Genomic DNA, 72,089 nt, shown 5'->3' with positions numbered 1-72,089 from the left:
TTAAATCAATGATTTTTTCATTTATTGATTAATTTAAAATAAATTGAATTAAAGTATATTATTAGAAATTGAATTAATTAGTCAAAGGAAAATCTAGATAGGTGATATTTTTGCTTGAAGTATTTTTCTAGTGTATTTAATTAAATAGAAAATTAATATTTAAGTTGATTTTCATCATCATACTTAAATATTTGAAATTTTTCTTATATATTTAATTAAATAGGAAAATTATATTTTTTGTTGTAAATTAATTTTATTAATTAATTTTGGGCCAACATTAAATTAGAATAATTTTTCCAGGATTTTTTTTTTATTTTAATATGCATTTTTTGAAAATTGTATTCTTATATACTTTAATTTTTCGAAATGCAATATATATTTATAGAAAATTAAATTTGAGTTGTAAATTAATTTAAATTAATTTTGTAACAACTTAAATTGAATATTTTTCTAAATATTTATTGGAAATTATTACTAAGATGGAAATAATTCATATTATTTCATATCCATCTAAGTAAAATTTATAAATATTAAATTAAAATTTATATTTAGAATTTTTCATTCTAAATTGAAAATTTTAATTAAATAAATATATATTTAAAATAAATAGAATAAATAAAGAGAATAAAAGAAAATACAACTTTTTTTTAAATAATGAGCTTTATTATTAAGACATTCGATCTCCATTGTGGGTTTTACACCGCGTTTGTTTTAGTGAGTAATCCTCCCTAATGGAGGAACGTTCATTAGCAATTTCGCACCGTTTAACCTCGCATGATAAGTAGTTTGTAAGTGTTTTGTATGGTATGGATCACCCTAATGGTGGCGACCATACTTGACTTGCAAATTATGAAACAATGGTGGAAGCTCATAAGATAGAATTGCCTTGACTCTCGCCTAAACGGGACAACGCTGAATTCCAATCTTGATCGAATAAAAGGTTGCTAGAATGTTTAACATTTTAGACGAGCTGACAACTCTATTCAATGAATGGTAGCTTTGACTCTCGCCTAAACGGGACACTGATATCAGTTTGTTGAAAACCTTGGAAATTATTTAGGATTGTAAGTTTTAGTATTTTCACTTGTCATTCCTACTTGCTATATGTTTATAATTTCTGAATTGTGTATGAATTTATATTGAACCATGTTATTTTACGTTATTAAGTTGTAGTTTAATTTCGAATCTTCATTGTTGGTCTAACTTGGCTTGTTTATCTAATGAGATAAATCCACTAGTGGATTTTCACCATTAGACATTCATAATAGTGTTAGATCTCGAAAGATAAATATTGTATATGCGACATCTAGCTGTTCATCAATTGATGACACCTTAGACTAGTATTTTTACGATATGAAACAAGAAGATTGTATAAATAAGATTACTTTGACTTTCGCTAATCGAAGCATCGTTGGATTCTTATTTATAAACGAAATTATCCTAATTCCTCTTAGCTTATTCATTTTGAATTAGCTTCAGAAACATATCATTGGATGAATGGTCTATAAATCATTTCATGTCATTCTATATTTTCTCTTAAGAAATTAAATGACGCTTATGATTATAATCCCGAAATTCTATTCCCAATTGATATAAATCCTCAATCTTAGAAATCTCCTACTTGTATGGGCAAATCAGACTTAGAGTTATATTAGTAGTGTCTTTGGTCCAAGATAGAATTACTCATTATATTTGGTATAAATTTAAGTCTTTGACTTTAATTTTAGATTCCAAATAGAAATTTTCTTATATTTCTAATTCCAGAATACAATACAGTTACACTTTCTCAAGTGTTTATATCCATCTTCTATTAATGGATTAAAAACTGTATGGAATATGAGTTAGGTATTCTGTGACCAGGATCCACTTGCAGTATTCTAAGAACTCTTTGATGTAACTAAACCTATGTCATCAATAGACACTACCACATTTTTTTTAATCTATGGCATTTGTATCTTGTTCATAATGGATTTGACAAGATCAATCTCTGCAAAGAGTTAATATGCCTATATCCACTAAAAGTAGTTCATCTCATTCGCAGATGGATGTACATTCAAAGGTGGATATGAGTTTTCCGTTGTATTCTTAAAACGATAACTCTAGATTATACCTTATGCAAAGAAATTTGAAATGTTTGAAAAATTTCATTAATTTCTAGCAATGGTTAAACACCATTAAGGTATGTGGTTAAAGATCTTGCGAACTGATAGGGGTGGAGAAATAGTTAGTAGATATGCAGTTCAAAGATCATTAAATTGATTTTTGAATTATATCCAAACTTACCTCCCCAGAAATTTCGAGTTGCATATTGATGATTAGTTACTAGTCGTTGCCTAATTCCTTCTATGGTAATACAATTTCAGAATGATCTAATGGTTGTATACTTAACGTAAATCATTACCAGATTCATGGATGACCTAATCAAAATCTTAAGAAAAGCTAGAACTGTTAACCATGGTTTGTTAGCTATTCTAAATGATTAGGGGTGGACCATCCCATTGTCAATAGATAAGAAAGTGTTTGTTCAAACAAATACTACTTTTCTAAGAAAATGACTAAGTCTGAAAACAAGTAGAAAATAAAGGAGATATTTAATTCTTGATTCCAAAAGTGTTCTATCATCTTATATAATATATGATGATCCCACTGCCTCTGTTGTCTTGTCACAACCAAAGAGGTTAATACCATTTAGTTTTCTTCGACATAATTCACGGTACCTTGTCGTAGTGAGAGAGTTTCTAGGAACTCACCTTCTTATGACTTGGGAGACACTAGTGATTAAAATCCATTGTGAGTTTAAACAAGTAATGGATTGTCAAGATAAGAAAATAAGAAGAAAGCCAATAGAACTATGGTTTAATCCATTCACATGGAATAACCTAAAGTTTTCTATTACAAGGACATAAAAGGAAATTTTGTTTATAAGTCTATTCAATGGACTTAACAAACTTCCGTTCCTACTATTATAGGTTTGAGTTTATCTAAACCTATGGCTTGTGGTATACACAGTAATTATTTACTCTAATGCAAGCAACTTACTTTAGTAAGATCTTGTCAAGCATTTTCTTTTCTAATGGCAATCTATAGAAGCTTCACAACTTCTAAGGTATAGATTTTATTTATCTAAGGAAAAGTCTTAACTATTCCGAAAAGATAAAGCCATGAAAGAATTTCTTACATCAACAAAGTGAGAGGTCTTAGATATGCTTTTGTATGCCTTAGACGTACACTGGCCGTTGAGTGGGAGTAATGAGTAGGTATCGCATTGATCCAGAGAAGAACATTGGAAGACAATCAAGTAAATCCTAAGATAAAGAAGAGGAACTATATGTTAGTCTATAAGGGTAAGTGTTTAAAACTCTTAGACTACACCATATCGAATTTTGAAATTTGCCTATGTGCTAGTAAATATTTCTGATAAGATGGTGATTACTCGGGGTGGAATAGTGATTTTGGAGAAGTGTAAAAACCTATCTCGAAGTCTCTAGGTCTACCAGAGGGACTGAATGTTAAGGTTGCGGGAAAGGTACTTATTCAATTTTAAGGAAAGTTCTATACATTTTTGGCATCATTCCCAATTGACTTAAACTATTAGTGTTAATTTCCTGATTAACCAAAAGTAGTTGCCAAAGATATAGAATCCAAACATCCCAAGAGAGTAGACATATAGAGAGGAATTTCACATTATCAATGATTTTGTGATTAAGGAAGAGTAATAGTGGAGAAAAGGTTGTGGTTAATTCAACCTTTCAGATCCTATTACGAGGAGTTTACTACTACTACACTTGATTTGTATATCAAGGTGTTGAGATTATTTGAAACGCACTTTTTTGTTTTATATTAGTGCAAGTGGGAGTTTGTTGGGTTTTATGCCCTAAATAAAACTCATTTCAATATAATCAGTTTACTTATTAATATAGATCAGAAATAACATTTAATATTGCATGGTTCGCATGATTTATTTCATGATTATATGTACACAATGTATAAATTCATCTTAAACCCTTTTCACATACCTGATCCTGTTTATTGTGCTGTCAACACATTGGAAAGTAAACATGAATATGTGAATAAAGTTTCCTAGATTTATCGACACGGGGTTTTACCGATATGATAATCTACAACGAGTTTACTTGCATTTGGAGAAGTGCTATGTTCTTTCCAGAGCATTGGTTAAAGTAAAGCTCAGGTTGGATGCATGGAGTATGCATCGGAAGGGACCGATATTGAACTTTGACTTAGATTTATTAAACTTACCGTAATATCTATTCAAGTCAATATCGCCTAGTTGATCCTAGATCAAATGATCTTAATCCTGATATGATTAGGCTCAATCTTGAAAGGCTATTCGTGTTCTTTGATTTGTTAGTTAAGCCTACTTTTAGGTCAGGGTGATACGTACATTTTGGGAACACGGTAGTGCAATTGAGTGGGAGCGCTAGCATAAACATGGAATCTATAGCTTCTATCTGGCGAATAGTAAGCAAAGGATGATCTCCTTCGAGCTTGACCAAACGAACATAAATGGTGGAGTACTCATTTCACATTAGAAATATCATTTATACGGGGTCAAGTGTTTTAAGGAATAAATACATTGTAGGGTGTAACGGTAATTTAATCCCTTTACTGTGTAGATCATTCATATAGAGGATCATTGATCACATTAGGATTATAACAATGGATAACTAATGATGTGTCTATATGGTGGAACATATAGAGCATTCTATATACTGAGAGTGCAATTCTAAGTTCTATGCGTGGATTCAACGAAGAATTAATAAGTTAGTGAATTTTAGTGCTAAATTCTTGATCTACTTATTGGAAGCTCGGTTATATGACCCATGGTCCCCCCACTAGTTGAGATAATATTGCTTGTAAGACTCATGTAATTGGTTTTGATTAATCAATTATAATTCTCAAATTAGACTATGTCTATTTGTGAATTTTTCACTAAGTAAGGGCGAAATTGTAAAGAAAGAGTTTATAGGGGCATATTTGTTAATTATGATACTTTGTATGGTTCAATTAATAAATATGATAAATGACAATATTATTTAATAATTATTTATAGTTATTAAATAGTTAGAATTGGCATTTAAATGGTTGAATTAGGAAATTGGTATTTTTGAGAAAATCAGATACAAAAGGTGTTAAAATTACAAAATTGCAAAAAGCAAGGCCCAATCCACTAAGTGTAGGGCCAGCCACTTTTGTAGGAAATTTAAACTGATTTTTTCATTATTTTAATGCCAAATAATTCAAACCTAACCCTAGTGGAATGCTATAAATAGATAGTGAAGGCTTCAGGAAATTTACACTTAAATTTTCTATTTTTCCTTCGAGAGAAAAACTCCGAGCCTTCTCTCTCCCTATCTTTATTCTCACTTCTTCTCTTCCCTCTTGAGAATTTCGAAATCCTTAGTGATTACAGTAGTGCCCACACACATCAAGTGATACCTCAATCATAGTGAGGAAGATCGTGAAGAAAGATCATCAGCAAAGGAGTTTCAGCATCAAAGATTCAGAGAAAGAGATCCAGGGTTCGATATTGATAATGCTCGCTACGTAAAGGAATCAAGGGCTAGATATCTGAACGGAAGGAGTCATTATATTCCGCTGCACCCAATGTAAGGTTTCTTAAACTTTATATGTGTTTAATTTCATCGTTTTAGAAAGTTCATATTTAGGATGTTAATAAACATACTTGTGAGTAGATCTAAGATCCTGGTAAAATAAATTCCAACATAAAATTGTGCCACGTGTACACTGTGTACACGTGGACATTCCACCATAGCAGTTAACAGCCAAAAATGGACGGAAAGGGCTAACTGCTAACAGAACTTGAATTTAGGGATTTTTACCGCAAAAATTTTAGAATTGGGGGTTAGTTGCAAAAACCTCCCTACTTTAGGGGGTTTTGCCGCAAATAACCCAAACAAAAATTATGAAAAATAGAAACAACATAACCTTTAAATGAAAACAACTAGTATTATGTGTGTGTGAAAAATAGAAACAACTAGTATGTCTGTGTGAAATGGAAACAATTTAACCTCAAAATAGAAACAACTAGAATTTAATCTCATATGTATAAGAAAAATGAAAACGAATATCATAAAAAATGGAAACAACTCACACTAAAAATGGAAACAAAATAAGTAGTATTTAAGCACATATATGTGAAAATGAAAACAAATGTCATAAAAAATAGAAACAACTAGAATTTAACCTCAGATATATATATGGGAAATAAAAACAAATATCATAAAAAAATAGAAACAACATACACTGAAAATGGAAACAAGTCAAATTAAAAATGGAAACAAAACAAGTAGTATTTAACCATACATATATATATATATATGTGTGAAAATAGAAAGAAATGCCATAAAAAATAGAAACAACTAGAATTTAATCACATATATATATGAAATTAAAACAAATATCATAACAAATAGAAACAACTCACACTAAAAATGGAAACAAGTCAACTATAAAAATAGAAATAAATACTATAAAAAATAGAAACAACTAGAATTAAATCTCATATATATATGGCAAATGGAAATAAATATTATAAAAAATAAAAACAACATAACCTTTTAAATGGAAACAACTAACATTATGTGAGTGTGAAAAATGAAAACAACTAGAATTTAACCTCATATATATGAGAAATGGAAACAAATATTATAAAAATAGAAACAACTTACACTAAAAATAGAAATAAGTCAAAAAAAAAAAACAAAATAAGTAATATTTAAGCACATTATATGTGAAAATAGAAACAATTTAATATCAAAATAGAAACAACTATTATTTAACGTCATATATATATGTAAAATGGAAACAGATATCATAAAAAATGGAAACAACTTAACCTCAAAAACTAGAAATAACATAACCTTGAAATAGAAACAACTAACATTTAACCTCAATTATTTATAACCACTTGAGGGTATCTCAAGTGGCCATAGGAGGGAGCGTGTGTGTTGGAGGTCCTGGGTTCGAGTCCCAAGTTATGCAATGTTATATATAAACGCTTAAATAAAAAAAAAACCTCAATTATCATATAAAATAGAAACACTTCCCATTAAAAATGGAAACAACTCACATTAAAAATGAAAATAACTCAATGAAATTCCGTATTTTAATATTCTCAGTTTGATTATTTAATTAAGTGATTAATTAAATGCAGAATAATAAAACTGGTACTGAAAACAGTTTTTCCGTAGTTACAGAATACAACTCTGTAACTCCAAAAAAACCCAGAAAAACAAACAGTGCATAAAAGTAAAAACACACAAGATTTTTGTAAGTGGTTTCAACAATCCTTTCAGATTGTTACTAGTCCATGGGGCCACGCCCAGAGATAAGATTCATTAGATTGGTATAAAAAATACAAAGTAATTGACTTATGCATAAATAGACTCCCTCTTATTGTATGCCGCAAGCTTGATGTGTTCCACCTACTAACTGAATCTTGATAAAACTCCAAGAGCTCGAACTCCCTTCGATCACCTTGAAGAGTGCTTGAATCCTCCCGATTCAAGGCTTAAAGGCTATCTCCCGAAAGCCTATACAACCATCTCCTGAAGGTTGTGTGCTTGTATCATCCCGATGCAAGACTTCAAAAGCAATCTCCCGAAAGCTTGTAAAATCCTTCTCCCGAAGGTGTGCTTGTATCCTCCCGATGCAAGACTTCAAAAGCAATCTCCCGAAAGCTTGTAAATACCCCTCTCCCGAAGGTGCACTGATGTTCTTCTTCGTTGTAGACTTGAATACAGACTCAAGACAATACAAACAACAAATAAACAGAGTAAGAGTAGAACAACTCTTCTCTACATAACAAAGACACTCTTTTCTTAAGATATGAAAGTGAATAAAAGAGTTAACAAAACCTAGCAGCTATAGGATGTATTTATAATGAATATACATCTCATAGATAGCTTACATTCGGTCTGAACAAGACCTCAACCCACGAGAAACTTCCCTAAAATAATTCTTCAATCAGTCCAGGAATTTTCGTTTCTGTACCTACAGAATCGTGGGCAGTAACTACAACTTTCCTTTTATAGAAAAGGAAAGTTTAGCTCCGGTTTTCTCTTCAAGAAACCTGATCTAAGAAAATGGGAAACTCAACACAAGATCAGATTAACAGCTGGTTAGAAAAGAATAAATGTGTAATCAAAACTTACCATATTTACCTCAATTTCCATAAATAGGAAAGCTAGACAACTTTCCTTCCAAGTTTAGATATACACAAATAGGGAAACCATATTAAACACTCCAACCGAAATATAAATTAAATAATAAAATATTTTTGTCAATTAAATATGCCAAAAATAGAATTAACAATCTCCCCCTTTGGCACTTTGATTGACAAAATATTTTATTATGAGAAAACCTGCATCAAGTGTTAGAAACCAAAGCAAATAGCTTTTTAAAGATACAAGAGTATAGAAAATACCCCCCTGCATGAAAGCACTCTAACGCATAAAACAAAGAAGTTTTTTTGGACGGAAAAGTTTACAAACCGAAAACACAACTTTTTAAACGGAAAAGTGTTAAACCACAAACAAGCAACTCCCCCTAAAACCAAGGGTCCAGAGTTGTAACATAGAATCCAAACAAAATCCAAACAATGAATCCAAAAAATAATACTACTCCCCCTTTTTGTCTATCAAGGAGCCAAAGAAAGCAAAAACAAACATGGACAAAGTCATAAGTTCAAACATACATTAATAAAAAGCAAGAGATAAAAGATTGAACCACTTATTCATCATCATTGGGTCGGAAGTATTTCATGATGTTGTCCATCTTCCTAAGAAGTAAGGCCTAACTTGTCTCCATTCTTCCCAAACGCAAGTTGAATTCTGCCATTTCTGTAGGAGCAGAAGTTGAAGCAGATGCAGCAGCACGATCATTTGTAAGACCAGGGGAAGCAGACCGAGCCTTTCTTTGAGCAGCTTTTCCTTGAGGAGGCTTCTCAGGAATTTTGAAAGTGGTTCCAACAACAGGCATCTCAATTGATTCATTCTCAAGAATCAATTCCTCTTGATCAGATAAAATTTTATAGATTAAGTGAGGAAAAATGAGATTGAGCCTAGGTTTCTTGCCCTTTCGAAGAGAAACAATTTGCTCCCAAATCATGTCAGCCAAATCAATTTTAGCACCAATTGAAACTTTATACAAAAAGAATGCAAGTTCATTTGAAACATTTACCGGATTGGAGCAAGGAAACCAATTGGATAGTGCAAACCTCATGAGAGCAGCAGGTTGATAGGTGAGTTGAGACATATGCATGGTGTTGGAAAGTTCAACTTCATTATCACCAGTGAGATAACCAAACACCTTTTGACGATCAAACTCCACATCAGTTGGCTCAATTCCCATAGGCAGATTGAGAGCCTCAGCAACATCCTTCACAGTAAAGGAATACCAGTGTCCTCTGACAAAAACTTTGCCAAACATGAAAGAGTCCTCATCGAGAAACTCATCAGTGATGTTAGCATAAAATTCCTTCACAATTCTATCCACATAGCCATCAAAACCGATCAAGGTATCTACCCATTGTCTTTCTTTCAACATGTTATACACTCCAAAAGGCTTATGAACAATAACATTAAAATTTTTCTCCACAGTAAAATTCCTATTCTCATAGAATTTCATATCTCTAGCATGATCATTATAATAAAAATAATGAGAGTGGGGCTTGAAGTTATCAAGAGAAATACCAGAGGGCCTCTTTCTTTTCTGAGGAAGAACAGGATTTGGAGAGACAATGGGTCTTTTTCCTTTTTCCTTCTTTGGAACTTCAGCAGGGACAGGAACAGGCTCTGTAGTGACAGGATCAGTCTCTGGTTCTTCACTCTCGGATCCAGAATCATCAACAGCAGGTTGATCTTTGGGCACAAATTCTTCACTTGAATCGGACAAGCCCTCTGAATCATGATCCTCCTCAGTTTCTTCTGGTTCAGAATCCGAGGATGAGATCGAAGGGGGATTCTCCTTGAGATTTTTGACCTTTGAAGTTGAAGACATCACCTTTTTCCCTTTGGAAACCTTTTTAGGTTGAACCACTTCGGGCTTTTGAGGAGTGGAAACCTTGGACCTTGTTCGAGAACTCACCGTGGGCAAGGTCACCAAAGCTTTGTCGACATTAGGAGCACCATTCGAAGAAGAGGACTTCGACAATGTGTGATCGGATGAATGGGATTCATCATGATCACCAAACCCAGGTGTTGAAGAAGCAATAGGAGAAGCAACAACAGGTGGAGAGGCGAGATTTACCACTGATTTTCGAGCTTGGGTCTTCGATTTTCTGGCAGACTTCGTCGGAGTAGAGGACGAACCAGAAGCTCCGGTTGCTGGTGCAGACGGCGCAGGCCGGCTGATCGGAGAAGCAGAGGCAGAGCCACGAAAGGGCTTCTTGGACGGTTGGGCATTCTTAGTTTTGACCATTTTTTCTTTGAAACCCTAGAACACAAACACTCTTACACTTTGAAAAATATTAGACCTTTGAGAAAAAAAAAAATAGAAGGAGAAGAGTGAGTGGTGATTGTGGGTGAGTGGGTAGTTGAGCATATATAGCATTTGATTTTACTTACCCAAAATAAAAAAAAATAACTGAAAAGGAAAGTAACTTCCTTACCCTTGAATCAAGTTTGGAGAGAAAAAAGGAAACCAAAAAAGTTTTTCAAAAAATGGTCAATATTTCCTTAAATGGAAAAGGAAACCAAATATCCCCACAAAATCTAAGAATTTAAATACCCTACCAAACCGAAATTTCCATCAAAAAGGAAACCAAAAATAATTAATTATTTGAGGACAAGTTTCCTAAAAATACCAAAACAAGACCAAATCTCCAAAAATAAAGGAAACAGACAAATAGAGAATACAATTAAAATATGTTTCCATAATAAAATGAAAAAATAAAAGAAAAAATATTTACAAAGAATCGAAAAAATATGCCCCCCGTTTTCTTTATTTTTTTCAAAAAATGCCCCCCCCCCCTCCCAAAAAAAAAATTGCAAATAATGAACAAGAGAACACAAAGAGACACATAAAGCACTAATCACCACTTAAGAGCAAAAAAAAAAATAGTGTTTAAGAATATAATGAAACATAACAAAAAATAACAAGAATTTTTAACAAAGCTCAATTGACAAACTCGATCACAAATTTCTCCTTTTTTTTATTTTCTTTTTTTATTTATTTTTGATTAAAAGACAGAAAAATAAAATAACCTTGATATTTTTGTAACTAGAATTCACAATGTCCACTTGTCTTTGTCACTGATGAAAAAATCAAACTCATAAGAATAATCAGAAATTATTTTATCAAGCTAATGAAGTAATAGAATGAGGTCATACCGGTTACACAGGAAAAATTGACTCAGTCACCAAGAATATTAAAGCAAATCAAACAGTATGTAACAACTTTATAACACCATTTTTGAGAATAGAAAATTTTTACTACAAACTGTGTCAAGCATAGGTGTGTGAAAGTGTAAGCAGGGAACATTGCCCAATATGTCAAAAAGACTTTTTCTCATAAATTGTAACCATAGGAGACGTTGTCACACTACCTCAATGGTAGCCCTTTTCAATGGTAGCGTATCTTCTACATAACTCCTAATTACATAGTTCCAACTTACTTAGAGATGGCTTTCACACATTGAGATAGGTAGCTTTATTCTTCCAATGGAGCTTGAACACACAGTTTTTAAACACATTATTCGAAAATGGTAGCTTACATAACACTATTTGATGAACCCGAATATTCCTGTGAGGAGTGAACAATTTTCCTGATAAACCTGTATGACATCATAACATTACAACATTAGCAATCAAATAATGACTGTAATTCTTATAAGGTTGAGATTTTCTTCTAGGACAAGGACAAGACATTATGAACTCTAAGACAACTCAAATATCAAGGATTAAGAAGAACAAAAATATTAAACAATACAAACCCCTAATAAGGATTTTCTTAGAGAAATAAAACGGACCGAGTCAAGAGCTTTAGTAAAAATATCTGCAATTTGTTTGCTAGTTTCAACATATTCTAAGACAAGAATTTTATTTTCCAAAAGCTCTCTAATAAAGTGATGACGAATGTCTATGTGCTTTGTGCGAGAGTGTTGAACAGGATTCTTAGAAATGTTTATAGCACTAGTGTTATCACAAAAGATGGTTAAAGTTTTCAAATCAAACCCATAATCTGCCATCATTTGTTTCATCCATAACAATTGGGTACAACAACTACCCGCAGCAATATACTCAGCCTCAGCTGTGGACAAAGAGATTGAGTTTTGCTTCTTTATGTGCCATGAAACAAGATTGTTTCCAAGATAGAAACATCCACCACTAGTACTTTTTATATCATCTGCATTACCTGCCCAATCAGCATCACTAAAGCAAACAAGGTTAGAGTTAGTGTCTTTAGAAAACCAAATCCCAAAATTAATAGTGCTATTTACATAGCGAATAATTCTTTTCACAGCAGAAAGATGGGATTCCATGGGATTTGCCTGATATCGTGCACAAACACCAACACTATAACAAATGTCAGGATGAATAGTAATAAGATAAAGCAAACTACCTATCATACTTCGATACAAAGTTTGATCTACCTTTACTCCTTGTTCATCTTTGCTTAGTTTCAAAGTTGTGCTCATGGGAGTGTTGGTATGTTTGGCTTTCTCAAGACCAAACTTTTTCACCAAGTTCTTTGCATATTTGCTTTGAGTGAGAAAAGTTCCCTCATCTGATTGCTTCACTTGAAGACCGAGAAAATAAGTGAGTTCACCTACCATGCTCATTTCAAACTCCTTTTGCATTTGGGAAACGAAGACCTGCACTTCAGAGTTAGAAGTAGATCCAAAAACAAGATCATCAACATATGAAAAAATAATATCAAATTGCATGTGTGTGATGAACTGTGTTTTAATAACATTTCCTTTTCTATAACCATGAGAGTGTAAAAACTCAGATAAACGCTCATACCAAGCACGGGGTGCTTCTTTCAAGCCATACAAAGCCTCGTCTAAAACATGATCAAGAAGGTGGGAATCCTTAACCGCTCCATTTTGTTGTGGGATTTTAAGAGCAGAAAGATTATGAAAAATACCATAAGATTTACAGAATTTAGCATACACAGTATTTTCAAAATCTTTTCCATGATTACTTGTAACACCCTAACTACCTTAGGCGTATTACGTGATTTTTAAACGTACTGTGCAGCTCGTTGCTAATCAACGAGGTTTATGGAAAAACGTGATTAATTAAAATTTTGCTTTTTGATTAAACTTGTAAAACATATTATAAAAGACTCGGGATCCCGATTATAAAAATATTTACAAAAAGTTTCACTGTTTAACTATTACATCAAAATAAAAGTCGTCTAACGACAGTTACAAAAATCTCAGCCTTGCTGTCCCGAGGATCGTACGCTCCAGGCCTAACCGCCCCGACATGTACAATCTCATAAGCTCGCTCACGGTCCATCAGCTACAGCCTTGCCTTTACCTACACATGAACATAAACTGTGAGTCGACAGACTCAGTAAGAAAAGCATAATAATATCATACATAAAACTAACTGCCGTGTCCAACACGATACTGAGTCCCGCTACTGCCATGTCCAACATGGTACTGAGCCACTACTGCCATGTCCAACATGGTACTGAGTTTTGAACGTTCAGGGGACGGTACTATTGACAAGTATCCTCCTGATCGGTCGAACCGGTCATACTCCGCCGTCTTGGTCATACTCCAGCTCGTAACGACGGGATAGGTCAATAGCACCGAACCACCAACCAAGTGTCGGCTGATCGGTCGAACCGGTCATACTCCGCCGCTGGTCATACTCCGGCCACGTACCGACGTGACAGGGTTGGATGGTTCGAAGCCTAAATACATAACTAATGTAATCTAGCAGGCTTCCTACATGCACGCTAAACATGTAATCTACATATGCATACTGTTATACTAATCTTACCTGGATTCCGATTTCAGGTGTGCCGGTCAACCTGACTGGAACTGAAGCTGAGCGGCGGATTACTGGCTCCTAAACCATAAAAATCACAACGCTATAAGTGACACGCTAAATCACTTCCCGAGGACTAAAACTTGGAACTAAAAGTTTTCCTATCGATAAAAAGCATGGCAATACCCGTAAAAACCTAAAAACGAGGAAAACTAGGGTTCTGAAAAATCCCCCAACCGGTAGACCGGTTGCCCAACCGGAATTCCGGTTCTGGGAAATTCAGGACCCCCATCCGGAATTCCGGATGCACAACCGGAATTCCGGTTCCTCGCAGGCAGCAACATCAAATAATCATATCTTGCACAATTCAACCCCAATTCACCTCAAACTTTCCAGACCTGTTCTATACCTTCCCTAGAACATTTCTAAGGCCTCAAACTAACCCAGAAATCACAGATTCAAAAATCACCATGTGAGCTCCAAGCTTTGAGTAAAAACTCAAACTTGGCTAAAGCTCTCACACAAGCCTCAAGCTAGCTTAGAATCACATAATCAAGCATAGAAATACAGCAGAAAACAAAACCTAGTTCATGCAACAACTACAGCCAACAATTTCTCAATTTTTCCTTTGAAAACCAAACTTTTGCATAAGAAAATTCTAGCATGCTCAACCTAGGAATCATACACCACAAGTAGCTTAATTAACATCTAAAAATCATGCTTTTTACTACAGAAAATAACCACAGAATGCAGCAGCAACAACATCCAAAATAACATGCATTTACTCATCTTTTTATCAAAAATTCCAAGAAAACATAGAAGGACAAGTTCAAGGATCTTACCTACAATTGAATTACACTTAAAATGGTAGAAAAATGATTGAATTGATGAGAAAATCCCCCAGCCCTAGCAGCTCACACCAAGCCGAAATAGAGAGAGAGAATGAGAGAAAATTCTCTTTTTCAAAGTTTTCTAATTTTTTGCTAAGTGTAAAGTTTGAGAGAAAAAAAGATTTTAATGCATATAACACCTTATTTCAGCCAAAATAAATATTTAAAATAAACATTTAATCCATCTAATAAATCACATAAGACAAAACACTAATGGGGCAAAAAGACCATTTTGCCCCTCCACCATAAAATCACATAAATCATACTAAAAGGGGTATTTTTGGGAAATTCTAAATTCCCGGCCATTCCCGACATTCCCAATGTCTAAAACCCGTCCCCAAACTACTAACATACTAAGTTGTGATTTCTACTGAGCCAAACGCCGAGTTCCAAAATACCGGACACCGGAAATACGAAATATAAAAACTACTGATGACATAATCATGCATTTCTGAATTCCATAAATAACAGTAATAAATTATTTAAATAGCTATAAATAATTTCATAATTAAACATAAACAACTGCTAATTTCCAAATTAACTAAGCGGGCTTTACATTACTCTTACCTCTAACTATCTTACCAATGTTGCAATGTTTTTGAACTTTTAATTTCAAGTAAAGATACTTAAAAACATCTAAAGTATCAATGTTTTCTCTAAAAAATTCTACCCATGAAAACCAAGAGAAATCATCAACACACACAAAAATATATCTCTTATCATTCAAGCTTTCAACTTGGATTGGACCCATTAAGTCCATATGTAGGAGTTCGAGAACTCTGGAAGTATTCACATCAGAAACACTCTTATGAGAAATTTTCAGTTGCTTACCAAGCTGACATGGTCCACATTTTCCCAAAGACTCCTTACCTAATTTAGGTAATCCTCGAACAATTCCTGCATTAGACAATCTCCTCAGATTTTTAAAATGAATATGACCAAGTTTTTCATGCCATAAATCGGTGGTGTTATCAATAACAGAATGACAAGTAGCATAGGTAGTGATGGTGTAACAGTTATCATTAGATCTGAACCCTTGCAAGACAATTTCATCAAGAATATTATACACATAACAATGATTACTATCAAAGCTCACAGTATAATCCTGATCACAAATTTGACTAATGCTAAGAAGATTAGCTTTTAGTCCATCAACCAACATGACATTCTTCAGTCTAGGAAGCCCTTCGAAATTGAGAGTTCCTATCCCTATGACTTTTCCAACAAGACCGTTACCAAAAGTAACTTCTTCACACTACATTGGTCTAATGTTCTCAAGATATTCTTTTTCACCTGTCATGTGTCTAGCACCCACTATCAAAGTACCACATGTTAGTAGCAATAGTTTTAAAACAAGAAGAACCTACCAAGCATTTATTTTTGACAACCCATTTTTGTTTTTGTAAAACATGTTTATTTCCAAGGTAATTAGATTTAAACATGTTTTGCATAGTGATGCATTTAGGTCGAATGTGACCTTTTCTCCCACAAAAATGGCAAATAGGGATGAAACGTCTTTCATTCCCTTTGGAATTGTCAAAATTACCGTGGTGCTTCTTTTCTGTAACAGCAGAGTGCTTTGCTGTAGAGATAGAAACCTGGGAAGTAGAAACAATTCTTCCAGAAACAAAACTATTAGATTTAACAAAAGTGGTATTAGAATTAGGTTGATTAGAAACATAACCCAGACCAGCATTATTGGTTTGGCCAGATTTTTGAATTTTTTCAAAGATGGTGGAACCTGGATTTAGCATTTTCACATTCTTTTTAATGTTATCAAGTTCCTTGGTTAAAGAAATAATTTTAGACTCTTTTAAAGATAGTTCAGATTCACAACATTTAAGTTTATCTTCCAACTCATTAATGTTGTTACACAAGACTTTATTATCTTTAACCAGTGAGCGATTTTCAGCACATGTTTCCATTAACTTACCAAACATTACCTTGTAGGATTCAGTCATAGAATTCTCATCAATTTCTGACTCATCTGATTCGGATCTAGATTCTTCCTTGTTGCCATCGATCGAGGTATTATTCATGCACATAAATTTTCCTTTTTTCTGCAAATTTCTTGACAAAACACTTGTTAGAGCAACTTTTTGTTTTTCATCCTCACTACTTTCAGAATCATCACTCCAAGTAACATTCAATCCCTTTTTATTTTTCTTTAAGGTATTGGCACATTCAGATTGAATATGACCATACCCTTCACACTCTCTGCAACGAATATCTTTGTTAGATGAAAAAGGTTTAGAGGGATTGTTACCTGAAATGTTACCATTTGAGTTCTTTGAAATGTTCATTTTATTTCCAACAGATTTCATGTATCTTTGGAAATTTTTTGCTAACAAGGCCATTTCATCATCATTTTCATCATCAGAAACAATATTTTCAGAATCATTGAAAGCAATACCTTTGCTTTTCTCATTCGAGAAACTTTGCTTACTCTTTTTCTTGATCTGTTGATTTAACTCAAAAGTTCTTAAAGAACCCATGAGTTCCTCAACCTTCATTTTGCCAAAGTCTTTTGCCTCTTCCATTGCTAGCAATTTTGTGTCAAACCTGTCAGGAAGAACTCGAACAATCTTTCGAACCAAGACATATTCATCTAATTTTTCTCCCAAGGCAAAAAACTCATTAGAAATATCAGATAATCTTTTATAAAAATTATTTAAAGTTTCAGTTTCTGACATTCTCAATTCACCAAATCTAGTTTGCAGCATGGTAAATCGTGATCTCTTTACATCAGCAGTACCTTCAAATTGAATTTGAAGGATTTCCCATACTTCCTTTGCAGATTCACAAGATGAGATTAATTTAATAAAGCCTTCACCAACACCATTAAAAATAGCATGTAAAGCCTTATTATTATAACCAGACAATTTTTCATCTTCAGTGGTCCAACTGAGTTCAGATTTTACCTGAGTATTACTTTTTTCATCATTTTCAGTAGGTTGAGACCAACCTGTAAGAATAGCTCTCCATGCCTTCTCATCTTGCGATTTGATGAATGCTCTCATCCTAACCTTCCAATAAGGATAATTCGATTCATTCAATAGAGGAGGTCGAGAGATAGAACTTCCCTCTGCAAACAAAGACATCTCACACAAAACCAGTTAAACGGAATAACCTCAAGATCTCACTAAAAATTTAGTGACTTGCTCTGATACCAAATGAAATTTTGTATTTTAATATTCCCAGTTTGATTATTTAATTAAGTGATTAATTAAATGCAGAATAATAAAACTAGTACTGAAAACAGTTTTTCCGTAGTTACAAAATACAACTATGTAACTCCAGAGAAACCCAGAAAAACAAACAGTGCATAAAAGTAAAAACACACAAGATTTTTGTTCGTGGTTTCAACAATCCTTTCAGATTGTTACTAGTCCACGGGGCCACGCCCAGAGATAAGATTCATTAGATCGGTATTAAAAATACAAAGTAATTGACTTATGCATAAATAGACTCCCTCTTATTGTATGCCGCAAGCTTGATGTATTCCACCTACTAACTGAATCTTGATAAAACTCCAAGAGCTCGAACTCCCTTCGATCACCTTGAAGAGTGCTTGAATCCTCCCGATTCAAAGCTTAAAGGCTATCTCCCGAAAGCCTATACAACCATCTCCCGAAGGATGTGTGCTTGTATCATCCCGATGCAAGACTTCAAAAGCAATCTCCCGAAAGCTTGTAAAATCCTTCTCCCGAAGGTGTGCTTGTATCCTCCCGATGCAAGACTTCAAAAGCAATCTCCCGAAGGTGCACTGATGTTCTTCTTCGTTGTAGACTTGAATACAGACTCAAGACAATACAAACAACAAATAAACAGAGTAAGAGTAGAACAACTCTTCTCTACATAACAAAGACACTCTTTTCTTAAGATATGAAAGTGAATAAAAGAGTTAACAAAACCTAGCAGCTATAGGATGTATTTATAATGAATATACATCTCATAGACAGCTTACATTCGGTCTGAACAAGACCTCAACCCACGAGAAACTTCCCTAAAATAATTCTTCAATCAGTCTAGGAATTTTCGTTTCTGTACCTACAGAATCGTGGGCAGTAACTACAACTTTCCTTTTATAGAAAAGGAAAGTTTAGCTCCGGTTTTCTCTTCAAGAAACCTGATCTAAGAAAATGGGAAACTCAACACAAGATCAGATTAACAGTTGGTTAGAAAAGAATAAATGTGTAATCAAAACTTAACATATTTACCTCAATTTCCATAAATAGGAAAGCTAGACAACTTTCCTTCCAAGTTTAGATATACACAAATAGGGAAACCATATTAAACACTCCAGCCGAAATATACATTAAATAATAAAATATTTTTGTCAATTAAATATGCCAAAAATGGAATTAACAACTCAAATTAAAAATAAAAATAATTTAAGCTCAAAATGAAAATGACTAGCATTTAGCCACAGGCACAAATAGAAACACATATCATAAAAAATAGAAACAACTTAACCTCAAAAAATAGAAACAACTTAACCTCAAAAAATAGAAACAACTAATATTTAATCTCAACTATCATAAAAAATAGAAACATCTCCCATTAAAAATGGAAAAACTCACACTGAAAATAGAAACAACTCAAGTTGAAAATAGAAACAATTTAACATCAAAACGAAAAAATAACTAACATTTAACCACACACACATATATGTGAAAATGGAAAAAAAAAAATCATAATAAATAGAAACAAATCAAATTGAAAATGAAAATAACTTAACCTCAAAAAATAAAAATAATATAACTTTGAAATGGAAACAACTACATTTAACCTCAACTATCATAAATAATGGAAACACCTCCCACTAAAAATAGAAATAATAACACACACACACACGCACGCACGCACGCACGCACGCACGCACGCACGCACGCACGCACGCACGCACGCACGCACGCACACACACACACACACCCTCACACACACACACGTGAAAACGAAAACAACTTAAATTGAAAATAGAAATAATTTAACATCAAAAAATAGAAACAACATTATCTTGAAGTAGAAACAACTATTATTTAACATCATATATATACATATACGTGAATTTAACCTCAAAAGATAGAAACAACATGACCTTAAAATGAAAACAACTAGAATTTAACCTAATATATATACATATATGTGAAATGAAAATAAATATTATAAAAAATAGAAATTAGTAGTATTTAACCACAATAGAAAGAAATGTCATAAAAAATAGTAACAAATAAAGTTTAACATAAAAAATTAGGAACAACTCACACTGAAAACGGAAACAAGTCATATTGAAAATGGAAACAATCGATTACCGAAACTAAATACCTTATATATAGGTCCAAAACATCCCTCCCCAACATATATATCAGTCTTTTAAATCCTAAAGTGAATGGTTTCAATAAGCATTCCCCAATGTGAAAAGCAACTGGCAGCCAATACATTAGTGTGTGTTGAAATATCAATAATGAGGCAGTTTCCAAAAGATCATAGTTAGACTCGAAATGGAAATTATAGTTTGTGAAATGATAACAACTATCATTTACCATTATATATATGAAATGAAAATAAATATCATAAAAAATAGATACAACTCACATTAAAAATAGAAATAATTTAATCTCGAAATAGAAACAAGTAGCACTTAGTGAAATGGAAACAAATATCATAAAAAATGGAAAAAAAAAAAAAAACTCACATTGAAAATGAAAACAACAAAATAGAAACAATTTAAACTCGAAAAATTAAAACTGTAGTTTGTGAAATAGAAACAACTAGCATTTAACCTCAAAAAATTGAAACAACGCACATTGAAAAATAGAAACAACAAATTGGAACTAATTTAACCTTGAAAAATAGAAACAATTTAACCTAAAAAATAGAAACAATTTAACCTCGAAATGAAAATAAGTAACACTTAACCTTATGTGTTAAATAAAAATAAATATCATAAAAAATGGAAACAACTCATATTGAGAAATGGAAACAACAAAATTGAAACAATGTAATCTCTAAATGTGAAATAGAAACAACTACCTTTTAACCTCAAAAATAGAAACGACTAACATTAAAAATGAAAACAATTTAAACTTGAAATAGAATCGATTAACATTTAATCTCATATATATGTGTGTAAAATAGAAACAATTATCATAAAAAATAGAAACAACTCACATTAAAAAATGTAAACAATTTCAATCTCGAAAAAAGAAATTCATTTAACATCGAAATAGAAACTATAGTTTATGAAATAAAAAAAAATTAGCATTTAACTTCATATATTTGAAATGGAAACAAATATAATAAAAAGTGGAAACAACTCACATTGAAAATAGAAATAATTTAATGTCAAAAAATAAAAATTATTTATCCTCAAAATAGAAACAACTAACATTTAACATCATATATGTGAAATAGAAACAAAAATAATAAAAAGAAAAAGAAGCAACTTACACTATACTATAAGGTTTCACATCGACAGTAAATTCACAAAATTTGAGTCTTAATATTATTGGAAGTAATAAAAGAAATGAGAGCTCCCAATGATATTTATGTCATAAATCAAGAATTTCTTATTTTTCCTTTACACTATGGTTCAGCATATAAGTCTGTAATTAGATCAACTTCAAGCTATTACTAAACCCCAATAAATACTAAAAATATGAATTTAGTCTTGTCTTTTGACATGGTAAGATATTCTCTCTAAAAAGTCTTTTTTTGTCTGTTTATGTTCGAGTAAACTCTTGAGTTTTTTCATGGAGTCTGGTAATCAGTCCGAGCCTAACATTGAGGAGCAGTATGCAAATTTTCGAATAGAAGATGAGGAAGAAGATAGTCTGGTTTATGTTGGGGAAAACGATGATTTGACAGAGATTGACGATAGATGGTGCTTAGTGGGTCGATTCTTGACTAATAGAGGAGTGGATTTTCAAGCAATGCAAAACAAGATGGCGACGCTATGGCAACCAGGTAGAGGTATGTATGTTAAGGAACTTGTTAATAATCTATTTCTATTTCAATTCTACCATGAAGTAGATATTGAACGAGTAATCGAAGGGAGCCCATGGACATTCGATCGTGTCCCCCTGATTTTTGAACGATTGAAACAAAGCGAGAATCCAAGAACAGTCACGTTGAATAGGTTGGATTTCTGGGTGCAAATACATAATTTGTCCACTGGCTTTATGTTGGAACGTGTTGTACGCGACTTGGGCAATTTTGTGGGGACTTTCATCAAAGCCGATCCGAATAATTTCATTGGAGTGTGGCGAGATTATCTTCGAGTTCGTGTAAAGATTAATATCGATTGTCCACTAAAACGGAAGAAAAAGGTTGAGAAGCAAGGAGGAGTATATTGCTATGAGAATTTTAAGTATGAGAGTCTATCCACTTTCTGCTTTATTTGTGGCATCCTTGGGCATTCGGAGCGTTTTTGCGAACAACTTTTTCATACGCCATTTGATCAGATTCAGAAGCCTTACACTTTGGAATTGAAAGCTGTTCCACGAAGGAAAAACTATGCAATCGGAGAGAGGTGGTTAAGGCCCGAAGCTGTATCTAGAGCCGGTGGAATGGTATTCTCGGAGCACCCCACATCTGGAGAGGGATCTACGGCCATTAATGATAATCAGATCAACAATAATCTTGGGAGGCAATCACGGCAAAACCGATATCCTCCTGCTAATGTGGGATCGTCATCACATCAGCCAATTACTGGGAGGGATAAGAGTCCTAATTTGATGGCTAATGCTTTGCCTCAAATGAAGGAAAGTGCGGCTGTAGTTGACCAAGCAATAATGAGAAATCTGAATAGTAAAGATACGGTTATAGAGCCAAATAATATAAATAAGGAAACAAGTATTTTGGTGTTGGACACTAAGATAAGACGGACTGAGCTTATTGATGCTAATGGGCCTAAGCCAGAAAACACTTTGAAAAATAACACAGAGGAAGAGGTCCAAGAGAGGATCAATATGGAGAAGTGTGATGAAGTCAATACTGGTAATTTTGATGATATTGGGCCTGTGCAAACTCAAAGAGAGGACATGGATACTGATATTCTGAAAATACCACAAAAAACTTGTTTGGGGCGGGTTCTGTTTCACAGGCCCACCGAGGATTATGAATGTTCTGAGCTGGAATTGCCGTGGGCTTGGGAACCAACGGGCTATTCAGTTCCTTAAAGAGATTGTATCTCAAAAGAATCCCAATTTCATTTTTTTATGTGAAACAAAATGCAATAAAAAGAAAATAGAAAGTATGGGCCGGATGTTAAAGTTTGATGGTGCTTTTGGGGTTGAGGCCCAAGGGAGTTCGGGTGGGTTAGCTTTATTTTGGAAAAACCAAGATGATGGGCGGGTGATGGGTTATTCGAACAATCACATAGAGTTCTTGGTGGAGTCGTCTGAGAGAGGTGTGTGGAGGCTAACCGGTTTCTATGGTGAACCAGAGAGAGTTAACAGGCACCGTTCGTGGACTTTGCTTCGAACCTTGGCGACTGATTCTTCTATTCCTTGGTGTGTAATAGGAGACTTGAATAACATTGTGAGGCATGAAGATAAACGGGGTGGAAGGCCTTATCCTCAACGTTTGATTGACGGGTTCCAACAAGCTTTGAATGACTGCAATTTAACAGATGTGGAACTTATGGGCCATCCGTTCACTTGGGAGAAAAGCAGGGGCTCTCGAAATTGGATAGAGGTGCGCTTGGACCGTGCCCTTGTCAACAATGCTTGGTCTCAACTTTTCCAAGGTGCTTCTCTTCTTAATCTTGAAATCTCATCTTCTGATCATTGTCCTATCTTTTTTGGACCTAAACTCAGTCATTGTTACACTCCAAATCATAATTTCAAGTTTGAAAACGCTTGGCTCAAGGAGCCAAGTGCTTTGAAATTGTACGGGATTGTTGGGAGAGTGGGGGTGATGATAGTTTGCCAAATAAGTTGACTCGGTGTGCAGATAAGTTGAGTATTTGGGGGAAGGAGGTGACTAGAAATTTCAAGGTTCGTATCTCTCGGTGTAAGAAAGAGATTCAAAGATTGGCCAATAAAAGGGACACTGCCTCTATTCAGCGACACAAAGAAGTAAAGGAGGAGTTGTTTCATGTTCTTGATCAGAGAGAATCCTTTTGGAAGCAGCGTTCTAAACAGCTATGGTTGAAGGAAGGTGATCATAATAGTAGCTATTTTCATAAGGCTGCCACAACTAGGAAGAGACACAACAAAATTGTTACTTTGAAGAATGATAATGGAGTCCGTGTAGGTTGGGATAATAGGCTCGCTCAGGTGATGATTGACTATTTCTCAACTCTATTTCAAGCTTCTAATTCGACTTGCCAAGAAGTGATTGATAGTGTCAATAGCTCGGTGCCTAGCCTTGTTCATGAGGAGTTGAGTACGGCTGTTTCTGAAGAGGAGGTTAAAAAGGCGATTTTTTAGATGCATCCTGATAAAAGTCCTGGTCCAGATGGCATGACACCTGCGTTTTACCAGAAATGTTGGAGCATTGTGGGCCGTGATGTTGTAAAGGTTGTTCAGAGATTTTTTTTCGACAAGGGAGTTTGATCCGGGTTGTAGCAAAGCTAATATTGTGTTGATCCCTAAAAAGAAAAATTTGGAGAATATGACTCAACTTAGGCCTATTGCTTTGTGTAATGTGGTGTACAAGACAATCACAAAGGTAATGGTGAATCGTATGAAGCCTTTCATGGATACTATTGTAGCTGACACTCAAAGCGCTTTTATCCCAGGACGTCTTATTTTGGACAACATTCTAATTTCGTTTGAGGTGCTTCACTACCTAAAGCGGAAGAGAAAAGGAAAAGAAGGCTTTATGGCTTTAAAGTTAGACATGAGTAAAGCTTACGATAGGATCGAATGGCCTTTTTTAGAAGCAATGCTACGGAAATTGGGGTTTGATCAATGGTGGATTTCTTTGTTGATGAAGTGTGTAACCTCAGCTGAATATCTGGTGGTCCATAAGAACAGGGAGATGGGGCCGATTATACATTCCCGGGGAATCCGACAAGGAGATCCGTTATCTCCATACTTGTTTATTCTTTGCGCTGAGGGTCTCTCGGCTTTGCTGACCAAGTATGAAAGGGCTGGTCTCATTCATGGGTGTAAAGTGGCTAATGGAGCACCTCGTATTTCACATATGCTTTTTGCGGACGATAGCTATTTGTATTGCAAGGCTACCACCCAAGAAGCTACTAGAATAAAAGACATCCTCCATAAGTTTGAAGCAGCTTCAGGCCAAAAGGTGAATTTTTCGAAATCCTCCATTTTCTATAGCACCAACACTACCCAAGGAATTTGTGATAGCATATGTAACACTTAAGGCATGGCTATTGCGGATGAAGGAATCCTGTACTTGGGTCTTCCAAGTACTCTAAGCAGAAATAAGTCAGTGGTGTTGGGTTATCTCAAGGAGCGGGTTCGGAAAAGGATTGAAGGTTGGGAGATGAAATTTCTATCACGGGCTGGTAAAGAAATTCTGATCAAAACGGTGGCTCAATCTCTTCCAAGCTATGCGATGAGCGTCTTTCTGTTGCCTTTGGATATTACTCGTGATATGGAGAAAGCCATGAACAAGTTCTGGTGGCAAGGTGCAAGTAATGCTAAAAATGGTATTCATTGGTTCTCATGGGATAGGCTTTGCTCTCATAAGTCTAAAGGAGGCATGGGGTTTAGAAATTTGCGAGACTTCAATGTAGCCATGCTCGCTAAACAAGGGTGGAGGTTACTATCCCGTCCTAATACTCTTGTTGCTAGAGTGTTCAAGGCGAGATACTACTCTAATGGCTCCTTTTTCACGGCAAAGCTGGGGTCTAATCCAAGTTATGTGTGGCGGAGTGTGTTGGAAGCCCAAGATCTAATTAGAAAAGGTACTCGCCGGTGTATCTTTAATGGGGAGGAGATAAATGTTCTTCAGGAACCGTGGCTGCCTAGTGAAGATGACCCTTTTGTTCACTCAAGTCATCCTAGTTTGAGTGAAGCTAAAGTGTGTAATTTAATGGCCATGGAGGGTGGGAGTTGGGATGTTGAGATCCTGAATGATTTGTTTAATGAGCGTGAAAAGCAGCTCATTTTGGATATCCCCTTGATTATAGGCCACGACAGTGACAAGCTTACTTGGAGCTATGAAACGTCAGGCATTTACTCGGTTAAAAGTGGTTATAATCTACTTCAAAAGCTTTATGGAAGATGGAGTCCCAATGAAGATGATCTCACCAAGTTTTGGACTAAGTTTTGGAAGCTGAAAATTCCTCCAAAGGTGAAGAATCTGGTTTGGAGAGCTGCTAGAGAATGCCTGCCGACTCTGCAACAATTGAAGATTAAACGAGTCGATGTTCAAACACTCTGTCCTATCTGCCATGGTGAAGACGAAACCATTGTCCATGCACTCATTACTTGTACGAGAGTGAAACAAGTGTGGGACAAAGTTGGTATCGGCACATATGTTGCGACGGCCGCACTTAAAATTTTACGGATCAGGTTTCTTCTTTTGTTTCTTTGTTGATGCAGAAAAAAAGCTGCTTCTCTCGGTTCTTTGTTGGGCCATTTGGAACGCCCAAAATGATGTTGTATGGCAACAGAAAAGTGTTACTGCAACTAGCATTGTAGTGCAAGCAACGGGTTACCTTGAACAATGGAAGAATGCTCAAAATTCTCGAATTGAGACGTCATGGTCAAGCCTTAGAGCGGACGACGGTGCTGAGCATTGGATTGTACCCAGTGTAAATTCTATCAAGGTAAATGTTGACGCTGCTCTCTTTGACGGTGGTAACAGTTATGGCTGTGGCTTAGGGGCAAGAGATCATTTTGGTATGCTAATTTAGGGGAAGATGGCACTCTTTTCTGGTTCGGTTACACCCGAGGTAGCTGAAGCAATTGGCATTCGTGAAGCGTTAAGTTGGATCAAGAGACATAATTAGCAGCATGTTACACTCGAAACGGATTGCTTAACGGTAGTCCAAGCGATAAGAAGTGAGGTGAATATGATTTCAATGTTTGGTCAAATTATCCAAGAGTGTAAAAAACTGTTGCTTGAATTAAAAACGATTTTTGTATTATTTGTTAAACGATCAGCAAATGTGGTAGCTCATATAACTGTGCTAGAGCTTCCATATTTTTTCTTGGTTGTATCTTCGATTTGGAGTCTGTTCCAATCGACTTGCTACTTTCTTTGGTAGCGAAATTTAATGGTTCAAGCAATAAATACTAAATATTGGTTTAAGTTAATATAACATAAGATCTTTAAAAATAAAAGAGTAATTTGCGGCAAAAATACTTAAGTTTTCTCCCGAGTAGCAGATAAATACCTAAGTCGTATTTTTGGCGGTAAAAATACCTTCCGTCACACTTCTGGAACTTCCGTAGGTACCTCTCCGTTATGTGCCAAGTTAGTATCCACGTGTCACTCATTCATTGGTCCATGTCATTAACCTTTTTATTTTTTATTTAAAAAATCTAAAAATTCATTTAAAATCTAATAAAATAAAAAAAAAATATCTAGAAATTCATATTTTAACTAATTAAAATTAAAAATCATTAATTATATTTTTAAATTTCTAATTAACCCCTGATTAAACATATTAGATTAACAATGTCTATGAACAATGAACTGATTAAACATAAACGTACAATTAATAAAATCCCACAAAAATATGGGTATGAACAATGAACAAGAACATAGAACAAACCCATCAAAAAAATATGAATAACACAGATTAAAATTCATATTCATCTTCAAACTCTAATAATCACATACATAATTAATACTTTATTTGTAGTTTTTCAAAAATCTCAAAAAATGATATATTTTCCCAGGAATCTCTTTTTCCCAGGAATCTCTTTTTCCCAGGAATCTCTCTCTCTCTCTCTCTCTCTCTCTCTCTCTCTCTCTCTCTCTCTCTCTCTCTCTCTCTCTCTCTCTCTCTTATCTGAATCTAAAGAACCCCAAAACAAGGCAGCAACAACAACAAAAACTTTCCAAAATCAGAAGAGAACCCAGAAAAAAACTAGGACATACAAATCCAGAAATCTCAAAAAATAATTTTTTTGCTTCTTCATTTTCCTGCATTTTTCCAACAGCCAAACATATTTACAAGATGAAAATAAATTGGGAGGAGAGATTTCTACTGGCCTCAATTTGCTTTCATCAGATCTCGTCCTCCGTCGTCGGTGCTCCGCCGATCTCTTGAAGTCCTCCATCTTCTTCAACCCTTCGACAGTGGCCAAACCTTGATCCCAACTCTTTCAAGTCTGTCGTTTATGGCTAGAACATGTCATCTTTCTCGCTGGATCAAATCTAAGGCCTCCTTCATCTTTCCCTTTCTTTCTTTTACTCGATCTCTCTCTCCTCTCAATCTCAGATCTGTTTCAATCTCTTACCCTCTCTCTCCTCTCAATCTCAGATCTGTTTTGATCTCTCTCTCTCTCTGTATTTTCTCGATCTCCCTCTCTCTCTCCTCTCAATCTCAGATCTGTTTTGATCTCTCTCTCTGTATTTTCTCGATCTCCCTCTCTCTCTCCTCTCAATCTCAGTCGTTCTTGGTTTCGTAACACTCTCTCTCTTTTCTCGATCTCTCTCTGCTCTCAATCTCTCAATCGTATTCTTTTTATTTTTTTTTAAAAACCAATCCTATATTCAATCGTATTCTTTTTAGTTTTTTAAAAAAATTTAATTTAATAAAAAATACTTAAGTTTTATGTGTATTTTAATTTTGTAATTTTTTTAATTTAAAAAATAAGTTTTATTTTTATTTTTTTAAAACATTTTAAATATATATTTTTTATTTTTAAATAATTTTTAAATAAGTTTTAATAAATTTTAAAATGAAAAATAAAAATTAATGATGTGGACTAATAAAAAGATGACACGTGGACACTTACCTAGAAGAAAACGGAGAGGTACCTACGAAAGTTCCAGAAGTGTGACGGAAGGTATTTTTACCGCCAAAAATATGACTTAAGTATTTATCAGCTACTCGGGATAAAACTTAGGTATTTTTACCGCAAATTACTCAAAATAAAATAGTCATCATGATATATATCTTTATATATTAAAAGTGTCTATCTAACGGCAATTCTTGGTTTAACGATTGTTTTGTTTCCTCCGTTAACTTTAACAGAATATTCCCAATTAATTTATATTATTTTTCAACAAAAATTTATTCAAAAAAATACACATTCCGTTAACATCTAAAAATAACCAATTATTTTTTAAAGCAATGCACGTATAGTTACAGTTACGATCGTAACCTAATTCCCTGAAAAAATTATAAGTTTGATAGCGATAATAAAACTAATTCTCCTAAAATTGTGATTCCATTCGTACCCTTTATACTCCATTCAAACGTTGAGATGATATTAAAAAGACTTCTAAAGAATATTTCCGTCGATACAGTTACAAATTTTTCAAACAGAGAAAAACAGGCCATATAAATACCATCAGCCATCCACATATAACTGACTCCACTAATATTGTAGTGACTTGCATATACAATTGACATATAGTGTCACCGAGCCAATTTGTTTTCAATGGAGGCTATGATTATAATTATAATCTAGCCTCACAATATTATTCCATTCAAAATCCTTTGATAGTAATCATACTGTCATGTTCGCCATGCATTCAAGCTGCTGCTAATCAGTAAAAGCACCAAGAACACGCATTGCTCTTCTATTAAACTACGATGGAACTGCTTCCTTAGGTTCTGTATTGTTTGTGGACCACCTTTAAAGAATGGGAATCCAGAATCCTTTAATGTCTGCCATGCATTGTTCAATCCTATATATATGTCATACATATGTATCTTTGTTCAATCCTATATATATAACGTCTATTTTTGTATAACCATTTATTATCATTTATGTCTTTGTCAATCCTATATATATAACCCTATTTTTTGTATAACCATTTATTATCATATATGTCTTTGTTCAATCCTATATATATCGATGTTTTTGTAAGTCTCTAGCCCAACAGCTTTCGCTTCTCTGTTTCTAGGGGTTCGTACTCTTTGCAGCCAGAGAATGGAGTTCTTATGAGTAAGTTAGTAGGATTTTTGGAGACTTATTATGAGTTTGATGATATTAGAGAAATTGTTAAGTATTACATTAATGCTAATTCTAATAGTTAAAAATAGAAAAACTAACAAAATTACTCAATTTCTGTGTGTCCAGCATGATTTGATTTCATTTATGAAGATGAGATTTGTTTTTGTAGCTTGAATTTGGGTGAAGGTCAAAAGATCAGAGGTTGGTTATTTGACTTTTCACAATTTTATTGTTTTTTTTTTTTTTTTTTTGACTCAAAGGATGATTTCATTAATAACTGGCCTCAGCCATAACAATGTCATACAGAAAAGGAGGAGCGTTTAGCTCATTGTAGGTACAATCTGACAGAAAACAAGACTCCCTAGCAAGACTATGGGCAGCCCTATTTGCAGATCGATTCACAAAAGAAACCGCTACATTATTCAAAGATAATAAAATAGAACGACAATCTTCCACCAATAACCCAAATTGAGATGGCATATGAACTGAGCTATTGATTGCTTGGACCACAACTAATGCGTCAGTTTCAACTACCACCCTATCCCAACCTCGCGTCTTTATCCAACTCAAGGCCTCCTTGATCCCGATAACCTCTGCAATTTCAGGAAGAACACATCCCCATCTACTTACAGATCGAGCTTCCAAAAGGTGGCCATTGTGATTCCGAGCAATGCAACCAAAGCCAAATTTTTGTTGTGTTTGGAAAAGAGCTCCATCGACATTTACCTTAACCATATCAACACTTGGTTTACGCCATAAATTACTAATTGCAGCTTCACCCGTGGCATACAAAGCAGCAGGGGACTGAAATTTAGCAACTTTCCAATTGTTAAGGACTTGCTTCGCCGACTGAACTACTTGTAAAGCAGATCTGGTTTTGTGTTGCCATAGCACTTCGTTCCTTGTCTTCCAAATGCTCCAACTGAGCATGGCAGCCTCGACAACAGCAGCAGTCGAGCTGTTCTCCAACAGATCAAAAAACCAGCAAGAAAACTCAGAAAACACACCAGTCGGCTGTGTTGCAGCTGAGAAAAACCAGCAAGCTTTCGAAAAATTGCAGCCCAAGAGAACATGAAAAATAGTCTCAATCTCCAAATTACACAAGGGACACATAAGATCAACATTGACATGTTTTGTTTGAAGTTGTACCTTAGTTGGGAGACAACCCGAACAAGCTTTCCATAGAAAATGATGAACTTTGGATGGAACTGAAATCTGCCACAATTTTTTCCAGCCACTATTATCTTGTGTAAAAAGCCAATTTCCACTTGAAGATTGAAGGAACTTGTACGCACTCTTGACTGAATAAAATCCCGAGGTTTCCATGTTCCAACACCAACTATCCACAAAGCTAGAGCTACTTAACTGAATATTTTTGATCAAGCTAACATCCCTCTCCTCAAACATGTCATTTAAAATTTCCATATCCCAAGACCTCTCCCCAACATTCAGCAGGTTAGACACATGCTTATCAACAAGCCCAGGATGTGTTGTAACAACATATGGGTTCGTATCATGAGGCAACCAAGGATCTTTGAGAATACTAATTGAGGAACCATCAGCAACTGACCTTCTTGCACCCTTTCGAACTAAATCTTGAGCAGCCCATATACTTCGCCAAATAAAACTAGGATTCTTTCCTAACTCAGCATCAAGATAGGAACCATGAGGAAAATACCTAGCCTTATAGATTTGACCAACAAGAGTGTCTCCCATCGTGAGCAAACGCCATCCTTGTTTTCCTAGAAAAGACAAGTTGTAGTCCCTAAGGTCTCGAAACCCAAGGCCACCAAAATTCTTATGTTGACAAAGACGTTTCCAACTCACCCAACTCACTCCCTTACTTGAGTTTGATTGTGATTTCCACCAAAACCGCGCCATCATACTCTCAAGACTTGAACAAATCTCTTGGGTCAAAAGAAAAACACTCATAGCATAGCTTGGCAATGCTTGAGCCACCGACTTTATCAATACTTCTTTCCCAGCTTTAGACAAGAACTTTGTTTCCCAACTAAAGATCCTTTTCCTCATCTTTTCCTTCAAAAAGCCAAGAATTGCATTCTTATTCCTCCCCATTATGCAAGGCAAACCCAAGTAGAAACTATCATTCGAAGCTGCACTAAGGCCCATAACACCACAAACTCGATCACGAATAGCCTCAGAAGTATTTTTGCTAAAGAAGACTGAAGACTTAGCAAAGTTAACTTGTTGCCCCGAAGCAATTTCGTAACTATGAAGGAGGCGCATCACATTTTGAGACTCAAAATCATTGGCTTTACAGAAAACATAGCTATCGTCTGCGAATAACATATGAGAAACCATAGGAGCACCTCTAGCAACACGGCAGCCAGTCAACCAACGTTGTCTCTCATAATGTTTCAGCAAAGAGGAAAAACCTTCCGCACAAATCAAGAACAAGTAAGGAGATAATGGATCTCCTTGTCGCAAACCTCTACCAGGAGTGATAGGTCCCATTAGATGACCACCATGAGTCACGTTATAAGTAACCGTAGTCACACAAAACATAATAAGTTGCACCCAATGACTACTGAAACCCATATGAAGAAGCATATTTTCAATAAAAGGCCATTCCACACGATCATATGCCTTGCTCATGTCAAGCTTAATAGCCATAAATCCCTCCTTACCAACTCTTTTACGCTTCAGGTAATGCATAATTTCGAAGGCTATCATAATGTTATCAGAAATCAGACGCCCCGGAAGAAAGGCACTTTGATTATCTGATATAACATTCGGTAGGACTTCTTTGAATCTATTAGCCAAAACCTTCGATATAATCTTATAGAGCACATTACATAACGAAATTGGACGAAGATCACTCATAGATTCAGGATGTTTCTTTTTCGGGATAAGCACTATGTTAGTAAAGTTCAACTCTCTTGGAAATGAACCAACCACAAAAAAATTCTGGACAAGAGAAATGATATCAGTACTTACAGTGCTCCAACATTTTTGATAAAATCCTGGAGTCATGCCATCAGGTCCTGGAGATTTATCCGGGTGCATTTGGAAGAGGGCACTCCGAATTTCCACATCTGAAACTGGCTCCAGCAGCTTTGCATTCTGATCTGCCGTGACTGAAGCAGAAATATACTGATATATATCAGTATTACTGGCAGCTGCTGTTGAGGAAAACAGCTGGGAGAAATAATCCTCAACCACCAAAGACAATCCACCTTGCCAATCCACCCATGTACCAGCAGAATTTCGAAGTTTTTGGATGGAATTTCTTCGCCTTCTCGCAGTTGCGATAGCATGAAAGTATTTTGAATTGCTATCTCCTTCTTGCAACCAAAGCTGCTTACTCCTTTGCTTCCAAAATATTTCTTTTTGCAGCAAGATATCTTGTAATTTAGCACTAGCCGATTTATAATTTTCCAATGAAACAACATCACGGCCTCGCTTCCACTGCTTCATCTCCTCCTTACAATCCTTGATTCTCCTAGAAAAATTCCCAGAGTAATCCTTTCCCCAACTCAACAAAACTTCCCCACAATGTTTCACCTTGTCTATAACCCCAATCGAATTGCCTGGCTCCCAAGAAGATTTCACAACTTCGAAAAACAATGGCTCTTTAAGCCAGGAATTTTCAAAGCGAAAAAACTTATTCTTAGCCACTACAACTTGATTAACAGTAGTCAAAAGTAACGGAGTATGATCAGAAGTAGAAGTTTCTAAATTGAAAAGCTTAGCAGAGGGGAAATAATCTAACCAAGATTGAGACACCAACGCTCTATCAATCTGAACCTCAACCCAATCCAATGTACCTCGACAACGCTCCCAAGTGTAAGGGTACCCAGATAACTCCAAGTCATGAAGATCACAGACCGCCAACGTATCATTGAAGCCATCAATAAGCCATCTAGGATAAGGGTTGCCACCTCTTTTATCATCATGAGAAGTGACATTGTTAAGATCTCCGATTATGCACCAAGGCAATGTAGATTTATTTTTCAGCTCACAAATAAGATCCCAGGTTCTCTTTCTCCACTGCCTATTCGGTTCACCATAGAGCCCCGTCAATCGCCAATGTCCTTGATCACTACCACTAATCACAACATCAATATACGATCCTCCGTACTCCAGCACCTTCACGTCCTCTTCGACCTTCCATAAGAGAGCCACTCCCCCACTCCTACCAACCGAATCCACAGCAAGAGCTCCATCAAACCCAATAGCCACACGAAGCCTTTCAATAACATCTTTCTTAACCAAAGTTTCACATAAAAACAAGTAACTGAGTTTCTTTTAGACAACAAGGTCCTTAATGAATTGTTGAGCCCACGGGTTCCCAAGCCCATGGCAATTCCATGATATGACACTCATAATGCTAGGTGGGCCTGAGAACCAAGGCCCACCTGTAAAACGTTTTTTGAATCATCTTGCCCAACATGACCATCCACTTCATTGTCCCCACTATTAATTACCTTCTCTTTTCCCATACGTCTTCTTTTGTTATCAAGAATAAGAAGCAAATCATCCTCATTCAATGCAGATTCATCTTCCCTTATTATGTGGCTTTGACCCTTCCCATTATTCTGCCCATTAACCACCCCTCCACCTTTTACTATCTCACTTTGATTCTTTCCTAAAATTATGGGATTATGATCACCATCCTGATTACCACAATCAATTTCCATAATTTTAGGCAATGAAGATGCATAAGCTCCGGCCCCAGAATTTCCAGAGACACCACTCAACCCGGCGGCTCCACCATCGTCATGTCCTGTGCGTAGCCACTGTGCTCCAATCAGATAATTCTTTTTCTTCATCTGCGCCCTCATGAAAATCCCATATGGCTTTTTCAATTGATCAATCGGTTGGTCAAACCGTTTAGGACAAAATCTTTCGGAGTGACCTATGATTCCACACACAAAGCAAAATGTTGGAAGGTGTTCATATTTGAAATTCGCCCATATCCATTCACCATTTTCTTTGCAAAGCTTCATTCTCCGTTTCAATGGCTTATTGACATCAATTGTTGCTCTTACCCTGAGATAATCTCTCCATAATCCATTGAAGTTTTTTGGATCAGATTTTATATAGCCACCAACATATTCACCAGCACTCCTGACCACCTTTTCCATCATAAAACCAGACTTTAAATCATGAACCTGCACCCAAAAATCCATCTTATGCAGCAAGACAACCTTCGGATCCTCCCCCTTCCGTAAGCGATGAAAAACAAGGGGACTCTTATTAAACGTCCATGGGCTACCATCAACAACCGCTTGAACGTCCAACTCGTGATAAAATTGAAAAAGATACCTATTAGTATCCAATTCTCTGATATACACACCCTTTCCCGGCTGCCACAACGAAGCCATCATGTGCCTCATAGCATCAAAATCCAAAGTCCTACCCGTAAGAAATTTTCCCACCAAACACCATCGATCGTCAAAAGCAATCTCCTCCCCCTCATCATCCCCACCAAGCAGGACGCCCTCTTCCTCATCTTCCAAACTGATTTGAGCGTATTGCTCATTCAAATCAATAGCTGGTTCACTACTCGACGCCATCAAAAAGAAGTACCAACAGAAAGAATGTAGACTATTAGAGGACTTTCAAAACATGTCATACGACAAGACTTTTTTCTTAATTCTTAGTTTACGATTTATTAGTTTAAGGTTTTTTATTTCACAATTTTATTGTTAAGTCCATAGAAAATTAAAAACTCCTTCAATAATGATTTTTTTTTTAATTTTTTTTCCTTTTCATTTAATAATTCTTCTCTTTTAATTATCAAAATTATATGTTTCTTTTTAATTTTGAAAACTTCTTACATTGTTTTATTTAATTTAATAAACGTTAAACATTAATTTTTCTAATATATATCAACAATATTTAATTTTTATTTTATAAATTTATTATTATTGCTTTTAATATATTTTATTAACATTTTGAGTTTAATTTTTATTTCTCAAAACTTTATAAAACAATATATTTTTTTTTTTCAATATATTACAGAATTATACATTCTCTTTCTTCAAATTATTATTATTCTTTCTACAATTATCACTCTATATTAAGTATTATCTTTTTAAAAAAATTACATATGACATTTAAAAAAAAATGATGACTAAAATCTAAAATAAAACTAACTATACGTGGCTAGGCACGTAACTTCTGCCTAGTATATATATATATATATAGGGAATTTATATGGTAGGACCAAGTATAATGACCCTATGCTATAGGGATGTAATATTAACCAATCAGAACTTAAAAAGGAAAATATATATATATAAGTTTGATTAAAAAAAATGTATCAGATTATTTCTCTCATTCACACCCACGGACTGGGAAGAGTAGGCCTGTTATTTAAAATTTGGGCTTTATTTTTTTTAGGCTTTAGTAATAAGTAAAATCATTGTTTGTATGTGTTTACGTCGTCCGAGTTCGGGAGTTCACAATGAGTTCTCCGTCGGGTCACCGTCGGGTTGCCATCGGGTCGTCCTGGGATCGTTGTGGGGTTATCTGGGCTGGTTGGAGAGATGGCGTGGGTTTGCTGCAGAGAATGCCGTTCAGATTTTTGGAAGAACAATATTGTAATGGAGAGTGAGAAAATTAAGGGTCTCTTATTTTAAGTTTTAATATTTTTTTATTTTTAAAAATAAATATTTTTTTTAGAAAGTATAAAATTTTTATTGTATACAGTTAGTTGTATGATAAGAATATATATCTTAAACTATAATAACCATCCGATCTAAAATCAATGGTTAAAAAAAGTACCCTATCGGTAGGGAATTTTTGCTAAGTCCTACTATAGTCTTGCCCTATATATATATATGGAGGTATTCAACCAATAATATGTTCTTCTGTGTTCATTATATGATACAAAAGATAAATTCCAACTTATCCATAAATAAAATAATTGAATTCTAAACTAATAGAGTATAATATGATGATACTAGTAGAAATTTGGAGTCCTTTTATTTTCTGCTTGAACATTGAGTGTAAATGAAAAGTTTTAAAATCAATACGAAGCATCCGAAAAGGCATCAGCACTTGCAACCTCTTTGATAATATTTCACTTTGAAAGCAGACCAGCAACCATATCATCTTCGATACCACACTCATTTGTTCCTCTCCTGATCATGAAGTAACCATCCTGCCATCCAGAAAGAAAAAATCGAAATTGTCACATATTTCAATAGATACATTTACTAAAAATAGAGGAAGTTTTAAAAGGGACTTAGATCACCCACCCCATCTGATTTGCAAGAAGCTGCATCAAAAGAAAGAACAAAATCAGCATAATACCTCACAACATTAAAAGTTGAAAGTTAGAGGTATAGCGTATAAATTACTCAATAGTCGTTCCCATTATCACTAGTTTCCCATCCAGTTAGCTTAACAGCATGACCTCCTATTTGTTATCCTGTTATGTGTTTGTAAACTCTTCATTTGAAGTGAGCAAAATCTTAAGAATAGTTTTAGAGAAGCTTAAGAAGCAGAGCATGTACATTTGGAAATTAAGTCATTTTCTTTCTACATTTAAATTGCTAACTAAAAAGTATGAAACCAGATGTTACCTCATAAATGGTGAATGAAAGTTCAATTGGACCATTCATATAAACTTCATCCATAATACTGTGGGGGTCGGACTTGATTATGTATGCATTATTATTTTAATGCTTTGAATTCTTCTTGAATTGGTTCTTGTCAACTCACTTTCTAGCACATTTCGGAGTTAGAAATCCAAGCTCGCAACCAGGATGAGAATAATCAGTATCATCGAAATACGGGTCACACTTGCAGATATAAAATCCAGAGTCAACAGTCATAAAAAAAAATAAAAATCATTAGCTACTGCTCGATGGAACATTGACAAAAATAAAAAAGGAATATTTTTCTAATAATAATACATAATTTCATAAGCGCAAGTACATAAGAAATGTAAAGCTAGATCCCATCCTTCTCCATGGAAGACAAAAATAAAACAAAAGGTCTTACCACTTCAGTCACAACACCATGATGGACAAGGTATCTCCAAGTAGAAAATGGGCTAGCCCCCATCACAGCCACTTCCACATTGAAAGCCACAACAAGACGAGATCATTAGTAGAAAGGGATATGTTCTAAAACAAAATTTGTAGCAATATCTTTCATAGCTTGTTGCGAAATGGAAATAACATAATCTCGGAATAGACACTATAGTTTGTTGTGAAATGAAAACAACTAGCATTTAACCTCATCTAACATAAAAAATAGAAACAAATAACATTAAAAATGGAAACAACTCAATTTTAGGCATTGACCAGCTAAATTTTTTGAAACCAAACACTCACCAAAGTGAAAGTTAGACACCTAAAATAGCTCCCAAGATAGTATAAGTGAGTAAGTAGCTAATGAGTAAACATCAATAGAAATTATTGCTGCTAATGGTATATCTTCTTCTACTGCGTAAATAAGCAAATCCAATGACCAAGAAATCAAACGAAAGTTTGTACCCATATAAGATGATGTTTGTGCATATATATTTTAGTACAAGTCAACAAACAAATCAAATGAAAGTTCAAGACACACAAATAAGAAATTCAAAACATCAAATATCTCACACTATATAATAAGTCCCTGGAGTAGTTACAACAATAACTTTAAGACTTTCACATCTACTAGACTGTAAGCACAAAAAAAACTGTTATACCTATTGGATATAACTACAACCAGATCATGTAATATATAAAGGGAAAAATTTAAAGTATAACATAAACTATTAAGAAATTTACATGTACTAACCATCCTTTTCAAATTTCCTCATAATCTTCTCTATGAGATAACATCATAAACAGAAAAAAAAACTAAATAACCTATTCCAAAATCACATATTATGATTTTACTACCAAACCCAATGAAACCCAAGACACCATTCACCACCTATTAGAAAATTTAAATCAATTAACCAAAATCATAAATGATTATGAGACAGAGTTCGGATTATGAAAGCCAATGAATTTTTGGGAGCACTTCATAATGTATATCCCTAAAGTAATGAACAAAAGCAAAACAAACTTAAAATGTGAATCCATGAGCTAGGAAAAAGAATGGAGTTTGAGGGGAATACTTGATTATTACAAAAAAAAAAAAAAACAAACGGATAATAACTAAATCGTAGCCCTGTTAGAAAGACCTAGAATCAATATAGAACTCTACAAAATAGAGACAATCACTTGACTATGACTATTTTTCATACTAATGGTCTCATCTCAACTCTCAGCATTCAAAGAACAAAGCACAAATTGATTTAATTACTTAATCACTAATTAGAGAATAAAAATAAAATTACAACCGTAGAGAACCATAGGAACAAATATATGCAGAGATAAATAAAAAAAAATATGAAAAGAGAAGAGAAATGAAATAGATGAAAGGTACAAATAATAAACTCGTACCTGTGAATGTGGTAATGGACCCGAGTTCAACAACCCAACGACCCATATGTCACTTGACTATACTCAAATAGAATTCCTTCTCTCCGATCAGTTAGAGAAGGAGGTTGATAATGTTTATACTTCTACGATAACTTTGATGAGTGAGCAACAGAAGAAAGGGTCGATAGAGAGTTCGAGTAAGGGAATGGGAGGGTTGCATCTGGTGGTTGATGCGCCGAATTCGAGAGGTTTGGATGCAGAAGGTGGCCTTGTGAAGCTCTCTCTTGCGTGGAGGAAGAAGCTGAAAAGGGGAAATAATTTGTTTTAGAAATAAGTAAACGTATAAATGAAAATTAAAAGTTTATTAATTTATATTTATGCAAAATAAGTTTTATAAAAGTAGGAAGTATAAAATAATAACGTAAAAATAGAAAAAAAGTTACAAATTATGGTGTATTAGATAATTTCTCATCTTTTTTCCATTTTTTTTTGACGGGTAAGGAGCAAAAATCTTTTAATTAAAACGTAAATTTAGTAATGGGTCAAAAATAATAAAATCTAAAAAAGGTAACTACTAAATCCAAAAGAATCCTATAATATTATCTCTACATTTCCTATTCCAAATAGGAGTCTAACGTTAATTATAACTAGTCCCTCTACTTAAGTTCTATATATATATATGAACATAATATTCATTCTTTTCAATCAATATAATCTCAAATATATATATCTCTCAAAATATTCGTACTTCTCAATCTCTTCCATCAATATTCAACTAAGATTATTTTCATAGGTTTCTTTCAGGTATGTATCTACTTTACAAATATATATGTATTTTTTTACCTTAATAGTTATACTAATTATAGGCACTTACAATATTAACCTAAATGGTTGAATTTAAAATAACTCTTAAAATAGTTGTTCTTCCTGTTCCTAATGTTGAATTTTATGGGTTTCATATATAAGATTTTTGTTTTTCTCCATTAAAGAGAAGATGGCTACTATATTTTGATATAATATTAAATGTATGCAATCCTTTTATTTGAAATTAATGATATGAATATGGTTATTTTAGTTAACTTATTATATTTGTACGTATAATGTAGGGCTCAAAATAATGAAACCGATCAAGAGAAAAAACAATGACTCATCAAAAATAAGTATAGCTTCAACAAAGCAAATACAGAAAAATAGCAAAAGTGACCTAAAATTGATAGTGAATGATAATGGTCTTCCAATTAATTCAATGAAGAATATTAATTGGCTTCCCAATGATTTAATTGTGGATATATTAGGCGATGTTCTTGCTACATCAATTTCTGATTTCTTCAATGCTAAATTAAGGTAACTCTATATAACTTCTTTTTTATTTATTTTTTATGCTTATTTTAATTTTTTAAAAAATACATGGTCGAAATACTTTTGAAAATAGTCAAAATGAGTAAAAGAGTAAAACATAAGATCACAAATAATATATTTGTATTAAGAGTAATTTGAGGCAAAAGTACTTAAATTTAATTTTCGGTTGTAAATAAAAATTTAAGTTTAATTTTTAGCGGTAATAATACTTAAGTTATATTTCTGGAACTCTGTAGTTATCTAATCGTTAAATGTCAAGTCATTATTCATGTGTCATTTTTTTATTTGTATGTTTAAACTATTTTTTTAAAAAAAAATAATTAAAGATATGTATCAATCAAGAATTGCTACGTGAAAATTTACTTAACATGTACTTATAAAAATTTTAGAATTATAACTTAAATATTATTACTTTCAAAACTTAAATATTTATTTACAATTGGAATTATACCGTAAATTACTCTTGTATTAATATTTGTTTTTTTTTTAAAAAAAAAATGTGCATAAAATTATACAAATATGAAATATATAATTTTATTTCAAACTTAATTAGTATTGTGTCATTTCTTTTGTGCAGTTGGAAATTATTCAATAAACTAGCCAAAGATAATGATGAATATATTCACAATAAACTATCACTTGATGAGCTTTCTTGTCATCCATGGGATCTATACCTATGCAAGGAAGCAATTGCCCTCTTCATGAAATGCCTACACAGTCAAAATTTAGAAGCTATGTATAGACAAGGAGTGGTGAGTGAGTAGTCCATCTAATTTTGTTTTATTAGAATAATAAACATATATATGATCTTTTTTTTTTTTTAATTCCATTCCTAATTTTTTTTTTTATTTGTTAATATTTACAGATTGATTACTTAAACTTCCACCAGAAAAAAGAATCAGGTTTAGAATTGTTGAAAAAGGCAGCCAATGCTGGTCACCTTGGAGCTTCTTATTTCATGGGTATTATCTATATTTGCAAAGAAGATCATCATAAAAGTGATGATGAATCAGAACAAAGTTGTACTAAGCTTGGGTTACAATTATTGGGCAATATTAAAACAAGTGCCCAAATGCTAGAATGTCGAAAAAAATTGAAGGAGATAGCTAATTCACTATGGCTTACACAAAATCATGACTTTCTCATACCAAAGTTGTTTGAGTGTCAATTTCCAGAACGAAAGAGAAGGTTGTGGCCTTGTTTGGATGATGATTTATTGCTATGTTGTCACACATGTCGACTCAATAATGAAATTACTTTTGTTTGTAATTTAATGGCTGGTTGTTCTATATTTTCATATCAAACTTGTTATCAGTAATGATTTTGTATTTTATTTATTTGAGGGCATTTAATGTGAACAAACTCACTTTAGTTAGTTATTGTATTTTGTTTTAATAATAAATTTTAATTTTACTTTCTTTAATTTAAATTTTAACACACCTATTATTCTCTTGTTGCCTTATTAGTTTTCTTAGCTAGTTAGTGTAGTGATATATATTAGAAAAGTTTAAAATCTAAATTAAGAAAAAGTTGATATTTTTGTTGGCATTCTTGGCAATCATAAAGAAAAGTGGTCTAAATTCAAGATAGAGTCTAAGTTGTTTTTGTTGAAGACATTCTCTCCTTTGGGAGTAGACATGGAATGGAATGGAATGATATTTGATAATGGAGAAAAATACTCTATTTGTGACTTAGGTTAGCTTTAGGGGCGACATTTGTTGCCCTTAATAGTACTAAAAAATCATTCCTAGCTGACACAAGTCACCTCTAAAAGAATTTTTAAGACTGACAATAGTTATAGTGCCTAATAGTTACCCTTAATATTAATATTCAATTTAACTTTTAATTTTTAATAATTTTAATATTAAAAATATTGAAAATATCAAATTTAATTTTTATTTTTACAATAATAATAAAACTAAAATCACAATATGACACACTAATCATTTTGTTTTGGTATTATATATGCAGCTGATTGTTTGTATGACTATAAAATATAAATTTTAGTAGGAGTAGACATGATTTATCTAATTTAATTATAAAAAATTTGATAGTTGGATTCTAATTAAATTGAATTGGTTATTAGATGTCAATCTAAAAATTCAATTAAAACTCAATCTAATTCAATTACATTTAATATATATTAAATGATTATTTATATTTATTTGTATCTATACTAACGGTTTTTTTTTTATTATTTTATTTTAAATTTGTAATATTTAGTTGTTTCACATATTTATTTTCATAATATTTTATTTTGTTTTATTATTTTGTAGTGTTGATTTACTTATTTCAAATTTTTAGTTGCATTGAAATTTTTAGTTGCATTAAAATTAAAATTCGATTTAATTTATTAATAATTCTTTTGAAAATTAATTATATATATTATATTAAAAATTTCGAAATAAACAATATACATTACATTATTCTCAAATAATTTTTATACTATTATTTAATTATATTTTATAAAAGTAATTAAATTATACATACACAACTTGCCAAATCATTACAACAATTTTCACATTTTCTCTCATCTTCCACCTAATTTCTCAAATTTCCAATTGATTTCCTAAAGTTAATAACAATTTTAATCTCAGACAATTGATCGACGATTACTGTGGAGACATTCGATGAGGTGCGCTATTTGAAATAACTTTTTGTTTCCATTAATACCTTGGCCACCACCAATGGTGGAACTATTGGATTGACAAGCTTGAATGAATTTGTTTTCAAATTTTGGTACATAAATTCAGATGCTTTATTATTCTCATTGACTCTGCATGTTTGAATTTTATCTTTATTTTGGTACATGCGCACATAATGTTTGATAAAATTTCTCAGTGATCTGTTACACTTATTTTTCCTAATAATGTCATCTTTTAAATAATTGCAATCTCTGAGTATAGTTATTATACTAATAAAATGACTCAAAGGGAACAATTGAGGAGAAGCAGAGAAATGGTTTTGAGCTCTGAGTAAGTAAGTTGTTGAAACTATACATTAAGGTTTGTGAATTTACAAACTGATGATTACTACTAATTTGATAAATGGTTCCCTAATTTTGTACCTAATTTTGTTAATTAAATAATTATGATACATTTATGGTTTTTAGTTTTTACTTCAGATGATCATATAAATTAATTATCAAATGAATTGAGCTAAATGATTGGTAGATAGACACATATTAGAAGGGAAATTTGATTTTCTATACTTAGAAAATCAAAAAATTTGATTTCTAAACCAATAATTTAAACCCTAAAAAAACTATACCTTTTTTTTCAAAACCCCAAAAATACCCCCAAACTAAAACTATCTCTCTTTCTCTCTCTATCTAGCCGGTCCCAAGAATCCCACACCCCAGGTCCGATGGTCGGACCTTGGGGTCCGATGGGTCCGACAACCCCAAGGTCCGACCATCGGACCTCTCTCTTCCCCTCTCTCTCAAATCGCAGGAAAAAAAAATAATAAAATAAATAAAAGCCGGTCGGACCTTCGGGTCCGATGGGTCCGATGGTCCCATGGGTCCGACCATCGGACCCATCGGACCCGAAGGTCCGACCATCGGACCTCTTTCTTCCTCTCTCTCCAAAATCGCAGAAAAAAAAAAAAATTAAAAAGACGGTCGGACCTTGGGGGTCCGACCATCGGACCTCTGTCTTCTTCCCTCTCTCAAATCGCAGGAAAAAAAAAAAAAGTTTCAGAGACTGGGGTTGCTCTTTCGGGTTGGGGTTGGGGTCGGAGGGGTTGGGGTCGTGGTCGACGGTGGTCGACGGTGGTGAGGGTGGTGATCGGCGTTGGAGTTGACGTGGGTGGGTGAGGGTGGTTCGGGTGAGGGTGGGCGGTTGGGGTGAGATAGAGGGAGAGAGAGATGATGCAGAGAGAGAGAATATTGTGAGGGGGGTATTTTTGGGGTTTTGAAAAAAAAGGAATAGTTTTTTTAGGTTTTAAATTTTTGGTTTAGGGAAAAAAATTTTTGATTTTCTAAGTATAGAAAATCAAATTTCCCTATTAGAACATTAGAGAGAATTTTACTGGAAGAACATGACATAATCCAATATGATAGGAACAAAGTAAGTACTTGCCTTTAACTTTTCCTTAATCTTTAGCTAATTTCTCTATCGAATTACATACCATTTTCAACAGTTTCTTATCTTCCAAGCATATATTGATATTTTTGTATAAAAAATATTTCAAAAAAAAAAAATATATCTTGCTTTTCCAATGAAAATATTTCTGAAACCATGGTGTGGCCAAAAAAAAAAAATTGATTTTTTCAAAAATAAATAAATGAATTATGTTCATTTTTTTTTTTTCCATTAATAATTTTTTTTCTTAACAATAATAATTTTAATTTTGAAGATCGAACCAATCAAAACGTTTTTTTCGTAACAAACTAAACTAACAATATTAAAATATTTGCTTTCAAAACAAAATTACATTATTTCTTTTATTATCCTAATACGATTAGGTACATTATTCTTTTTTAAGTATCCTAGTTCCTAATAGGATTAGATATTATGTTTTCATCTATATATATATATATCACACATTTTGACAAAAAACGTAAAACTTCACAACCACATAAACGCTTAGATAACAAATAGTAATATTCTCTTCTCCAAAATTTATTCAATTATTGATTATGTCAATGGCGATGGCAAATACCAATTACAATATAAGTATAAATTTAGATTGCTCAAATAATCTTCCACCAGAAAGCTTTCACTTTGAACAAGATAATAAGTACTTGGTGTTTAAGGTAAACTTTTGCAATGAAGTACGTCCTTCTGAACACATTATTCAGAACATAAATCAATCCACTATAGTTAGTCATGCCACATATTTTTCATATCAATCTGACGTCACAAGACTTATTCTATTTGGAATAGGTGTGACAGATCCAATTGCAGGATCCATACTTACTACCCAAATAAATAATTACATTGACATTCATATTAACAATCTTCCTTTTGCGGCCTTTAAATACGTTATTGTCAATATTTATATTGTCACCGTCACTGGTCTAGAACAAGAACAAGAATCGAGAATTATTGATAGTACATTTAGAGAGGCACTTGGTGTCATTCCAAATGTTCCTGCTACACAAGAATCCATTAATAAACTAAAAGAATTGAATATTAAAGAGGGTGATGATATTGCTACCAACAATAATTGTACCATTTGCCAAGAAAACTTGTTGTTTGAAGATATGAAAGTAGTAGAGATGCCATGTTCTCATCTTTATCACAAGAACTGTATTGTTTCTTGGCTAAAGACTAAGCATTTGTGTCCTTTGTGTCGCTACTCAATGCCCACTGCCACCACTGCTGCTGAAAATACTGTGCTCGACACCAACACCAACTCCGCCACCTTATCTTGATTTTAATTATTTTATTAAAATATTGTCATTGTGTTTTTTATTTTTCAATCATTAATATTGTGAGCACTTTTAGTATTGATTTTTTTTTTAGGAACACTTTTGGTATTGATTGATATAATGTAATTTTATGATTTTTTAATTAATAAGAGCAACTTTATATATTATTGATGTATGTTTATTTTGTTTTGTAATGACAAATTAGAACTGCACATAAATTGAGTTGGTCAGATTGAATGTATTTAAAATCGACCTAGAAATATCTAACTCGATAAATATTTTTAATTTATAACCCAATCCTACTAATTAGGCTATGGGTTGTGTTGGGTTATAGCCCATTTTAGAATTAAGACATTCAAACATAACCATAAGTCTTAAAATTATTACATTTATCTGTAAACTCATAGATAACCCTAAATTTTAGTTGACCTTAGGAAATATAAAAAAATTTGGGCCCTTATTAATAAAATAGGTATAGTTTTGAAACACTAAAAATTTTATATGTATTTTAAAAACATTTTTTTAGCTCCTAAGTTGGGTGGGATGTAGCCCATCTTAACCCAGGGCCAACCTTGATACATAATAAAAAATGGAAAGTTTACAAAAATACTGACTTTTGGCTCAATCTTTACAAAAATACTACCACAAATGACAGAAATTACTTTTATACTGTCTTGAGTAATTTTTTTTTTCTTTTATACTGTAAACACAAAAAAAATGAGGCCTCCATCTTTCACACCCACAGACAGAACCACCACAGGAATACCAAAACAATCAGAAAATAATTATTAATTCAGGTGAGATTGAGAAAAAAAAAAGTCAAATCGATGTCAAATAAATAATTATGGCAAAACAATTGTAAAACAACACTAAAACAAATCAAATAAAAGAAAGGAAAACATGATTAAAAGAAACTAAAAAATGTTCTCCACAACCTCAATACCCAATGCAATAGCAGTTTTATTTGCAAGCCCAATCTTAAAAAATCAGAACAAAAAACTACTAAAACAACACAAAAATAAATGTAAAACAATAAGCAGATATAACCACTTAGAAAAACATAAAAGAACCACACCCCTCAAAAAGAATTTTCTAGTGAGCTCGTCAAATGTATTTTTAAGAGAATCAAAATAAATTTTTTTTATGACAACTTTTAAGAGAATCAAATTTTTTTAAGGGAAATTTGATTTTTTATGCTTACATTTGGTTAAAAAAAAAATTTCTAAACAAATAATAATTAATATTTGTAAGATATGATAACTTTTATTATATCCCTAAAATACCCCCATTTACATCACCCCATTTACACCATCGGACCACCCATCGGGCCACCCCATCGAGCCACCATCAGACCACCCATCGGGCCACCCATCGGACCCATCGGACCACCCATCGGACTACCATCGGACCAAATCTGCTACCATTTTTTTTTTATATATTTTTGTACATACAAAAGTAGCATCAGGTGACCATCGGACCACCATCGGACGACCAATTTTTTTTTTTAATATTTTTGCACTAAAAAAAAGTATGGAAAATTTGAGAGGGGTATTTTTGGGTTTTAGATAAAGTGGTCATATATTTTCAATGGTGATATGTATTAGTTTAAAAATAAAATATTAGGTATATGTAAGTATAGAAAATCAAATTTCCCTAAAAAAATAACCTCAAAATAATCATAGAGAAGGAAAAATGAATGTATTTTATAGCCTCCATCTTCCACACCCATGGATAGAACCACCACAACACCACGAGAATACCCAGAAAACAATCATTAATTCCAGCAAGATGGAATAAGAACAGTGAAATCGATGTTAAATTAATAAATTATGGAAAACAACCGTAAAACAACACTAAAACAAATAAAAAAAACTAAAAAATAAACACAGTATACTGCAGTATACTGCAGTATGAAACTTATAAAAATACACAGTAAAAAAATAAAAAATACCGCCTAGCAGTATTTTTGTAAAAAAATAATAAAAGTCAGTATATCATGTAAATTTCCTTAAAAAATTGAACATGCCAAAAACTTGAATTCATTATTAAAATTGAATATTTTTTTTTAGGATTGTTAGTTTTTAGGGTTTCAATTATTTTAGAATTAGGGCTATTTACATAAATATGGGAAAATATACTATAGTTTACATATATATGGCAAGAAAACTAAATGCCACTAAATATGGCATTCAAAACAAAAAAGTTAACAAATATGGGAAATGAAATGTCTAATACCATTAAAAATATTAAAAATCAAATCAGATTTTTTTTCCTTTAAATTTAAAAACTAACCAAAAACAGAAAAGCTAAAAACACTCTCCACTTTTTTTTCTCTCTCTACAATTTCACGATAGCTTCTCTCTCACTGTTAATTCTTCTCTCTCCCATCGCGATTCAACCTGCGATCAAAATCGCAGTCGAATTTTCTTGGATCGAAATCTGCAAGCATCGATTAACATTTCCTCCACACCGATCAATCAGTTCTCCAGCAAACAATCTGCACAAATCAAATCTGACAACAACAATCAAACTCATCTCCAATGTTCATCATCGGCAGTAACAATTGAAGAATACTCAAGAGAAATTCACATCATCCTATCTACACATATTACAAGGTTAGATAAATCATAATAAATGATCATCTTTTCATGATATATTCAATGATTATATATATGCATTATGCAAAAATTTAAAACAACTCATTTTTATCATAACATGTTTCATTATCATCTTCCTATAAAGAAACAAAATGTATATATAAAATAATGTAAAACTATAATTTTTAATATATATATAAGTACTATATAATATCACATAAAAAACAATAAATTTACAAATAAACTTGAATTGAATACTGAAATAAATCAAATACGAAACCGGTTAAATAAACTACACTATTAAACAATATATTTTATACAACAACTGAAGATAACTTTAAAAAAAAAAACCAAAATATGAAAAAAAAAAAAAACCAGTTACCATAACTAAAATAATAACACTACAACAAACGAAACTGGTTTTCTTTTTTTATAAAGATGCATACGAAACTGGTTTTTTTTTTAAAAATAAAAAATAAACTAATGATATGTTGTAATTTATTCAGGAATGGAAACAATCATGTGTGTTATTCAATATGGAGGATATTGGACAGATGACAATAACTACCAAGACTACACAATGACTGGACTGCTAATACCAACAAAATGTTATCTGAAAGAATTGGTTGAATTGGTAAAGAATGAGATCAACTGCAACACACCAATTGAAATGAACTACCAGCTAAGCCCCGGTTCATTACCAATGAAGATCATAAGTGACAACTCACTATTGTTTTACATTGAACTAAGAAAGAAGCAAGTTGGAGTGAGCGACTCTCCACTTTGCATCACAAGAATTGAACAGCATGCAATGCAACTAAATCCACAACAATTCACTGACACTGGAACAGTAACACAAAACACCGATGTTCAACAACTGGTTTTACAAATTACAAACCAGCCATCATTTCAAGACATAGAATATGAAGATGAGGCATCAGAAACAAATAACCAGTTCCTATCAATGTCAAACATATTTCAGGTAGCTGACAATGTTGCTGATTTTATAATTGAGAAAACAGAATAACACAAAGAAGAAAAGGAATGAAGAAGAGAAGGAGATTATAACAGATCATAGGGTTTTCAAAATTGAAGAAGGGCAAATTTACAAAGATAAAAAGATGCTGAAATGTGCACTATGCTTTTATGCTATATTGCACAACTTTCAATTTAAAACAAAGAGATTGGAACCAAGGGAGTACCTGGTTACATGTATTGATGATAACTGTAACTGGTTACTTAGAGCATCAAAATTCAAGAATACAACAACATTCAAAGTGAGGAAGTATGTCCAGGATCACAAATGCTTATTGGATGTAATCATGGGAGACCACAGACAAGCAAATAGCAATATCATTGGAGAAATAGTAAAAAAAAAAATCCTGGATATCAAAAGAATACATAGACCAAAAGACATTGTAATGGACACACTATATGATTATGGGGTGTCAATGGGATATCAAAAGGCATGGAGAACAAGAGAAAAAGCATTAGAATTGGCAAGAGGGAGACCAGATGACTCTTATCAACAGCTACCAATGTACTTACACATGCTGAAAGTATCAAATCCAGGAACAATCACACATTTGGAAACAGATACAAAAAATCGTTTCAAATACTTGTTTCGAGCATTCGCAAATTCAATAAGAGGCTGAAAACATTGTAGACCAGTCATTGTCACAGATGGAACCTTCTTAAAAACATCATTTGGCGGGACTTTATTTTCAGCTTCTACAATGGATGAAAACAACAACATTTTCATATTGGCATTCGGAATAGGGGACTCAGAAAATGATGACTCTTGGGATTGGTTTTTCAACAAAATAAGAGAAACATTTGGTGATAGAGAAGGTACAATATCAAAAACTGATTTTAAGTTTATTTATATATATACATAATATATATTTTTTGAATAGTAACAAGTTACAGTAAAATTCAAATTCAATAAAAAAATCATCATTAATCACTTTTAATCCTGTTGAAGAAACCGGTTACTGACATAATACAAATATATATATGTCATACATAACTAAAACCAGTTTTAACATGCAGGATTAACAATAATATCAGACAGACATAAAAGTATTGAAAAAACAGTGAAGAATGTTTACCCAAACCACTTTCATGGAGCTTGCATATTCCACTTGCTTAGCAACATCAAATCAAACTTTGGTGGACATGGAGATGAGCTCACTATAAACTTTGTGAAAGCTACCAAAACATACAGGGTCAGCTCATTTGAGCATTACATGTCAGAAATAGACAAAATTGACATTCGCATAAGACCTTACTTGGAAAATATAGGACATCATATTTGGACTAGAAGCCACTGCCCAACAAGGAGGTACATTATGATGACTTCAAACATAGCAGAGTCAATCAATTCTGAAATCACAGCTGCAAGATCGGTGCCAATTGCATTAATGATTGAATGTCTAAGAAGTTTAGTTCAAAAATGGGTGTGGAAGAATGGAAACGAAGCTAATGGAATATTCACAGAAGTATCTGTTGAAGCTGAAACAGTACTTAGAGATAATCTTGTTAAGGGAATGAAGTACCAGGTATGTATACTATATTTATAATAAGTTGAGAAACCAGTTATTACATATATAAAGAAAATACATATTAATACATAAAAACCAGTTACTAACATGTGCTTATAATTTTTTTTTACTTGTTACAATTTCATATATAAACAGGTTGAAGCAATAACTACTATACTATACTAAGTAAAAGTGGTAGACAAAGGGAATTTTACAATAAACTTACTTGACAAGACATGCACATGTAGAAGGTTCCAATAAGATCAGATACCATGTGCACATGCAATAGCAGTTTTTGCTAAAAGAGGACTAAAAACTTATAACTATGTGGCTGACTACTACAAAACATCAACTATGAGAGCAACATATGACCGTACATCCTCTACCTAATGAAAGTGAATGGAGACTACCTGAGAGCTTGGAGAAGATTGTGATGCCACCAAAAACAAAAAAGACCTCAGGGAGACATAGAAAAAAAAAAGAATCAGATCTAGAGGAGAACCAAAAGTTGTAATGAAATGCTCAAGATGTGGACAGCTTGGACACAACCGACGAACATGCAATAATCCACAGATTTACAAACAAACCAATCGGAAGAAACAGAAGATGGACACAAAGCAACAATAAGTAATAGAACAAACACTTGGAAAAAAAAAGTAGCTTTCAAAAACTACAATTACAAAAGCTACAAACTGGTTACTTTGTTATTATGACATTTGATAAAATTGCTTTGAAAATAGATTTTTTTTTATTATTATTATTTTATTTGCTTTTTTTAGAGAGGAAAATAGATGTTTTGATATTAAGGCAGCTTAAAAATATTTTTTTTAGATTTTACCAAGATAAATAATATATAATTATCATATTTACTATAAATATTAATAAAATTAAAGAAACTGGTTATGCATCAACAATAAAAATTACAAAATATAGATACCTTGAAATTTGAATAATATGTGCCTACTAGTACCCGCAAAACACACCATATCCTACAAAATAACATTAAACAAAACAAAAAACCAGTTATAACCAAATTAATAAAAAAAAAAAAAACACCCATAACCAGTGAAAAAATTACTTTCACAAATTTCTAATAAAGTAATAAACAACATTATAAAACTAGTTTTACTTGAAAAATAAATTAGCTACAATAATAGATTTTTAAAAATACAAAAAATTAACGCAACACTACTTATAAAAACTAGTTTTTGGATATAACATCAATTTCCATTCATAACCATAACATAGTGTATTTAACATAACACATCCAAGATAACAAAAGAGAAACAAAAATATTTAAATCGTAAAGTATCATTGTCATTACTAAAACCAGTTATCTAAATGAAATAAAAAAAATTAACAAAAAGACTGCTCCAGAACATCAACATCCTCTTCTCAAACTTCTTTTCCATTGCCTTTAGCATTTTTCTTCTCCTTTAGTTCTTTTGTTGGGTTTTGTGCCCTAAATAAAACTCATTTCAATATAATAAGATTTACTTATTAATAAAGATCAGAAATAACATTTTATGTTGCATGGTTCACATGATTTATTTCATGATTATATGTATATAATGTATGAATTCTTTTTAAGTTCAGAACATATGAGTTTGTTAAAGATTATAGTATTGTCAACACAGTGGAATATAATCTTAATTATATGTTCAAAAGTTTATTCCCTGATTTGTCAGAACACTGGATTTAGACTGACATGGTATAATCAGCGATAGGTATTCTTACACCTTGGAAAAGTGTTATGTCCTTTCCAGGACATTGGCAAAATTTACCAGTATCGGATGTATGGAGTATACATCAGAAGGGACCGATATTGAACTTTGATTAGATATATTAAAACTTACCGTAATATTTATTCAATTCAATATCACCTGTTGATCCTAGATCAAATGACCTTAATCCTGATATGGGTAGGTTCGATCTCAAGAGTACTATACATGTTCTTTGATTTGTTAGTTAAGCCTACTTTTGGGTCAGAGTGATACGTATATTTTGGGAATATGATGGTATAATTGAGTGGGAGCGCTACCATAAAGATGAAATCTATAACTTTTATAGGAACTTAGAAGTTAAACGATGATATCCTTCGAGCTTGGCTAAACAGAAATAAATGGTGGAGATCTCATTTCACTTTGCTGAAATATCATTTATACGGAGCTAAGTGTTTTAAGGATAAAATGCATTGAAGGTGTAGCGGTAACAGTAGTGCCTTTTCAATGTAGATCATCTATTAGAGGGTCATTGATCACATTAGGGTTATAACAATGGATAACTAATGACGCGTCTATATCATGGAACATATAGAGCGTTCTATATGACTGAGAGTGCAATTCCAAGTTCTAAGTGTGGATTCAATGAGGAATTAATAAGTTAGGGAATTTACTTGGTAAATTCGGTTCGACTTATTGGAAGCTCGGTTATATAGACCCATGGTCCCCATACTAGTTGAGACCATACTGCTTGTAAGACTCAGTTAATTGATTTTGATTAATCAATTATAATTCTAAAAGTTAGACTATGTCTACTTTATGAATTTTCACTAAGCAAGAGCGAAATTGTAAAGAAAAGAGATTTTAAGTTTATTTATTGATTAAGAGACTTTATATGTCTAAATTAATAAATATATTAAATGGCAATATTATTTAATAATTATTTTCAAGTTATTAAATAATTAGAATTGGCATTTAAAAGGTTAAATTGGAAAATTGGCATTTTTGAGAAAATGGAAATGGAAAATAACAAAATGGGAAAGTTGCAAAGTGAGGCCCAATACCCTTTGTATGGCCGGCCACATGCATAGGAAATTTCATTTGTAGTTTCCATTATTTTAATGCCATACAATTCTAACCTAAACCTAGAGGGTTTTCTATAAATAGAAAGTGTTGGCTTGAGGAAATACACACATCTTTAAACACATTGTTTCCTTAAGAGGAAATACACACATCTATAAATATAAATATAATAAATATAATAAAAGTTACCACATACCACTAACGTACGGAAGAAAAAAAAAAGAAAAAGTCAATACAGTACACTATACACACTTATCCAATGCTTGCTAAATTAAAAACTAAACTAACACAATTATTTATGGTTAGTTTTAGCCTAATTTTATGGGTTTTTTTTTTTTTGAAAATTTTAAGGGCATTTTACATAAATGTATACATTTTTTTAAATAATTACAAAAAATGTACAAAAAAACACAATTTTAAAAATGCACATATTTGAAAACATATTTACAAAATTTCATACAAAGTCTTAATTAAATTATAATAGATATATCAATGATTCAACTTTCTATATTTAGATTTGTATAAATATTTGTATAACTATTTTCTTATTATGTTTTGTTGTGTATGGTATTGTAATATTTTTTTAATATTGCTTATATGTTTTTAGCGTTTTTTTTTTAAAATTTATATATGTTTTTGTTAAACTTGATGGGTTGTTTTTGTTTATTTTTTTAATGTATTTTTTTGGTGTAAGAATTATTCATGCTCCATCTATAAATTTCCCTTTTTTTTGGTATTTTTATCTTTGTTAGTTATTTTTTCTTTTGTTTTTTTTGTGGTGTTTCTTATTATGTTTCGTTGTGTATCGCATTGTAATATTTTTTTAATATTGCTTATTTGTTTTTAGTGTTTTTTTTTTAAAATTTATATATGTTTTTGTTAATCTTGATGGGTTGTTTTTGTTTATTTTTTTAATGTATTTTTTTGGTGGAAGAATTATTCATGCTCCATCTATAAAGGTCTTTTTTTTTTTTTTGTATTTTTATCTTTGTTAGTTGTTTTTTTTTGTTTTTGTTTTTTTTTTGTGGTGTTTCTTATTATGTTTTGTTGTGTATCGCATTGTAATATTTTTTTAATATTGCTTATTTGTTTTTAGTGTTTTTTTTTTAAATTTAATTATGTATGTTTTTGTTAATCTTGATGGGTTGTTTTTGTTTATTTTTTTAATGTATTTTTTTGGTGGAAGAATTATTCATGCTCTATCTATAAATGTCCTTTCTTTGGTATTTTTATCTTTGTTAGTTGTTTTTTTTCTTTTGTTGTTTTGTGGTTTTTTTATTATGTTTTGTTGTGTATCGTGTTGTAATATTTTTTTAATATTGTTTATTTGTTTTTACTATTTTTTTTTTTAATTTATATATGTTTTTGTTAAACTTGATGGGTTGTTTTTGTTTATTTTTTTAATGTGTTTTTTTTCACTTTTTATTATTAATTTAAAACTGTTTATTATTTTTAATCGTTAATTATTTTTTTATCTTATATTTAAAATATTACATCTGTATATTTTAAATATTATTGTTTATAATTAGAATCTTATTATATTTTTTAATTATTAATATATAAATTTTGTTAATTAGTAGGCTTACTCATTAATACCATATCAATTAGTCATAAAAAAATAGTTATACAAATCTAGATATAGAAAGTTGAATCATTAATATATCTATTATAATTTAATTAAAAATATGTATGAATTTTTGTAAATATGTTTTCAAATGTGTACATTTTTAAAATTGTATTTTTTTGCACATTTTTTGTAATATAATTATTTTTGTTGTACACTAATGAAAAAACCCCAAATTTTAATTTGTTGGACTTTTAAATTTTCAACCGTTACTTACACTACACATCATTTATCTTTTTTTTTTTTTTTTTTTTGAATTGGGAATATGAAACTATTATATATAGTTGTAGAGATTGTTTTAATTTTACACACTTTTTATATATTTTATTATTTTTGCTCATGATATATTTGCTCTCATATTTCATTACTCTTTCTCCTTCAAATTATCAATTGGTTTGCAATTTGCATAGAACTTAGAAGAGGCCAAGAAGAAATATATATAACAGGTACACATATATATTTTTTTAATTATTATTTTGATTAATTGTTGTTAATTTCTATATATATTTATATGCAATAGTTTAGGTTTTTATTTTATTTTTTCCATTGCAATTATTGTGGATTTTTTTAAGTTTATTTTTCCTACCTAAAATAAGTATGGCTAGTAGAAAATATCCATCAGGTAATGAAAAACTTAAAAAGAAAAGAAGAATAGAAAGTTTAATTAACTCTTAGAAAGGAGCTTTAGAAAAATTTGTTGTGACTAATAAAAAAGATGAAAGTAATTCAAATGAAAAAATTAATGAACAATTAAATAGAGAAAATTTGGAGGTTAATAATGAAATGTGTGATGATGTGATGGATGATGGAGAATGTCAAGAAAATATTGAAGAGAGCATGGAAATTAGAAATCTTAAAAATGATTTAGATTATATTTATGATCCAGGAAATTGGGAAAATCTTGATAATAAATTAATAGAATTATTAGTAGAAAATGGTCCAATAAAAGTAAGTGACATCGAATTCCCGAAAGATGAAAATGGTAGACATTTTTCTACTTCTTATTATATACGAAAGTTGTCAAATGGAGAAAAATATGATAGAAAATGGTTAGTGTATTCAAAAAAATTTAATAAGGTTTATTGTTTTTGTTGCAAAATTTTTGGTACAAAATCTAGTGCGAATCATACGTTTCAATTAGTCAACAGTGGAACTAAGGATTGGAGGCATCTAAGTGCTATGTTGAAGAGTCATGAAATAAATAATGAGCATATAGTTAACATGAGTATTTGGTTTGATTTAGAATTGAGATTATCAAAAAATAGAACAATTGATAAAGATGCTCAAGAAAGACTTAACAAGGAGAAAGAACATTGGAGGAATGTTTTAGTAAGAATAATTGCTATTGTCAAAAATCTAGCAAAAACTAATTTGGCCTTTCGGGGAAGTAATGAAAAAATTTACCAAGAGAACAATGGAAATTTTTTGAGTTTAATTGAAATGATTGCTGAATTTGATCTAATAATGCAAGAACATGTTCGACGTATTCAAAATGGTGATATTCTTAATCATTATTTGGGACATAGAATTCAAAATGAGTTGATACAATTGTTAGCAAGTGAAGTGAAAAATACAATTTTGAAAAAAATCAAAGAAGCAAAATATTTTTCAGTTATACTTGATTGTACTCCTGATTTAAGTCATCAAGAACAAATGTCTCTTATACTAAGATTTGTAGATACTTCAGTTAGTCCCATAAGAGTGGAAGAATATTTTTTGGGATTTTTGAAAGTAGATGATACTTCAGGAAAAGGTCTATTTACCGAACTTATAAGAGAAATTGAAAGTTTGAAACTTGACATTAATGACATAAGAGGGCAAGGATATGATAATGGGTCCAACATGAAAGGAAAACACCAAGGTGTACAAAAAAGATTATTAGAGATAAATCCTAGAGCATTATATACACCTTGTGGTTGTCATAGTCTTAATTTAGTGATTTGTGATGTTGCTAATTCTTGTGTTAAAGCTGTAACATTTTTTGGTGTTTTACAACGTATATATTCATTATTCTCTTCTTCACCTAAGAGATGGACAATATTGAAAAATAATATATCTACGTTAACTGTGAAATCATTGTCTCAAACCCGTTGGGAAAGTCGTATTGAAAGTGTTAAGGCAATTAGATTTCAAGCTCCAAAAATAAGAGATGTTTTGCTTGAACTAGCAGAATCAAGTGACGATCCTAAAGTAAAGAGTGAAGCTAAGTGTCTAGCAACTTTTGAATTAGAGAATTTTGAATTTTTATTGGGCATGACTATTTGGTTTGATATTTTATTTGCTGTCAATTCAATTAGTAAAAATTTACAAAGTCAAAATATAGAAATTGACAATGCTATAAATCAGCTAAATGGTCTAGTTTCTTATTTTGAAAATTATAGGAAAGAAGGATTTGTTTCAGCTATGATTACAACTAAAGAAATTTCAAATGAGATGGGAATTGAGCCTAAATTTTGTGAAAAGCGTGTGGTTCGTAGAAAAAAACAATGTGGTGAAAATATTGGTGATGGTGAGATAGTAAAGTCTGCCGAAGAATCATTTCGGATTGATTATTTTATTTTCATGGTTGACCAAATTATTTGTTCTCTTAAAAATAGATTTGAACAGTTTCAAGAGTATGCAAATATTTTTGGATTTTTATTCAATTTGAAAAACCTAAAATCACTTGATGAAAATGATTTAAAATATCAATCTTTAAATCTTGAAAATATTTTAAAATACAATGGAATTTCTGATATTGATGGTTGTGATTTATTTTCAGAATTAAAAGTGTTGAGAGAAATTTTTCCAAATAAAAGTGGTAGTTCAATCGAGATACTTGATTACATAAAAAAAATTGATTCATTTCCAAATGCATTCATTGCCTATAGAATATTACTAACAATTTCAGTTACAGTTGCATCGGCAGAGAGAAGTTTTTCAAAATTAAAATTAATCAAGTCTTATTTAAGAACGACTATGTTGCAAGAGAGATTGAGTGGATTAGCTATGTTGTCAATTGAAAATAATTTGCTAGATAAACTTGAATACAATGATTTGATTAACAAATTTGCATCCCAAAAAGCAAGAAAGATAAATTTTTAGATGAATCAATCTGTGTTATTTTTTTCTAATAATTTTGATAAACTAATGTTATTATTAAGTTTTATAGATTGGAGATTGTTCGATATGACAAACTTGAAAAAGGAAGACATACTTTTGCGATAGATCGATCAACAAATTTGAATAATATTTTTATTGTACTTTTATTTAGAATATTTAAATTTACTAAATAAATGTAAACGAATTTATGAGGTATTGGTTTTTTTAAATTTATGAAGTATTGATTAATAATTTTATTTTTAATAAAAGGCCCAATTTTAATTTTTCGCCCAAGGCCCCCAAATTGGTTGGGCCGGCCCTGGGTATATTCATTGGGAATGCCCAACTTTATGGATACTTACAGATACACTTGTAAGGATAATCTGGGGATCACCCCACCAAAAACACTATAAATACCCCCTCAAAGCTCATTAAATGGGATTGAGAATCTTGGGCTGCATATGAGCAAGTAGAGTAAATACTCACCAAGAACATTCTCTGTATTTATAAGAGTGAAACACTCCCCAAATACATTCTCTGTATTAAAGACATCCATAAATAACAAAGACTCGTGGACTAAGGCTCATTAACGCCCCAACCACGTAAAAATCCTTCTCTAATTTTCTTACAGCTCTCTAACTTTATAATATTCTATTAGTTGCCGAAAACCTCGGTCAACATTTTGGTGCTTTCATTGAGAGCTGAAGAAAGCTACTGTAAACGAACACTTGACTTCACAAACATGGTGGAGACTAGAAGTACTCGTCAGCCTCGCCCTCTAGAAGATGCTCAAGACCCAAATGAGGAAGATGTAGCCTCAAGAGCAGCTGAGGGTTTCGAGGAAGAAGAAGGAATTCCAGATGATGACTACGAGGGAAACCTCGATGAGTATGCCTACGACGAAGGTAGTTACTCGGAGTCGGTGCTTCTCAGACAAAAAGCTATCGATCACGAAGCCGAGATCGAAGCTCAGAAAGCACAAAACCAGAAAATGCAAGAAGTGATGCTGGCCATGCAAAAAGCCATGGAGGCGGCTGGCATTCACGTGCACCCCAAGGCAATGACTGCTAGACTGGGCAAGGAACCAGAGACGTCCTCGCCTAGTTCCCAACAGCATAAGTCTAGGGAGCCTAGCCCTATAAGGTACCCTGCTGAAGGGAACCAAATAAAAAACCCTACCTCTACCCCAGGGCGAAAGGAAAAGGCGCAAGATCCGCGAAAGGTCCGCTCAGATTTCCCTAAAGGGAAAGGTCCGCAGAGGGGCAAGCCCCGAAAAGGGAGCTTTGGCCCTCAGGATCGAGAGGACCGAAAAAGCGTTTCCGTGCACCAAGAGCCCGGGGGTAGAGGAAGAAGAGGACAGAGGTGTCCTCCCGTTGATCTGAGAAATCAAATCAATGGGAACCAAGGTGATCTACGGGATCACCTTGACCAAAAAAGATACGGACCCGCGGTCTCCACGGGTACGTTAAATGAAGGAATTATGGCGGAACTCACCATACTTCGAAAAGACATTGCCCGAGTCTCCCGGAGACAGAAAGGGGACGACTCCGACTCAGACAGCGAGGACCGGGAGCCATGTGCTAAGCACATCCTAGAGGCGGAACTCCCTAAGAACTTCAAGATGCCCGAAATGGCAGCTTATACCGGGAACTCCGATCCTAGCGACCACTTATCACGGTTCAACCGTGTCATGACGGTCATGAGAGTCAGCAATGACGCCAAATGTCTGTGCTTCCCACTTACTCTAAGTGTGTCCGCGGAGGAATGGTTCAAGAAGCTGGAACCAGGATCCGTGGGCTGTTGGAACAAGCTACAGTCCAACTTCCGGAGACAGTTTGTCGCCGCAAGAAAGGTCAACCTGGAGGTCAGTGCCTTGACTAATATCAAGCAACTGCCCACCGAGACCTTGAAGAATTATATAAAGAGGTTCCGAGAGGAAGCCTTGAAAACCAAGAAAGTTTACGACGGACAACAGCTTGCGCTTCTCCAAGCAGGCAGCCGTACGGGGACTCCTTTTTGGAATGAACTACAGCAGGAAGGAGCTGCCAGCCTTCAGGATTTCCAGAAAAGAGTCCAAAAATATATCAACCTCGAAAGAAGCCCAAATAGTGGCTTATGGAGGATACTATCCCACCGGGATAGCAGGGTACATGCCCGGAGTATCACCCTTGGGTACTGCCCCAACCGCAACTCCACAAACAAGTGGCATACAATTCTCTGCTAGCCCCAGATATAGTCAGGGCCAGGCCTTGGCACCGGCATCATCCCATTTCGGCAACCCGTCCGGAATGAATGGACAAACTCCTTCGCACTCTGCTCCGGCTGCTAGCCTGGCAGGCCCTTCCCAGGGCTCGAGGAGTAAAAGGTCCTCCAAGGGCAGCACCCGGACGGGGGAGAAGCGCCAGAAAAGGGGGTACACTCCCCAGTACACTCAATACATGGAGTTGTCGGACTCCCAAGAGCGTGTATACTTTTCCACTAGGCAAAATACACACTACCGGAGACCACAACCGTTGTACAAGGATAGCTCCCGGAGAGATCCGAACAAAAGATGCGAGTACCACAACGACATTTGTCATAGCACCAATGAATGCAAGAATCTCAAGGACGAGATTGAAAACCTAATCTGGTTGGGCCACCTCTACGAGTGGATCAAAAATAGGTTGCCTCACCTTAATCCGGGCCAGGCGACTGTGGGTGTGCCTCAGGGAACACCGGGGAGTACAGCAGGAGCGTTAGCTCCAACTGCTCCCGCGGGCGACGCTCAGCACATCCCCGGTCTGTCGCCCAGACCTAACGGGAGGGTAGCCATGATCTCCGGAGGCCCCCATATCAGAGGAACTACTCGCAAGGAGCTCAAACGATACGCAGGGGGCGTGAAACACAATGAGGTTTGGGAGGTTACTCAACTCCCAGCTCAAAGGCCCCGGCTGATGGACCGACCCATCACGTTCACGGAAGAAGACGCCAAGACAGTGCACTTCCCTCATCATGACCCATTGGTCATAGAGACCCCCATCACAAATAAAGTGGTGGCCAGAGTCTTAATTGACAATGGAAGTTCCGTGAACCTACTCTTCAAGGAGGCCTTCACCGCAATAGGCTTGACGGACCGAAACCTCTCGCCCAGTGGGTCCCAACTCACAGGGTTTAATGGGACAACACTTATCCCAATGGGAAAAGTAAGGCTCCTAGTCACCTTGTGCCCGGACACCTCCCAGAGCACATTTAAATACTGCACTTTCGTGGTGGTGGACTGTCCGACCGCTTACAACGCGATCCTCGACCGACCGGCCTTGGTAGATTTTGGCGCAGTCACATCGATTCGGCACCTGTGCCTGAAGTTCCCTACCCAGGAAGCCGGGATCGGGACGGTGAGGGGAAACCAGGGGGAAGCAAGACAATGTTACAATGTCGCAACCCACCTGCCCGTACTAATGGTCCGGGAATCAGTTGAGCCAGAAGTGGCTGAAGAAGATGAGTTAGACCCCAGTGTGGGGTCCGAAAGAATTGTGGAACCGATGGAGGATGTCGAGGAATTATCAGTGTGCGACCTCGACTCCACCAAAGTACTCCGGCTGGGGAAGAACCTAGATCCGGAGGAAAAAGAGAAAATAATAAAAACACTGAAGGGCGCCATCGACATCTTTGCATGGCGCCAAGAAGACATGACTGGCATAAGCCCTCATGTCATCACCCACGTACTCAACGTCAATCCGGACATGCCCCCCGTCCAGCAAAAGCGACGCCCGCTCGACTCGGTGAAAGCCGAGGCTCTGGAGAAAGAGGTGGACAAACTTTTGACTAACGGCATGATCCGCGACGTATACTATCCGGAGTGGCTAGCCAATCCGGTCCTGGTGCCCAAGCCGAACGGAACTTGGCGAGTTTGTATAGATTTCACTGATCTAAACAAAGCTTGTCTGAAGGACTGCTTCCCGCTGCCCAGGATCGACCAGATGGTAGACGCCACTTCTGGATTCAAACTACTATCCTTCATGGACGCCTATGCTGGGTACAATCAAATAAAGATGCATACGGCAGACCAGGAGTGCACTAGCTTCAGGATCGATAAGGGGGTATACTGTTACCTAGTCATGCCCTTCGAACTGAAAAACGCCGGAGCAACCTACCAGAGAATGGTCAACCGGATGTTCAAAGGCCTCCTGGGACGAAATATGGAGGTTTATGTAGATGACATGCTCGTCAAGTCCAAAGCATGCAACAGCCATGCAAGCGACTTAGAGGAATGCTTCGAAGTGGTCCGGAGATACGACATGAAGCTCAACCCAAAGAAATGCACCTTTGGGGTCAAGTCAGGAAAGTTTCTGGGCTTCATCGTCAGTCAAAGGGGGATTGAGGCAAATCTGGAAAAAATCCAGGCTCTCCTGAGCATGCCATCCCCCAGAAAGCATAAAGATGTGCAGAGCCTGACCGGAAAGGTAGCTGCCCTAAGCCGCTTCATCTCACGGTCCACGGACAAGTGCATACCCTTCTTCAACATATTGAAGAAGTGTCAAAAGTTTGAATGGTCGGACGAGTGCGAGGAGGCATTCAAAAAACTAAAAGAGCACATGGCCAAACCTTCTATCCTATCAAAACCCGTTCTCGGAGAAGACCTATTTCTATATTTGGCTGTCTCCGAACACGCGGTCAGCGCTGCCCTAGTCTGGGAAGAAGAGAAAACTCAGCATCCTGTGTACTATGTCAGTAAGCGCATGATAGGAGCCGAAGCGAGGTACCCAATCATTGAAAAGCTGGTTTTTCGCCTCCTGATGGCATCAAGGAAATTGAGGCCATACTTCCAAGCACATCCGATCAAGATACTGACCAACCACCCGCTCCGTCAGGTCCTCCAAAAACCTGAAGCATCCGGAAGGCTCCTCAAGTGGGCAATGGAGCTAAGTCAATTTGACTTGCACTACATGCCCTGAATTTCTATAAAAGGCCAAGCCTTGGCGGACTTCATTACTGAATGCAACGAAGCCGAGGCAACCGCGAATATGCCGGTACCGCCAATCCCCACACGGAGAGTTTTATGGACGGAGCCTCCAATGAAAATGGTTCCGGAGCCGGAGTGGCGATGATATCACCAACCGGACTGCGGCTCCAGGCGGCCCTACAGTTCAACTTCGCAGCTTCAAACAATGAGGCCGAATATGAAGCCCTAATAGCAGGGCTGAAATTAGCGAAAGCTGTAGGAGCCAAAAGAGTGGAAGTCTATAGTGATTCCCAACTGGTCGTAAACCAGATATCAGGAGAATACCAAACACGCGGCGAGCGAATGGCCGCGTACGTAACAATAGTCTGGGAGCTACTCCACGAGTTCACGGACTACAAAATAGAAAGAATCCCCCGGGAGAAGAATGCTCACGCGGACTGTCTGGCTAAGTTAGCCTCAGATAGCGAAATCGAAGAGTTTGGGGTAGTACCAGTGGAACGCTTGGCAGAGCCAAGCATCAAAATAATAGAGACCACAATAACGGTTGGGCAAGAACCCACCTGGATGGTCCCCATCATAAAATACATAACAAAAGGTGACTTGCCCCAAGAAAGGGCACTGTCTCGAAAGATTCAGTATCCATCGTTATGTAATGATGGATCAAATTCTCTACCGAAGAGGACTCAGCATGCCTTATTTAAGGTGTGTATCGGACCCTGAAGCTAGACAAATCATGCTAGAGGTCCACGAAGGGTTCTGTGGAGATCATACGGGAGGACCCAGTCTCTCAAAGAAAATATTGAGACAGGGGTACTTCTGGCCAACAATGAAAAAAGATTGTATAGACTACGTCCAAAAGTGTGATTCGTGTCAAAGGTTCGCGAACATACCGAGAGCTCCTCCAAATGAAATCACCCTGATGACTAGTCCCTGGCCCTATGCGGTATGGGGAATAGATCTTATTGGGTCCCTGCCAACAGGAAAAGGAGGAGTAAAGTATGCAATACTAGCAGTAGACTACTTCACCAAATGGACGGAGGCTGAGCCCATGAAGACCTGTTAGGCTATTCTTAGCCTAGGTTTCGGATCTATTCTATGTGCGTTTTTCGCTGCATTGGGACGGAATTATGCTTGTTTTCTATGTTTTCAGGTTCTTTGGAATAAAAGAGATCTCGGGGGCAGAAATTCAACAAAAGACGGGCTAAGCCAAGGAAAACACGAATTATGAAGTATTTTGCACATCTGGCCGCGGCTAGACACAACTTGGCCGCGGCTAGATCACAAAATAATCAACATTGAGAAGTTGCTCCAGTCGCCGCGGCTAGGGTGTATATGGCCGCGGCTAAAAGCTCCTTACAGAACAGTCGATTTTTACCACCCATCTGGCCGCGGCGAGAGTGTATATGGCCGCGGCGAGATCCCGTACGGACCAGGGGCATTTTCGTCCATCGAACCCTAAATTTTAGTTATAAATAGAAAACTGCGATTGGAAGTCAAAGGGAGCGATCAGAAACCCTAAAATACAGCTGAGAGCGGCAGGAAGAGCACAGAGATTGAAGTGAAGATCCAGAATTCATCCACCAACAGTTCTTTTCTCTATTCCTCGTTAATTTCTTTATGTTGAATATTGCTATAGGAATGGTTATGGAGTTGTTTCTGAACTAAATTTCCCATTTAGGGAGGATGATGATTGTTGTTTAATGTTTTGCCTAGTTAATGTTTAATTACCATTCCTCAATTCTTGTGTGTGAAATTATCTTAATTTGTTCTTAATTTCATGTTTAAGATTGATCACCTTGTGCATGCTCTATGATCTCAATTCGAAATCTGAAAAGTGAGAATTGAGAATGCTAAAATTAAGATAATCGATGTTCTTTGTGAAACAAAAGTATTTGCATGACTTATGTGACGAGTAGATTATTACTTAATGTTGATTTCATGTTAGTTTAATTAAGGAATTAATTAGATAACATGTGATTTAGAATCTAGAAGATCTGAAAGGAGCTAGGTTATTTCATAATCTGTCATTCACTCCAAGAATAGGAAAGTAATTAAGCATTAACGATTTGGTTAAACAACAACAGGATTCTCCTCCCTATTATCTCATCTTGCTCAACTTTCAATTGTGTTATTAAGTTTTCTGAATTACTTTCATATTTTACTGTTTTTAAATCATAATTGCTTTCGATTTGCCGAATAGAATCATAAGTATAATTTAGTGGTATTTAATCCAATTCCCTGTGGGATCGACCTCACCTGTGTGAGATTTACTACTTGATTGCATATACTTGCGTAGCGTTTATAAAATATAGCAACAAGTTTTTGGCGCCGTTGCCGGGGAATTGTATAAAGATTGATATTACATAAAATTATACTAACTTCTACTTTGGTTTATTTTTTTTCTTGCTAATTTCTAATCTGTTCTTGCAAGATTGTTTCTATCTATTTCAGGAATTTTAAGTGTATGCGCCGTGAAGGACAAGCAGTCATAGTACCAGTTGATCCTGAAATTGAGAAGACTTGTAGGAGAAACAGAAAGAACAAGAGGCAAGAAAGAGTTTCAGCAACTGCTGAAACATCAGAAATCATGGCTGCTAATGTGAATGCGAATGCTCCAAATAACTGTAATAATGGTGGTGCCGTTGAAGATCAAGCTAATGGTCGTAGCTTGAGAGATTACATTCTTCATACTCTTACTGGAGTGCAGTCATGTATCAGGCCACCGGCAGTGGATGCGAATAACTTTGAGATCAAACCTGCCATACTCCAGATGGTGCAGTCTTCAGTCCAGTTTGGTGGACTCCCTTCAGAAGATCCTAATCTGCATCTCTCGAACTTCATGGAACTGTGTGAGACTTTTAAAGTCAATGGAGTTAGTGATGATGCCATTTGTCTGAGACTGTTTCCATTCTCACTCAGAGAACGAGCCAAGAGCTGGTTGAATTCCCTGCCACCCAACTCTATTGCCACTTGGAATGACTTAGCCACGAAATTTTTGTCAAAGTTCTTTCCTCCAGCAAAGTCAGCCAAGTTGCGAGGTGAAATCAACAACTTCTGTCAGCAAGATAATGAATCTCTCCATGAGGCTTGGGAGAGTTTTAAAGATCTAATCAGAAAATGCCCTCATCATCGCATAGAGAAGTGGATGCTGGTTCACAATTTCTACAACGGGTTGGTTGGTAACACTAGAACTCTGATAGATGCAGCAGCTGGTGGAGCTTTTATGAGAAAGAGTGCTAATGAGGCTTACGATCTATTGGAGGAGATGGCTCTAAACAATCAGCAGTGGCCAACTGAAAGGAGTCAAACTAAGAAAGTAGCTGGTGTGCTAGAGGTTGATGCCATCACAAAGTTGACAGCTCAGGTTGAGGCCTTGACAAAACTGATTGCAGGGCAAGCTAAACAAGCCCAAGTTATTTGTGAGATATGTGGAGGCAACCATCACTTTTCAGAGTGTCGGGCAGATGTGGATAATTTGCCAATGGATCAAGCAAAAGCCATTGGGAACTACTCCCAAAATAATAATTATGGGCACAACCAACAGGGATTCTACCAGCAGAGAAATCAGCCCCAACAAAACCAACAACAAAGTCCTAGTGGAGGCTCCAATATCCAAGCTGATTTATTGCTCCAATTCATGATGGAAACTAGAGCCTCTATTAAAACTCTAGAAACTCAAATGGAACAATTGGCTACTCAAGTGGCAAAACAAGCTCAAAGAAATTCACCTAGCACTAGTGAGGCAAAAGGAAAAGAGCAATGTAAAGCAATTTCCTTGAGGAGTGGAAAGAATTATGATGGGCCTGATGTGGTAAAACCATTGAATGAAGAAGTTAAAGATCAATCAGCACCAACTCCAACATCAATAGAAAAGAAGGCTACTGATAGTCCTGCACCACAACAACAGTCTCCACCAGTCAGTATCGATCATCATGTGAAGATACCTTATCCTCAGAGACTCCGAAAGACCAATCTAGACAAGCAGTTCTCAAAATTTCTAGAGGTCTTTAAAAGACTACATATCAACATTCCTTTTGCGGAGGCCTTGGAGCAAATGCCAACTTACCTGAAGTTCATGAGAGAAATTTTGGCTAAGAAAAGGAAGTTGGAAGAATTCGAGATAGTGGCACTCACTGAGGAGTGCAGTGCAATTTTGCAAAAGAAACTACCGCCCAAGCTTAAAGATCCGGGTAGTTTCAATATTCCATGCTCTATAGGGGGTTCGGTGGAAACTAAAGCTCTATGTGATCTGGGAGCAAGCATTAATCTAATGCCTTTGTCTGTCTTCAAAAGGCTAGGATTGGGAAAAGCAAAGCCCACAACAGTGACTTTACAACTAGCGGATCGTTCTCTGACTCATCCTCGTGGAATAATTGAAGATGTACTGGTGAAGGTTGGTAAGTTTATCTTCCCTGCTGATTTCCTAATTCTTGATATGGAGGAAGATTCAACTATTCCCATTATTTTGGGAAGACCATTCTTAGCCACGGGGCGAGCATTAATAGATGTTCAAAAGGGGGAGTTAAAGTTGTGAGTGCAAGATGAAGAGGTCAATTTTAATGTTTTTGCCCCAACTGACATTCCTACATGTTGCAAGATTGAGGTGGTGAAGGGTTCTTTTGTTAAAACTGATAAGAAGAAAGCAAAGCCTAAAGAGCGACTTCGAACGATTCAGCGTCGTTGGAAAAGATTGATGTGTGGTAGTTCTGAAGGTGAGCTTACTCTTGTGCAAAACTCTAAAATCAACACTATTGGTGGTAAATTTTCTTCATTTAGTACGAGGGCTCTTTTGGATGCAAAAGGTGGACTTGATCCCTTCTGATGGGGCTCAGGTAAGTTTCTCTCAACCACAATTTTATTTTAACACATTGGGGACAATGTGCATCTTTAGTTTGGGGGGAGAGATTTAAAATTTTTAGTTTTTTTGTTCAGTTTTTTTTCGTTTTTTTAGTTAGTCTTTGTTATTGTTAGTGTCATGTGTTGATATCTGAGCTGGAATATTGATTGAACTACTGTTATTTACTTGTCCAATGGATTTAAATCTTAATTGTGTGCTTGACTCATAACTTTTTGAATTAAATTGGATGTGTATTAGAAGGTTGTTCATGTAGATGTAAAACATTTATTTTTGACGCATATCACTTTTGTTCTACTTGGATTGTGGAATGTTGGCTTGACATGAAATATAATTTGTTTGACATACTCTCTTGAAGCGAAATCCTTGATGATTTCTGTTTGGAAAGTGATTTAGGCAAGTTTTCTTTGGAACGATTGAGCCTTTCAAGCCTACCTAGAAATTTTTACCATAGTATACCCAAAGTTGAGCCTTAGCCTGTTTTAAAAAATTTCACCACTTAACTGAGCTGAATTCGTTATATTTAACTCTTTTCACCCTGAACATACCTTATTATGCCATGAGCTTTTAAGCAAGTTGGGGGGGGATAAATTGTTGTAAATGGGGGAATAATTTTTTCAGTAAGAGAAAAAAAAAATTAAAAAGTTGTTATGTGTTGTGCCTCTATTGAAAAAAAAGAAGAAGAAAAAAAAAAGAGAAAAATGACATGTGATAATTTCTTCTTGAGAATCAATTGTGAACAATGAGGTACACACATTAGGAAAAAAAATTGCAATCTCTTACTACTGTTTTTGGGATATATGGAAAGAAAGAATAAATAAGTAAATGTCTAGGCTTGCTTGGTTAATAGTGCTTATGGTATAGTGTAGCCTAAATGACTTCTCACCTACCCATGTACCTAAGCCATGCGATACTAACCGAAAAAGACCTATTGATTCCAAATAGAAATTTGTCAACATTAGTTGAGAGAGGTATGTCATTCAAACTTATTGATCATGTGTTAGTGGGATGTTGGAAAGTTTAGAACAGTTGTGATATAGATGGCAATTGCGATGTTTTATGTTTGTATGAACTGCTTACTTGTAAATTGCACATTCAAATTAGTTCTTAGAGTTGGCAAGTTGAAATTCTGGTTATTGATGGATTGAAGTTGTGCAGGTGGTGGTAGCAGTTCAATCGTCGGAAAGTTTAGTTGTCATTGTTTGTTTGCGTTTAGTTTGAGTCTTAGTTTACTCGGGGACGAGTAAAGAGTCAGTTTGGGGGAATTTGTTAGGCTATTCTTAGCCTAGGTTTCGGATCTATTCTATGTGCGTTTTTTGCTGTATTGGGACGGAATTACGCTTGTTTTCTATGTTTTCAGGTTCTTTGGAATAAAAGAGATCTCGGGGGCAGAAATTCAACAAAAGACGGGCTGAGCCAAGGAAAACACGAATTATGAAGTATTTTGCACATCTGGTCGCGGCTAGACACAACTTGGCCGCGGCTAGATCACAAAATAATCAACATTGAGAAGTTGCTCCAGTCGCCACGGCTAGGGTGTATATGGCCGCGGCTAAAAGCTCCTTACAGAACAGTCGATTTTTACCACCCATCTGGCCGCGGCGAGAGTGTATATGGCCGCGGCGAGATCCCGTACGGACCAGGGGCATTTTCGTCCATCGAACCCTAAATTTTAGTTATAAATAGAAAACTGCGATTGGAAGTCAAAGGGAGCGATCAGAAACCCTAAAATACAGCTGAGAGCGGCAGGAAGAGCACAGAGATTGAAGTGAAGATCCAGAATTCATCCACCAACAGTTCTTTTCTCTATTCCTCGTTAATTTCTTTATGTTGAATATTGCTATAGGAATGGTTATGGAGTTGTTTCTGAACTAAATTTCCCATTTAGGGAGGATGATGATTGTTGTTTAATGTTTTGCCTAGTTAATGTTTAATTACCATTCCTCAATTCTTGTGTGTGAAATTATCTTAATTTGTTCTTAATTTCATGTTTAAGATTGATCACCTTGTGCATGCTCTATGATCTCAATTCGAAATCTGAAAAGTGAGAATTGAGAATGCTAAAATTAAGATAATCGATGTTCTATGTGAAACGAAAGTATTTGCATGACTTATGTGACGAGTAGATTATTACTTAATGCTGATTTCATGTTAGTTTAATTAAGGAATTAATTAGATAACATGTGATTTAGAATCTAGAAGATCTGAAAGGAGCTAGGTTATTTCATAATCTGTCATTCACTCCAAGAATAGGAAAGTAATTAAGCATTAACGATTTGGTTAAACAACAACAGGATTCTCCTCCCTATTATCTCATCTTGCTCAACTTTCAATTGTGTTATTAAGTTTTCTGAATTACTTTCATATTTTACTGTATTTAAATCATAATTGCTTTCGATTTGCCGAATAGAATCATAAGTATAATTTAGTGGTATTTAATCCAATTCCCTGTGGGATCGACCTCACCTGTGTGAGATTTACTACTTGATTGCGTATACTTGCCTAGAGTTTATAAAATATAGCAACAAGACCATAACTGCTAAAAAAGCACTAGACTTTGTTATCAAAAGCATAGTGTGTCGATATGGCTTGCCTCACAAAATAGTCTCTGACAATGAAAAGCAATTCGATTGCGAGGAATAGACTGACTTCTGCAACCAACACGGAGTAGTGAAAAGCTTCTCCGCGGTGGCCAAACCTCAAATAAACGGTCAAGCGGAAGCAGTCAACAAAATCCTAAAGGTCACCTTGAAGAAAAAGTTGCTGGCCTGCAAAAACAACTGGCCTGAAGAGTTGCCAAGAGTGTTATGGGCCTACCGGACGACCCCCAGAACCACGACCGGTCACTCGCCTTTTTCAATGGCGTACGGTTGTGAAGCGATGGTCCCGGTAGAAACGTTATTCCCGTCCCACAGGAGAACGACTTACGATCCAGCCACGAATCAGGCTTTGCTTCAAGAAGCCTTGGATCAAGTTGAAGAACTCCGGGACGAGTCTCAAATACGGATGACAGCTTATCAAAAGAAGGTGACCAAGTATTTTAACTCTAAAGTTAAAAACAGAAAATTTGCTATTGGGGATATGGTCTTAAGAAGAGTCTTCCCAGCCACCCAAGAACCCGGAGTGGGGGTACTTGGGCCAAATTGGGAAGGACCATATGAAATCGAGGACGAAATCGGCTCAGGCACTTACAAGCTAAAAAGAATGGATGGAACCATTGTGCCAAGGGCCTGGAATGCCGATCACCTCAGAAAATATTACCAATAGCCAAGAAAGTAACTTAGACTTTGTTTAAAGAGTTTGTAGACGTATACATCCTCCACATGTTGAATAAAACTGAGTGCCTTAAAAACAAAGTTTCTATGCCACTCAGGGGGGTACTAGGGTATACCACACGGACAGACAGAAAACAAACTAAGTAAAATATCCTGACCCAAAGGGCAGGTCAAAAAGTATGCACAAAAATAAAAAAGCATAAGTATAAACATCCTGATCCAAAGGACAGGTCCAAAAAGAGAAATATGTGCATAAAAAAAGATCACGTATAAATATCTTAGCCCTAAAGGGCAGGT

General features: G+C 34.5%; 6 protein-coding genes, 2 long non-coding RNA genes and 1 other non-coding gene across 10 annotated transcripts; 6 read left to right on the top strand and 3 right to left on the bottom strand.

Annotated features, from left to right (window-relative positions):
* Positions 1–23,137: 23,137 nt before the first annotated feature.
* LOC133030419 (uncharacterized) lies at positions 23,138–24,315 on the top strand. Its single transcript, XM_061103156.1, has 2 exons — positions 23,138–23,672; positions 23,837–24,315. The coding sequence occupies exons 1-2, from the start codon at positions 23,138–23,140 to the stop codon at positions 24,313–24,315; spliced, it is 1,014 nt and encodes a 337-aa protein (XP_060959139.1).
* A 5,895-nt stretch (positions 24,316–30,210) lies between these two features.
* Positions 30,211–35,480, bottom strand: LOC133030418 (uncharacterized). The gene is made up of 2 exons (XM_061103155.1): positions 34,320–35,480; positions 30,211–34,167 (listed from the first exon to the last, which is right to left on the bottom strand). The coding sequence occupies exons 1-2, from the start codon at positions 35,478–35,480 to the stop codon at positions 30,211–30,213; spliced, it is 5,118 nt and encodes a 1,705-aa protein (XP_060959138.1).
* Positions 35,481–36,708: 1,228 nt separating this feature from the next.
* On the bottom strand, positions 36,709–39,712 carry LOC115699711 (uncharacterized). Of its 2 annotated transcripts, none has more exons than XR_009684015.1 (4): positions 39,357–39,712; positions 37,497–37,988; positions 37,170–37,189; positions 36,709–37,072 (listed from the first exon to the last, which is right to left on the bottom strand). It is a non-coding gene; the product is annotated as an uncharacterized LOC115699711 (long non-coding RNA). The 2 variants fall into 2 exon arrangements; XR_004008397.2 differs by having other exon boundaries at positions 37,497–37,715; positions 37,918–39,689.
* Positions 39,713–40,581: 869 nt separating this feature from the next.
* On the top strand, positions 40,582–42,117 carry LOC115698614 (uncharacterized). The gene is made up of 3 exons (XM_030625732.2): positions 40,582–40,679; positions 41,272–41,446; positions 41,560–42,117. Exons 1-3 carry the CDS (start codon positions 40,582–40,584, stop codon positions 42,010–42,012), a joined length of 726 nt encoding a protein of 241 aa, XP_030481592.2. The 3' UTR covers positions 42,013–42,117.
* A 1,758-nt stretch (positions 42,118–43,875) lies between these two features.
* Positions 43,876–44,404, top strand: LOC133030164 (uncharacterized). The gene is made up of 2 exons (XR_009684014.1): positions 43,876–44,055; positions 44,102–44,404. It is a non-coding gene; the product is annotated as an uncharacterized LOC133030164 (long non-coding RNA).
* A 938-nt stretch (positions 44,405–45,342) lies between these two features.
* LOC115699890 (RING-H2 finger protein ATL68-like) lies at positions 45,343–46,074 on the top strand. The gene has a single exon (XM_030627432.1). The coding sequence runs from the start codon at positions 45,343–45,345 to the stop codon at positions 46,072–46,074; it is 732 nt and encodes a 243-aa protein (XP_030483292.1).
* Positions 46,075–50,404: 4,330 nt separating this feature from the next.
* LOC115699891 (uncharacterized) lies at positions 50,405–51,397 on the top strand. Its single transcript, XM_030627433.2, has 3 exons — positions 50,405–50,519; positions 50,721–51,229; positions 51,368–51,397. The coding sequence occupies exons 1-3, from the start codon at positions 50,405–50,407 to the stop codon at positions 51,395–51,397; spliced, it is 654 nt and encodes a 217-aa protein (XP_030483293.2).
* A 5,463-nt stretch (positions 51,398–56,860) lies between these two features.
* On the top strand, positions 56,861–66,154 carry LOC133030417 (uncharacterized). Its single transcript, XM_061103154.1, has 2 exons — positions 56,861–58,148; positions 66,114–66,154. The coding sequence occupies exons 1-2, from the start codon at positions 56,861–56,863 to the stop codon at positions 66,152–66,154; spliced, it is 1,329 nt and encodes a 442-aa protein (XP_060959137.1).
* A 536-nt stretch (positions 66,155–66,690) lies between these two features.
* On the bottom strand, positions 66,691–66,797 carry LOC115701638 (small nucleolar RNA R71). The gene has a single exon (XR_004008630.2). It is a non-coding gene; the product is annotated as a small nucleolar RNA R71 (small nucleolar RNA).
* Positions 66,798–72,089: the final 5,292 nt, after the last annotated feature.

Source organism: Cannabis sativa, chromosome 8, assembly GCF_029168945.1.
Source record: "Cannabis sativa cultivar Pink pepper isolate KNU-18-1 chromosome 8, ASM2916894v1, whole genome shotgun sequence".
Classification (NCBI taxonomy): domain Eukaryota; kingdom Viridiplantae; phylum Streptophyta; class Magnoliopsida; order Rosales; family Cannabaceae; genus Cannabis; species Cannabis sativa.
This window is presented reverse-complemented; position numbering and strand designations above follow the sequence as displayed.

Bases quoted from the DNA above. Each gene is read 5' to 3' on its own strand.
- LOC133030419 (XM_061103156.1), top strand. From the start codon at position 23,138: ATGGGCCGGATGTTAAAGTTTGATGGTGCTTTTGGGGTTGAGGCCCAA. The intron at 23,673-23,836 runs GTCCTATCTTTT...CTCGGTGTGCAG, and splicing joins AATCTCATCTTCTGATCATT to ATAAGTTGAGTATTTGGGGG.
- LOC133030417 (XM_061103154.1), top strand. From the start codon at position 56,861: ATGAGTATTTGGTTTGATTTAGAATTGAGATTATCAAAAAATAGAACA. The intron at 58,149-66,113 runs GTGAGATAGTAA...TATCTATTTCAG, and splicing joins TGGTGAAAATATTGGTGATG to GAATTTTAAGTGTATGCGCC.
- LOC115699890 (XM_030627432.1), top strand. From the start codon at position 45,343: ATGGCGATGGCAAATACCAATTACAATATAAGTATAAATTTAGATTGC.
- LOC115698614 (XM_030625732.2), top strand. From the start codon at position 40,582: ATGAAGAATATTAATTGGCTTCCCAATGATTTAATTGTGGATATATTA. The intron at 40,680-41,271 runs GTAACTCTATAT...TCTTTTGTGCAG, and splicing joins TTCTTCAATGCTAAATTAAG to TTGGAAATTATTCAATAAAC. The intron at 41,447-41,559 runs GTGAGTGAGTAG...TAATATTTACAG, and splicing joins CTATGTATAGACAAGGAGTG to ATTGATTACTTAAACTTCCA.
- LOC115699891 (XM_030627433.2), top strand. From the start codon at position 50,405: ATGGATGAAAACAACAACATTTTCATATTGGCATTCGGAATAGGGGAC. The intron at 50,520-50,720 runs GTACAATATCAA...TTTAACATGCAG, and splicing joins AACATTTGGTGATAGAGAAG to GATTAACAATAATATCAGAC. The intron at 51,230-51,367 runs GTATGTATACTA...ATATATAAACAG, and splicing joins TTAAGGGAATGAAGTACCAG to GTTGAAGCAATAACTACTAT.
- LOC133030418 (XM_061103155.1), bottom strand. From the start codon at position 35,480: ATGGCGTCGAGTAGTGAACCAGCTATTGATTTGAATGAGCAATACGCT. The intron at 34,168-34,319 runs GTGGGCCTTGGT...ACTTTGGTTAAG, and splicing joins ATTCAAAAAACGTTTTACAG to AAAGATGTTATTGAAAGGCT.